Genomic DNA, 70,356 nt, shown 5'->3' with positions numbered 1-70,356 from the left:
TGGGCCAGGGTTCGAATCCGAGCCCCAGCCAGCTTGGACCTATGCTGAATCCTTAACCCACGGTGCCAGATGGGAATCAGACCCACACCAGGCGCTGCGGCCGTTGCCCAGGCACAGTCCTCCGTTCCACTGGTACCGCGGTGCTGTGTGGGCTTCATTCTCGGTCCCTCCGTTCTGTGTTCTGACAGACCTCTCACCTACGTCCTCTTTCCTGGGTGAGACGTGCAGAAGGTATAAATGCAGGTGGACAGATCGGACTTCTAAAAAATGTATCTAGGAGTTCCCGTCGTGGCGCAGTGGTTAACGAATCCGACTAGGAACCATGAGGTTGCGGGTTCGGTCCCTGCCCTTGCTCAGAGGGTTAACGATCCGGCGTTGCCGTGAGCTGTGCTGTAGGTTGCAGACGCGGCTCGAATCCCGCGTTGCTGTGGCTCTGGCGTAGGCTGGCGGCTGCAGCTCCGATTCGACCCCTATCCTGGGAACCTCCATCTGCTGCGGGAGCGGCCCAAAGAAATAGCAAAAAGACAAAAATAAATAAAATAAAATAAAAAATGTATCTAATTGTACAAAGAAAATATAAACAAGATATAAAGCAAACAAAATGGATTATATAAATAAATAATCAACAATTTTGAACGGTTAATTCAAAGATTAAATATGAGAGAGAAAAAATGAATGTATATAATACAGAGAAAACCCTGAAAAAGAAATACCCAAAAGATAGACAATCCAGTGGCAATGGGCAGGCAATAGTATTGGCCAATAAACAAATAAAATAATTATTCAATGTTTAATTTTTCTCTCTCTCTCTCTCTCTCTTTTTTTTCAAGGGCCACTCCTGAGGCATATGGAGGTTCTCAGATTAGGGGTCGAATCTGAGCTGTACCTGCCAGCCCATGTCACAGCCACAGCAATGCCAGATCCGAGCCATGTCTGTGACCTACACCACAGCTCGTGGCAATGCTGGATCCTTAACCCACTGAGCAAGGCCAGGGATCGAACCCACATTCTTAAGGATACTAGTCAGGCTCATTACCCCGAGCCACAATAGGAACTCCGTATTTATTTTTATTTTATTATTATTTTTTCTTTCTAAGGCCACACCTGTGGCATATGGAAGTTCCTGGGCTGGGGGTCAAATTGGAACTGCAGCTGAGGTCTTCATCACCGCCACAGCAACACTAGACCTGAGCCACATTTGTGACCTACGCCACAGCTTGCAACAATGCCGTGACCTTAACCCACTGAGTGAGGCCACGGATCGAACCCACATCCTCATGGACTCCAGGTTGGATTCTTAACCCTCTGAGCTACAACAGGAACTCCTGCAGGATGCATTCATTGAAAAAAAAAAAATGCACACAAATGGACACATGCTGTTCCAACCTGTGTTGTTCAAGGGTCCACTGTATTTACAAATTTGTCTGCACAAGTACAAGTTCCTTGAGGCAGAGAATATGCATCCCCTATAAGCTCCCAATAGCTTCTCGCAAGGTGAAGACTTTCCATAAGCTTTGCTGAACTTGGGTGCTGAGTGATTGCAAACCTTACTCCCTGCTCAGGCCTCGACCTCTCCACCCATATTTTCTGTCTCTTTCACAGAGAAATTTTCCACATAAGAAAATTTCCACATAAGAAATTTTCCACATAAGAAAATAAAAAAAAAAAAGTCATGTCTTTTATGACTGGGAGAGAGCATCAATCTAGTAAGGAAACTCTCTTAATTTAGGCTTTGAGGTCAGAATAGATACTGTAACAATAGAGCAGAAGACATTGCTTGGGACAGAATCCAGAACATGGACCTGGAAGGAGACTTTAAGAAGGTCTGAAACGACGGTCATGATCTTGATAATGAAAACAAAAATAAGATTGACTAGGTTTCCCCTTTGAGTCTTGGGGACAAATTTATTATTTTCCAGAATTAAAATAAACGGCAAGAAAAGATACATCTCTTCTACCAATAATCTTAAGACATAAATAATGCCAAGGAAGAAGAGATAAATCCTTAATTCCTTCTTTAGGTTACTGTCAGGGCCTGGTCATCTGATTAAAATACTGAGATGAACATGGCGAAGAAATGCACGCTAGCGTGCGATTCACAGGCACACTCACAAAACGCTAGGGTTACCAGGGTTACCTGGTCTAGCAAGGCAGGAAATACCTACCACACAATGGGAAGACCTCAGTTCAATTGAATAAACTAGGTGATGAGATCTAGTGGACATACTAAAAACAACCAAATTGAAGTTAGGAAGCCAGGGGTTTAATTTTTAGGTTCCATCTTTAACCAGATGTGGGATTTGGGACTGTAATTAAGCAATTCTAGGCCATGATTGTCTCTTCTCTAAAACGAGGGAATTAACATTGATAAGCAGGTTTCAATATTTTCGTTGCTGTTTTGAATAGTTCAGAACACTTTCTTCAAGTGCAAGTTTGGAGAAGCTCCATGTGTACAAACATAGAGATGAAACTACTCTGAGTGACGCTGGTGTGGGTGCTTGGAACCATCTGTTCCCACCCGGCTGCCTTTGGTGGGAATCCAAGGAATTTTAGACTCCACAAAGCTCAATGCAAATGTTGCTGGACAGGCTAATCCTTGGAATCACTGCCATGTTTGGCTGACTATGACTCAAGGATCCTAATAAAATTAATTGTTAAAAGTTGCAAATTCAGACATTCGAATTCAAGTCAATTAGGAAGAGATGGATTTTTAATAAATGCTACTGAAACATGTCACTATTTGGGAAAAAAGCTAGATCCACATCAATTTTTTAAATAAATGAACTCCGTATAGGTCAAAGATCAAAGTGTAAAAAATAAAAAACAGAACGTTAGAAGAAAACATAAGCAAGTTTTAAAATATAACCTTGAGTTAAAAAGGCCTGTTTGCTTAAGCAAGATACCAAAGCTAGAATTCGTTAAGAAAAAAAAAAAAAAAAGACTTTCAACTACTGCATATAAATTAAAACCACCATGGGCCAAAGTACCACAGACCAAATCAAAAATAGAACAACTGGGAAAATCTATTTGCATCACACTTGGCGAAGCTCTAAGATACTTCATATACAAAGTCAGGGCTAATTTACTTATTTTATAGAGCTCTTTCAAATAAAAAAAGAAATCCAGTGGAAAATGGACAAAAAATATATGCAGGCGCTGCTCTGGCAATAACCTGCGTTTGATTAATAAATGTAAACAATAACACTCATTTAAAAGAATGCAAATTAAAACAATGAGGTAACATTTGTCACCTATGAGACGGACAGAGATAACAAAGTTGAATGACGTACAAACCCTCCGGAAGGGAGTTTTACAAGAGTGCTCCAAATTTTAAAATTCCAAAACCCTTTGACCGATCAATTCTGTTGGTGATTTCTCCTATAGATAGACTCCTCCACATATAAAGAATAGACCTTTTCAAGGATGTTCATTTTAGCTATATTTTAAGTAACAAAAATGTCTAGAGATAAGCTAAATGCTTATCAATAGGAGATGATTAAGTAGAAGAAGGTGTAGCTGTATGATGAAATACAAAGAGGCCAGTAAAAAAAAAAAAAAAAAAAAGGAGGTGGACAAGGAAGGTTCTGGAATGATATCTAAGTATATTACATGGAAAAAAGGTAAGAAATGAATACCTTATGCTCCCACTTAGACATAACTCTAGATTTCTTAAAGAGTGGACAAGTGTGGCTGGTACACTGACCTGGCAGGACTTAGGGGGTAAGGTCATCAAAGCAGCTTTCCTTTTGGCCCCAGTCCCTTTAAGTTTGCTGCTCAGTGAGAGTGGTTCTGCCTTCTTCCTCCATTTTTCTGGTGACTTGTAGGTGATTACATTTCTCCAGCCACTGTACGTTGTAAACCCCATTCAATTTCCTAGCCAGTCCCAAGTGATAACCAAGACTCCAACTTGATCCAACCTTAAATCTGATCCCTTCCCCTGCCCAGCCCTGGGGTACAATTCGATGCTAACAAGTTAGTGGAGGAACCTCAATAAACATTTGTTGAGGTTTTTGTTTTTCTCGTTTCCCTTAGATCTTGTACTTAAAGACGACACAGTCAAGGTGGGGAGATGGGCATGTACACCAGTGTGTTACAGTGCGGTGTGGAGCTATGAGAGGAAATAAATTGCACTGTGAGCAGAGGAACCAGCTCCCCCAGGCCCAGGGAGAAGCAAGAGAGTCTCCACGGGGAAGGGGTTGGTGTCCTTTGAAGGTATCAGGTGAAGAAGAGCTGTAGGGTGGGACCAACTGGGATGGTAGGAGCTCTGTTTGATTAGATGAATGAGAATAAGCAGGCTGCAGATGACGTGAGTGTGAGGAGGTGAATTAAAAAGAAGACAGATCCTGAGTGATGGGGAAGGGGCATCTGGCAGCCAGAAAGTGCTAAGAGGAGGCAAACGAAAGAAGTACCATCTCCTTCCCTTCTCAGGGACCAAATTCCTTCTGGGTGACACTGGTAGAGCAGGATCGCTCAGTGGTTGTCTCCCTTGCAGCTTTTTTTTTTTTTTTGGTTGTTGGCATTGCTCAAACCTGGGTTCTATTGCCAGGAAGTTTCACAAGGCAGATTTGCCAGGGGAAGTCCCTGGCATTTCCTGTAGTTCTTGCTTCCTTCCCAAAACACAGGCTATCGAAATCTCCAGGGCATAAAAGGCCCAGAGGATGTGTGTCCTAGAAAAGCTGGCCAGGGATATGGGAGCCATCACCATGGACCAGAAGTCTCTCTGGGCAGGTGAGTGCCCGGGTGATAATGTAGCAGGAACTTAATGAGGAGAGAAGGGTCAAGGGACTTGTGGAAGAAGGGGCCATCTTTTACCTCTGGGACTCCAGTCTCTGTTCAGCTCCATATCAAGACCTGTCAAGCTAAGGCAACTGCCCTAAGGGACCATCTGATCTTTCCTAAATGGGCAAGGGGGCAGCAGTGGTCAGAGCCCTTTGGACCATCAGGGGTGTTTCCAGACTGCTTCTGCACAAAGGCCCCTCTTGTCCAGATTGGTGATAGAGTCACAGGTTTCACGGTTTATGCTTTCTTTACTTTTATTTTATTTTATTTTATTTTATTTTATTTTATTTTATTTTATTTTATTTTATTTTATTTGTCTTTTTAGGACCGCACCCGCCGGCATATGGAGATTCCCAGGCCAGGGGTCCAATCGGAGTGGTGGCTGCCAGCCTACACCAGAGCCACAGCAACGTGGGATCCGAGCCGCGTCTGCAACCTGCACCACAGCTCATGGCAACGTCGGATCGTTAACCCACTGAGTGAGGCCAGGGATCGAACCCGCAACCTCATGGTTCCTGGTCAGATTCATTAACCACTAAGCCACAACGGGAACTCCTTTCTTTACATTTTAAAACTTGGGGAAGACCCACGTTTCTCATCTGTGGCGTGGTTTGTTGGGCATAAACGTTTTCTAAAATTCTCCTTTCAGCTCTAAAGTTCTTATCCCAAACTCTGGCTTTCTTGGTAGCTGGGAATTTGGGTGAAGATGGACATGAGACTAAATAAACAGGGCTACAGATGAAGAAGGGAAGTGTCTTTGGAGGAAAAGGATCCTTTTCATTGTGTCCTTACCTCTTTCATCTTGTCTATGCTCTTGAGCCATGATGGCCCACTTGGTAATGGCAAGAGCATTCTGAGGTCCTTGTTGAAGGGCTCAGGCCTGGGTCTCCAGGGAGTCAGCACTTTGAAGAAGGGCCGGAGGCTGACCTGACAGTAGATGTGGCAACCAGAATCCTCCTACCTGAGTAGTGGGTGTGTGGCGGTCCTGCTCCCTCCCTGCTCTGCTTATAAGTGGTGTGAATCAGCAGGAGACAAACCCAGAGCCCAGCTTCTCAAGACAGCTCCGTGGAGAAGGCACCAGCTTCAGCAGCTGTCATCCAAAGTTTCACTTCATTTTTAACTGCTCTCTTCTCTGTTTTCAGACCCCCGAAATATCCTAATATAGCGAAGTCTGGGCAATGCCCTCAGGATGTGGCTCGCAGTTGAGGAGTCTTGCCTTTTGAGTGAGGTTTTCAGGACCAGGCTGGTCCTGCCCTTTCCTTCCCTTTAGGGGGGTAAATTAATTTTTATTTTATTTTATTTTATTAAAAAAAATTTTTTTTCATTTTAGGGCCACACCTATGGCATATGGAAATTCCCAGACTAGGGGTCAAATTGGAACTGCAGCTGCCAGCCTCAGCCTCAGCCACAGCCATGCCAGATCCAAGCCACATCAGCGACCTACACTGCAGCTTGAAGCAATGATAGATCCTTAACCCTCTGAGCCAGGCCAGGATTGAACCTGCATCCTCATGGATAGTAGTCGGGTTCTTAACCCACTGAGCCACAATGGGAACTCCCGGGGGAGTTAGATTAGAATGGCCTCACCAGTCCTCCCAGGGAAGGTGTCCTATGGAGAGGAGACTGCGCATGACCTCAAACTTGAACACTTAGAGCACTTCTAGAGCCAGCTCACACTCCCTGATACACTTGCCGTGTTTGAAGTGTTAGTTGTCTGTACACAGGGTGACTATGCATCTCAATTCACCCGGGATAGTTCCAGTCCAAGCTGGTGCCCCAGGGAAATGATTACCAATGTGCCTCTTCACTCTCCACAGTGTCCCACTGGACAATAAACTCAATGGTCACCTTAATTATATTCGACTCCAGATTGGACTGAGATCCCCCTGAGGGCAGGGGTGACATGGACTCTATTTTAGTTTTCCCCAGTATCCAGGACAAGGCTGAGCACAGAGCAGATGGTTCAATAAATTTTTATTGGATAAATGAATGAGCGAAGAATTTGCAGTTTAGAAAATGTTTCTGTGGAGACTCCTCAAGGTATCCAAGGGCTGGGGACCTCAAGGCCCTGCAGAGAGACCTCAGTGGCTGTGGCTGGAGTGCCTGGAGGAAATGCAGCAGCTGTGTCTTACATGTAGGCACCTCTGCCCACTCATTGCCAACAGTCTGAGACCCAAGAACCAGGTTTGGCTCAACTGATTTCCTTCCCACCCACCTCTTACAGGTTTAGTGGTCTTGCTGCTTCTTCAGGAAGGTACGTCAATGAGTCACTACATCCTGTGTCCCCTGGGCTGTGTCCTTTCTGATGATTCTGTCTCTGCTTCATTCTTTTTCTCTTGGTTACTCTCTTAGGTTCTGACGCTAACATACTGATGACTCCAAGTTTTAGTTCCATGTGTCTCTTTGTGCATCTATGACTCTGATTCTATCTTTTGAGCCTCTCCCTCTGTCTCTCTCACCCACTCATTGTTGTGCCCATCATCTCTCTGTGTACCCACTTACACCTCTGTGTCGTGCATCCATCCGTACACATCAAACCTCAGTGCCCCGTGGATGTTTTCCATATTGACAATATTTCTCCATGTATCTCTTAACTGGGGTCTGGATGCTCCAGAGCCAGCACTGAGGGTCCAGGCTGAATGATCCTCAGAGGCTCAGGCTGAAGGAGCAAAGGAGGCAATGGCATTTTGGGGAGAAACTTGTGGCAATCCGGGCTCGGAGGCCACCGCACTAGGTTCCCATTGGTTCTCTTCCCTCTACTCCAGGATCTGCCTACAAACTGGTTTGCTATTTTACCAGCTGGTCACAGGACAGGCAGGAACCGGGGAAGTTTACTCTTGAGAGCGCTGACCCGTTCCTATGTTCTCACCTCATCTACTCATTCGCCAGCATCAGTGACAACAAGGTCGTCATCAAGGACAAGAATGATGCGATGCTTTACCAGACCATCAAGAGTCTGAAAACCAAGTCAGTAGCATGGGAGTGGGGAGCACACAGGCCCTAAGACAAGAGAAGACAGCCCTAAACTGGGCCTAAGACCCTCTAACCCCATTCATTCATTCATTCATTTGCTTGTTCAATGCGCTTGGGTATAAACCTGACCCTCCCCTCCCCGCCCCCAAAGCCCCCAGCACCTCATCCTTCGCTGAACTTAGCTGCTAAGCAGCTGGGGCCCATTTATCCATATTCTAACCCTAACTTCTTAGGCAAAAATTTCCCTAGCAGCCAGTAAAGAAATAATCAGCTGCTTCTTCTACTCCAGGAACCCCAAACTGAAAATTCTCTTGTCCATTGGAGGATATCTCTTTGGTTCCAAAGGGTAAGACCATAATCTAATTTTTTCTTCATTTCCCCATGTAATTTCTCCTCCTCTTGAAACACGGAATTAAGTTTTAGAAAAGTCCTCCTGTGGCTCAGATGGTACAAGTGATCTGAATTTTTTCACAAATTGAGGCACCGCTCTGTTTTCTGGTGTCTTGGAAGGAACTCTGTAGGAGCTTAAGGCCTGGGAGAAACTGAGTTGAGAGCTGTGTTCAATAACCTCTCAGTTATTTACATGGAGGTTTTTCACCTTATGGATTATGAGAAGGTGGTTTTAGCTGGAAAATGCAGAGGGGGGTTTTTGTTTGTTTTTTGTTTTATAAAAGAGTTTAAGGGTTTTGAGGGTTTGACTTTTTACCATGAGGGTGGATTGGGTAGGTGATTTCCACTTAAACTTCAGGGTTTTTTTGTTTTGTTTTTTTGTTTGTTTGTTTGTTTGTTTGTTTTTGCTTTTCAGGGCTGCATTGAGGCATGTGGAAGCTCCCCAGCTAGGGATCAAATCGGACCTGGAGCTGCCAGCCTACACCACAGCCATAGAAACAAGGGATCCAAGCCACATCTTCGACATACACCACAGCTCATGGCAACACTAGTTCCTTAACCCACTGAGCAAGGCTGGGGATGGAACCTGCATCTTCATGGATACTATCTGGGCTCTTAACTCGCTGAGCCACCATGAGAACTCCTAAAATTCAGTTCTTGACCAGCAGCTGTCAGTGGACCATTTCCTGGGTCAAGGTTGTACAGCCAGATGGCCTGACGTGCAGGGCAGCATAGGAGGCAATTGGGTCTATTTTGCTTAAAAACTAAGTAGCTATGGAGTTCCCGTCGTGGCGCAGTGGTTAACGAATCCGACTAGGAACCATGAGGTTGCGGGTTCGGTCCCTGCCCTTGCTCAGAGGGTTAACGATCCGGCGTTGCCGTAAGCTGTGCTGTAGGTCGCAGACGCGGCTCGGATCCTGCGTTGCTGTGGCTCTGGCATAGGCCGGGGGCTACAGCTCCGATTAGACCCCTAGCCTGGGAACCTCCATATGCTGCGGGAGCGGCCCAAAGAAATAGCAAAAAGACCAAAAAAAAAAAAAAAAAGCTAAGTAGCTATTAGCATGAGACATACATTATAAATTATAATTCACAGGAAAATGATATGCTATTTATATCGAGCTGAATAAATACAAATGTGTTAGGAAGAAAGGCACCTTTTTGAAATCTTCAAATACGGTTAATCTAATTTTGAACTTCCTCTGCTTTGATTTTTTTTAAAGTGCTATCATTTTTAAAAGTCCAAAGATCTTAATCTCAGCAGCAGAGGCTTTCAGCTTTCACAGGAAGTTTGATAAGACATCTTCCTCATGCAGCTGGTCAGTACTCTTCACAGCCTGAGCAAGTAGAGGCAAGACAGAGCATTAGAAGACCTCTGTAGGTGAGAGACCTAGGGAAAGTTAACACATCACCATGAGCTCAGTTTACCCACCTGTAAAATGTATATCACATCTATTTCATAAGTTGGTTGCAAGGATTTTGAATGAGGTTATTTATGTCACATGACCAACTTAGTAATCAATAGTAAATGTCCATTATCTCCTACTTTTTTCTTCTTCTTCTTTCTTTGGTCTTTTTTTTTTTTTTTTTAAGAGCCACATTTGAGGCTTATGGAGGTTCCCAGGCTAAGGGTTGAATCGGAGCTGTAGCCACCAGCCTACATCAGAGCTACAGCAACATGGAATCCGAGCCTCGTCTGTGACCTATACCACAGCTCACAGCAACGATGGATCCTTAACCCACTGAGGGAGGCCAGGGATTGAACTCGCAACCTCATGGATGCTAGTTGGGTTCACTAACCACTGAGCCACGACAGGAACTGATTTCTTCTTCTTTTATCTCAAATAGTTTCATCTACAAAATAAGAGGGTTGACCTAATTAACTTCTCTGGTCTCTACCAGCTTGAAAATTATAGAGTACTTCACAACGCAATTTCTACACACAGAAAGAAAAAAAATCAATCTAATTTTTTTTTTTTTTTTTTTTTTACGGCCGCACCTGCAGCATATGGAAGTTCCCAGGCTAGGGGTCGAATCAGAGCTGCAGCTGGTGGTCTATACTACAGCCATAGCAATGCAGGATGTCTGTGAGCTACGGCAATGCCCGATCCTTAACCCACTGAGCGAGGCCAAGGATTGAACCCACATCTTCATGGATACCAGTCGGGTTCATAACCTGTTGAGCCACAATAGGAACTCCCTAACTTATTTGGTTCTGTGTTAACCTCATAATGAACTCCTTTTAGTTATTAATGGGGTCTATGGCAACTATCCTGGGAGGCAGCTATGCCCACCACTACACCACCAATGCTACTATAACAACTATCCTGATTCCCAAATTCTCTTTCATTCCTAATACTTGCTTATTTTTGATTGAATTAAAAATATCTTCATTCATTCATTCTTACATGCACTCATTCATTCATTCAATAAATAATTTACTGAGAGCTTACTGTGTTTCAGTTTAGTGGTTAAAAGTAGGGCTTGGCCGGAGTTCCCGTCGTGGCACAGTAGTTAACAAATCCGACTAGGAACCAAGAGGTTGCGGGTTCGGTCCCTGGCCTTGCTCAGTGGGTTAAGGATCTGGCATTGCCATGGGCTATGGTGTAGGTCGCAGACGGGGCTCGGATCCCGCGTTGCTGTGGCTCTGGCGTAGGCCGGTGGCTACAGCTCCAACTGGACCCCTAGCCTGGAAACCTCCATGTGCCGCGAGAGCAGCCCAAGAAATGGCAAAAAGTCAAAAAAAAAAAAAAAAAAAGAAAAGAAAAAGAAAAATGTAGGTCTTGGGAGACAGACAGACACATTTGGTTTGGGTTTCTTTTTAGCTATATGCAAATTATATGCAAGTTGCATGACTTTGGGCAAATTTCGTCAACAATTCTATGCCTCATTTTTTTTTTTAAAAGCTATACAATGAGGAAAATAGCAGCATCAACCCTCAGGCTGATGTTGTGAAGGCAGGCAATGTAAGCAAACTTTTTACGTGGTGCTGATGTGCAATAAGGGTTCTAATAATTACTGTTAAATATTAATGTTGTGCTTATTATTAGGTAAATGTTGAGCCTTGTGCAAGGTGTTATGCAGAATACTTAAAAATGTGTAACACACAGACTTGCTTTAAGGAACAAATTAGTAAATTTCTATGAAATGGTTGCCTTTCCTAAAATTGGGGGCTTCTTCCCTGAGCACTAGATGCAACTGCTCTCTAAAGTGGGTGTTCCTTGCTGTTTTTTCCAGTCATTGTAAGCACTTTTGAAACACAGGAGAAAAGTTACAAGCCTATTTCTACCATAGTGTTTGGACAAGGGACAGTTTTGTTTTGTTTTTCCTCCACTGTGCTGCTGAGAGGTATGCAGGAACCAAAACCTCAGTTTAACATGGAAACAAAATGAGTTCGAGACTCTAAATTTGCCTGGGGTGGGAGGTGTTGTGAGAGGTGGGAAGTGATACAAGTCAAATGATATGTTATCTGGAATATACCAATATCTTATCTGCAGCTTTGGATTTTAAACGCTATTCGTGCTTCCGTGTGGGCAGCTAAGCATCGGCTTCCCTGCTCAAGAATTCTGGTTCAGGAGTTCCCATCGTGGCTCAGCGGAAACGAATCCGACTAGGAACTATGAGGTTGTGGGTTCAATCCCTGGCCTTGCTCAGAGGGTTAAGGATCCCGCATTGCTGTGAGCTGTGGTGTAGGCCAGCAGCAACAGCTCTGATTAGACCACTAGCCTGGGAACCACCATATGCCCCGAGTGTGGCCCTAAAAAGACAAAAGACAAAAAGAAAAAGAAAAAAAAAAAAGAATTCTTGTTCAGATGAAAGCCCTTGAGGGACAGCTGCTTTCAGGGTCCTCCTGTCTTTTCATCAGAAGCCCTGGGGCTGGGGAGATCTGGGTTGCTTATTTGTAATTGGATTGCGGAGTTCCCGTCATGGCACAGTGGTTAACGAATCTGACTAGGAACCATGAGGTTTCAGGTTCAACCCCTAGCTTCGCTCAGTGGGTTAAGGATCTGGTGTTGCTGTGAGCTGTGGTATAGGTTGCAGACGCGGCTCGGATCCTGCTTTGCTGTGGCTCTGGTGTAGGCCGGCGGCTGCAGCTCCAATTAGACCCCTAGCCTGGGAACCTCCATATGCTGCAGGAAGCAGCCCTAGAAAAGACCAAAAAAAAAAAAAAAATGTAATTGGATTGCTTGTTTGGGGAGCTTGAAGTCCTTATGAAGTCCAGCTCTGCTTTTATGAAGCTTTCCCAAAGGTGATCACGTTGAGATACCTGAGGCAAGATCACTTCCTTCAATCCCATTTTAGAGATGTCCAGACAGGAAGCCAGAGAGCTGCTTAGTAACAAAGAGGTCAATAGAAAAGACTCTGACCTGGGACTCGAACTCAGATCTCCTGACCCTAAGCTCACCACGCTGCAAACTGCTTTTTCAAGGGTATAAGATGTTAAAGAAAATCAGAGCTGAACTGTAGTGAAAGAGGTAAACACAGATGTTATTCAGGAAGTATTATAATGGGGAAAAGAGATCTCGGTACTGTACTGAGCTCAATTTCTGGATGCAGCTCAGGCAAGTGGGGATTTATAGCCAAGGAGCAGGTGGGGGGTGGGAGTCAGTGGATGAGAAATTACTAAGAGGACACATTAGGGCTAGAGGGATTCTTGCTAAACTGACCCAGCGGAACTCTTGCTGAAGACAGGGCCAGGGTGATCAGATCTCACTGGGGGAATGGTAGGGGGTGAGAAATTTGATCAGATATCAAGGATGATCGATATCAAGGATGGAGGAGTCTCATTAAACTGCTTTAGAATTCTTGCTAAAACTGGACTCTGCAACGACAGTCGAGAACCGCAAGGTCAAGACCTAGTTGAGAAGAGGATTCAGAAGAGCCTGACTAAAGTTTAGTCAAGGAGAGGAGTTCCCATTGTGGCTCAGTAGATTAAGAGCCCGACATAGTCTTCATGAGGATATGGGTTCAATCCCTGGTCTTGCTCATTGGTTTAAGGATCTGGCTTTGCCACAGGCTGCGGTGTAGGTTACAGATGCAGCTTGGATCCTGCATTGCTGTGGCTGTGGTGTAGGCCGGCAGCTGCAGCTCCAGTTCAGTTCCTATCCTGGGAACTTCCATATGCCACAGGTGCGGCCCTAAAAAGACAAAAAAAAAAAAAAAAAGGTTTGATCAAGGAGAGTCTTTGTTGGAAGGCTGCAGGCAGGTCTGCAGAGAGCTCAGTCTTCCTCTGCCTGACCTGACCTGACAATGTTCTGGTCCAACGATTTTTTCTCTCCCCGTCCCTTTCTCTCCTCATCTGCTCCAAAGGGGGCAGGGGTTGGGAGAGACAAAAGTGCGAAAATATTGGGGGAGGGAAGACAGTTTCAAGAATTTGGTGAAAAATACCTTGTGCTACGGAAATTACTTCTTTTTAAGAAACACCTGTATTGCTTGTACCCAGGTTCCATCCCATGGTGGATTCTTCTAAATCACGCTTGGAATTTATCAATTCGGTAATCCCGTTTCTGAGGAACCATAACTTTGATGGGCTGGATATAAGCTGGATCTACCCAGATGTGAAAGACAACTCTCTTTTCATTGTGCTGATTCATGTAAGACAAACTCTGCAGTGCCCTCGGTACCTTAACCAGCAGAACCCATGGCCTCACTGGGAGAGAAAAAGGAAGAGACTGGCTCTACTTGAAAGACGGCTTCTTCCTTCCAGAAGCCCCCACTGATGGAGGAAAAGCCTTGGTCCCAGTTTAGGGCAAGGACAGCATCAAAGAACAGAGCATCCTTCTACAATAAACAAGACTAAAACAATGCAACACCCATGTAAAAGGGTAGAGGGTCACTGAATCTCCAGAGGTAGTCTCATAGAGGTTCTGTCAGTTAGATCAGAAAACCTATAAGAAGGAAACCCAGATATGGTTTTTCCTGGGTACTATGAGATTGGTGGTCCTCTTGCCTCATGCAATTTCCTGAACACGAGGCAGGAATCATCCCCATGTGAGAATGGGGAGAAAGGGGTTGATCATACCATCTACTGCGGTTCTAGAAACTTCATGTCAGGCAAGAACCTTAACACTACTCTGGGAGGAACTGACCTCTTGTGGGATTTTTTGTTCTGGTTTTCGTAGGAGTTGGCAGAAGCCTTTCAGCAGGACTCTGTAAAATCCAGCAAAGAAAGGCTTCTCTTGACTGCAGGAGTTTCCGCAGGAAGACAGATAATTGATAACAGCTATCAGATCAAGAAATTGGCCAAGTGAGTGCATTGGACCGGCCCCTTCATCTCTCTGCCTCCTGCCTGGTCCAGGCAAGAGATGTGTGTCGGGATGTCTGAGCAATGAAGGGAGGAGAGAGCACGGAGGTCACTGTCCTAACCACATCATCCAGCCAGGAACTTCTTCACGGCTAATTTCAATCCTTCTAACAGCATCCAGTGCCCTGAACAAAGACGTCTACAGTTGATCCTTGAACAAAGTGGGAGTTAATCCAAGTGTAATTTATTATTTCTTCAATTTAATTTTATTTTGGGGGGGGCCGCATCTGCACCATATGGAAGTTCCCAGGCTAGGGGTTGAATCAGAGCTACAGCTGCTAGTCTATACCACAGCCACAGCCAGGCCAGATCTGAGCCTTGCCTGCAACCTACACTGCAGCTCACAACAATGCTAGATGCTTAACCCACTGAGTAGGGCCAGAGATCCACCTGAGTTCTCATGGATACTAGTTGGGTTCGTTACCACTGAGCCACAGTGGGAACTCCTGGGTATAATTTATAGTCAGCCTTGGTTCCTTTGAGTTTGTGGATTCGACGAACCTTCAGCCATGTAGTACTACAGTATTTACGGTTGAAATATACATTTAGCAAGTGGCTGTGCAGTTGAAACCCTCCTGTTCAAGGGTCAACTGTAATTGTTTCTACTTCTGCTCATCACAGAATCTTTTCCTTTGCTTTGGCCATCTAGAGAACTGGATTTCATCAACCTCCTGTCTTTTGACTTCCATGGGTCTTGGGAAAAGCCCCTCGTCACTGGCCACAACAGCCCCCTGAGAAAGGGGCAGCTAGACAGAGGAACAACCTCCTACTACAATGTGGTGAGTCATACAGAGGAGGTGTGGTGGGACACGGGCTGTGGGGTGACGCTGAGGAGACTGCAGCTCCTCCACAGTCACTTCTGTCTTGAACTGAGAAAGGACTCAAGTAACCCTGGAAGCTGGTGAGAACAGAGAAAAGCTTTGACCAGGCACTGGTAAAGCATCACCTGGAAAATGTTAGAGGACCTCGTAGTTGAAGTGCTCTAGGCTTTGACTATGGCCCAGGGTGTCGGCCACTGTGGGCCTCTCTGGATTCTGCATCCCTGATAGATTTCCTGGTGCCCACAGAGCACTTGGTCCTCTCCTGTGTCCATCCATATTCCCTATTTATTTATTTTGCTTTTTAGGGCCACACCTGCAGCATATGGAAGTTTCCAGGCTAGGGGTTGAATCGGAGCTACAGCTGCTGGCCTACACCACAGCCACATCAACACGGGATCCCCAACCCACCGAGCAAGGCCAGGGATCAAACTCTCATCCTCATGGATCCTTGTTGGGTTCGTTAACGGCTGAGCCACGAGGGGAACTCCCCATATTCCTTATTTAAATTGATCTTCAAAACAATCCTGTGCGCTTGGCTGGTCAGGAATCATTACTTTCACTTCCCAGATGATAAAATGGAAGCCTGGCAAGTTCAATGGCTATTCAAGGTCATGCTGAGGTGAGGGTCCTGAAGAGTAGTAGAAAATGGAAAATCCAAGGGGAAAATGTCATTAAAAAATTTTTGCTGTGGTGGTGGTACATATATATGAACTTGTATAAATGTATAAAAACATATAAATAGGAAGACAGTTACAATTACAAAATTGATCAGTCCAAAGATGGGTATTCTGATTTCTAGTCTGGGTTTTTTCCCCAACGACTCTGTGTAATCAAGTCTCATCAGCCTCCTTCCTCTCTCTTGACTTTCTTTGAGGACGAGGTGACATATCCTCATCTTCCCTAACCCCCTGTTTTAGGGCAGGGGGTTTAGGGCAGTAAGGCCCAAACTAGCCTCTTACCTCCCAACCTGGCCTCTCGAATCCAATGTCTTTGATCACCGAGGCCATCAATGGCTCTGATGTCATTGATGTCGAGGCCTCGCAGACTAGGGTGTGATGGTCACGTTCCCTCCGCCTTCATTGGTAACACAATTGTGTAGACAAACTCCATAGGCGATTGACTCAAAGGGGAAAGAAAGATGGAGACGAACTCGATTTCATATTTTCTAGGTCATTTACCTGACTTCTTTTATGATCCACTGTTCATTTTTCTTTCCTAATCAGAAAAGGCTGAATTGGTCTCCTAGCACTGAAGAGCATTAAGTACATTAGGATAAGGACTCTGGTTCTGGTGGTACCCTCCAGTCACTCGTGCAGACAAGAAATCAAGGCGTCACCTCTGTGAAGTCTGGGATGGAGGCTCAGAAAGACCTGACACCTTTCCTTCCCCTACACACTGGCCCTCAGTCTACCTTCTCTTTCTAGGAATATGCTGTGGGATACTGGCTAAATAAGGGGATGCCTGCAGAGAAGGTGGTCATGGGCATCCCAACATATGGACGTTCCTTTACCCTGGCCTCTGCAGAAACCGCCGTGGGGGCCCCTGCCTCTGGTCCGGGAGCTGCTGGCCCCATCACTGAGTCTTCAGGCTTCCTGGCTTATTATGAGGTACTTGGAACTTCCCTATGCCTTTGGCCTCCCTGATGTCTGGACAGGGTTTCCAGCTTCAGTCTGGCTGTAATAGAGTAACACATCCTGAGTGCTGGGAAGGGAAGTACAACAGTCCTCCTGGGACTTAGAAGAGGAGCTCCTCATTCAGTCTTGGGAGGGGATCAGGGAATGCTTCCTGGAGGAAGCAACATTAGCTAAAGTCAGAGAGGAGCTGGAGTTAGTGAGGAATGGGGGTGGGGAGAGCAAGTATGGGGGATTGAAAAAGGGAGACTGTAACTAAGTTGATGGCAACACCATTTTTACTAAGTTGGGAAACATAGGAGAAGGGGTGAAGTGGCCATTAGTTCCAATCATGAGACTAATTTTGGACATTCTGAGTTTGAGGAGCAAGTGGGACATCCGAATGTCCGTGAGCCTAATGGAGTGGTTAGGAGTTCCCGTTATGGCGCAGTGGTTAACAAATCTGACTAGGAACCATGAGGTTGCAGGTTCGATCCCTGGCCTCGCTCAGTGGGTTAAGGATCCAGCATTGCTGTGAGCTGTGGTGTAGGTCGCAGATGCGGCTCTGATCTGGCATTGCTGTGGCTGTGGTGTAGGCCAGCATCTACAGCTCCGATTAGACCACTAGCCTGGGAACCTCCCTCCATATGCAGCGGGAGCAGCCCTAAAAAAGGCAAAAAGACAAAAAAAAAAAAAAGGAGTGAGTGGTTAGATATATGCGTTTATCACAGGAGGCCAGTAGATTCTAAAATTATCAGCATAAAGATGGTATTTGAAACCAAAGCATGTGTGAGAAGTGACAAGATCCAGGGAGCTCCTGCACCCAAGAGATGGGCAGAGGAAGAGGAGCCCATTAAAGAAACTGGCAAGACTAGTGAGGAGGTAGGAGGAACCTATATTGAAGACCTTAGAGAACTGGCTGTTTGAAGAAGAAAGGAGTGGTAGTTTTCTTTCAGTGCAGTGGGTTAAGGATCTGGCATTTTCACTGCATCAGCTTGGGTCATTTCTATGGTGAGGATTCAATTCTTGACCCAAGAACTTCCATGTGACGTAAGTGTGGCAAAAAAATAGAAGAAGGAGGAGGAGGAGGAGAAGACAAAGAAGAGGAGGAGAAGGGGGAGGAAGAAGGGGAAGAAGAGGGAGGGGAAGGGGAAGAGGGGGAGGAGGAGGAGAAGGAAAAAAGTCATGGGTAAGTGCGTCAGATTCTGTCTAGAAGTCAGATAGACCTAATACCTCAGTGGTATCAAACGAAGCTTCATCTGATCAGACCATCATTTCTTTCTGCCCCTAAATCTGGAAAAAAATTTTTTTAAATACAGGAAACATTAAGAATTAAACAATAATTCAACCAAGAAAAAATACTGGGACCCTCCCATGTTGCAAACACTGGGTACTGTGGGAGTTAGAAATAAGTAATTCTTTATCCTTGACTCGGAGGGTTTACTGTCCAGGTGGGAAGAATGTAGAATACAAATATAACTAGTTAAACAAGAGTTTAAAAACAAGATGACCATAATAGTACAATCACTTAAGTAAGTATTGCAAAACAAGAAGTGATTAAGCGGCCAATGAGTGGTCAATGTGGAGGGCCATGAATTCAGAGATGGGTGACTGGGGAAGGCTCCATAGAAGAGGAGAGATAGGTATTGGGCTTTAAAGGATGGGTAGGAGTTTGACCAGGTAAATAAAGAATAGTATTCTCCATCTTGGTTTCCCCTTGGTATCCTGGTCTGGCCTCTCATCACTGGTATGGGCAGGCCATGAACCCATATGGAGGGACGTGGCATCCAATGAGATACTCAAGGATGTTCAATTTTTCCTCTCACTCTCACAGGGGAATGATTGAGGCACCCTCAGTTCAGTTGGCAAGGGGAAAGGGGCACGTGTCACCATGAGAATCCTCATTGAAACTCAGAGTGCCTGACATTGAAGGGAGGGAGAGGAGATGACCTAGGTTCCTCTAGGATGAGAGCAACACACTTAATAGAAGGGATAAGAGAAGTCATTGCTCGAGTCTGCTGGTAGGATTTTAGTGAAACCACAGGATACGCACTCCCCTATTTCATGGAAAATTTAATTTGACTGTTGAGTTTATCACCCTAGATCATTATAACTTTGACAAATTGATTTTATTTGCTTAAACATTCAACTTTCCATTTTTCACCCTCATTGAGGCCATCATGCGTGTAAATAATCCCCAAAGAGTGAGCAATCCAAAATGAGTTTTCTATGTGACCCTAAAATGCATTTTTTCCACTGAAGATTTATCTTTTAAAGTAGCTTTTTGTTATGCTAACACAAAGGGAAAATAGCTAGAGATACAAGTGGGGATCCCAGGATAGGCACGTTGGCAACGGGAAGGGAGAGTAGTGGGATTGAGGCGAGTGCAAAATGGGAGTGATGGAGATGGTCATTAGAACACTACTTATTTGTAAAACACTTTACTGTTTCAAAGGGTTTTTTTTTCTTCCCTAATATTTGATTCTAACAACACTACTGTAAAGTAGGCATACCAGAGACATAATTGTTTCCATTTTGCAAATGAAGAAGTGGGAAGATTTACCCGTCAGAGCTGAGGTCTGATGTGGAGCTCAAGTACTCTCTGACCTCTCACTCTTTATGGCTCCTCCCAGGGAGACCTTAGCACCAACAGTTTCCAAGGCTTCACCCTGGACCATCCATTCTGCACATTGTATCTGGTCATTTCTCTCACTGATCCCTGCAGTAAAGATTCTGATATTGTCCCCAAGACCCGTGGCTTACCTGCCCTTTCTATCTCTAAACTTCAAGAAGAGCCCATTACTGACCTTCCTGTTCCTTCTCCCCCTGCCAGATCTGCCAGTTTCTGCAAGGCGCCAAGATCGTGAGGCTCCAGGATCAGCAGGTTCCCTACGCAGTCAAGGGGAACCAGTGGGTGGGCTACGATGATGTGGAGAGTGTGGAGTCCAAGGTAGGTAGGCAAGACGTCCTGAGACAGCAGCCCACTCATTTGGGTGGGCAGTGGGGTGTATGGTCAAATGTCTCAGACTCTGTGTGGAAGATGAGAAGCCTCTGGAGCTCCATTCTAGGATGGGATCCAGTGGTCCATTGTGGCCCAAGTCTAGCAGTGACTGTAAGCCACACCTATGATCAGCTATCTAAGGTCCATATAGGAGAAATGGAAAGGATGCAAGAAAGAATTAAGAATAAGAGGAGGAGTTCTCTTGGGGATCAGTAGGTTCAGGATCCCCTGTTGTCACTGCAGTATCTCAGGTTGCCGTGGTATAAGTTCGATGCCGGGTCCAGGAATTTTAACATGCCACGGGTGCAGCCAAAAAAAATAAAAAATAAAAATAAAGGGAGAATCAAGGAATGGAGAGAAGGTAGGAGTGAGGATAAGGGAGAGGGAAAAAAGGAGACATTGGTGTCGATATAGAGTAGTTAGCCAACTTGCCCATCATCTCAGGACAAACCCTTCAGTCTTCTCATGGGTTACCTCTCAAAAGCCTCCAGATTTCTGAGCCTACTGGTTCTTTGGCCTTGCTAAGACATTTGTTTGCCTTCCAGGCTGACAGCAGGACAAAGGCATCAGTGTCATTCACACCCCAATGATAACTGGAACCTTGCTGGTGGTTTCCTAGTTTCTATTTTATTATTATTGTTATTATTATTTTGCTTTTTAGGGCTGCACCTGAGGCATATGGAAGTTCCCAGGCTAGGGGTCGAATCAGAGCTGCAGCTGCCAGCCTACGCCACAGCCACAGCAATGGTGGGATCTGAGCTTCATCTGCAACCTGTACCACAGCTCAAAGCAACACTGATCCCCAACCCACTGAGCAAGGCCAGGGATAGAACCTGCATCTTCATGGATTCTAGTAGGATTTGTTTCTGCTGCACCACAAAGAGGTTTCCCAGTTTCTACTCCTCATCCTGGAGCCTCTAATGTTTCAGAGCCTCAGAGAACACTGAACCTGGGATGTGGTTAATAGTGGGTGGCCCTCTCTTCATCTTATAATCCACCCTGAGCTCCCTTCCCTTCAGGGAGTTCCCGACTCCATAAGCACTAAGTCTACCACTGCCTTCTAAGCTCAAACCCTCATCTGAAGCTGACTTGGGTCATGGGCCTTTAAGGGCCTCTTCTAAATTTTGCATTCCTTTTTTGTGCCTCCCGCAGGTTCAGTTCCTAAAGAGTCTAAACCTGGCAGGGGCCGTGATTTGGTCTATTGATATGGATGACTTCACTGGCAAATCCTGCAGCCAGGGCCCCTACCCCCTTGTTCAAGCCGTCAAGAGAAGCCTTGGCTCCCTTGGAAGGTAACAGAGCCTGAGACAGCCTGGGAGTGGGCGGAGAGCTGGGCAGAGCAGGACATAGGAGTCTGGAGGAGACCATCTTCACATATTTGGATTGATCCAGTCTCATGTTCCTTTGGGCCTTTTGCCTTGTTTTCTTATTGATTAGGTTGGTTCTGTCCTTTTGGTGGGCTTCCCATGCAATAACTGTAATAACTTGGCTACCACTTAAAGAGCACCACCTGAGCTAAGGGTTTTTCTTTTCACATAGAGCAGAGATAAACATTTTCTCCACCACAATTCTTCATTACAAAATCATCAGCCTGTTTTAATTTTCTCAATCAAAAAAAAAAATCTGGCTTTATACCTCCAACTCACGGATGAGAAATGCAGACTCATCAATTACCATTTTTGCTCCTGTTCTTTCCCATCCACGGTTGATCTTACTTTAATATAGACATTCAGGAGGTCTCAGGGGTCATTAGGGATGACCAAGCTCATCTATTGCCTTAATGGCAGGTGGTTTGGCTGCTGCTTCATCCCTGGACCCCAGGTTCCCTAGGTGAATCATATGTATATCCTCTCGTACAGGTGAGAACCATTGCTGCCCAACCAGCCATGCTGACATCCGTTGCAGTGGAGGAGCAGGAGACTGGGAGTCACTGCCAATAGACAACTGGAGAAGACTGGCCGTGTTGTCCTGGAGAAGGGCTCGGACAGTGTGCAACCTCCTAGACTAAGCTGTATTTTTATTATTACAGTTGATTTACAATGGTCTGTCCGTTTCTGCTGTACAGCAAAGGGACTCAGCCGCACATACATATACACTCTTTTTCTCGTATTATCTTCAATCCTGCTCCATCACAAGTGACTGGATGTAGTTTTCTGTGCTGTACAGTAGGACCCTATTGCTTATCCATTCTAAATGTCATAGTTTGCATCTACTATCCCCAAACTCCCAGGCCATCCCACTCCCTCCCCTCTTTGAGCCCATATTGACTATCAGGCTAAAGGAGGAAGGGGTCAACACACTTGAAAAACAGGGCAACCGCAAATCAAAACCAAATAATACATTCACAAAAACTAAAAAGAAGGGAACACAAGCTGAAAATAAAAGGAAATCATCCAACCAAAAAAAGAAAGGAACAAAGGAGAAACATAGAAGCAACTGGAGAACAACGTTTAAAATGGCAATAAAAACGTATTTATTGGAGTTCCCGTCGTGGCTCAGTGGTTAACGAATCTGACTAGGAACCATGAGGTTACGGGCTCGATCCCTGGCCTTGCTCAGTGGGTTAAGGATCTGGCATCGCTGTGAGCTGTGGTATAGGTTGCAGATGCGGCTGGGATCCCGCATTGCTGTGTCTGTGGTGTAGGCCGGTGGCTGCAGCTCTAATTAGACCCCTAGCCTGGGAACCTCCATATGCTGCAGGAGTGGCCCTAGAAATGGCAAAAAGACACACACACACACAACGTGTTTATCAGTAATTACCTTAAATGTCAATGGACTGAGTGATCCAATCAAAAGACACAGAGTAGCAGACTGGATTGAAAAAAAACCAAGAGCCTACAATCTGCTGCCTACGAGACTCACCTTAGGGCGAAGAATACACACACATTGAAAGTGAGAGGATGGAAAAAGATACTTCAAGCAAATAGAAAAGACAGGAAAGTGGAGTTGCAATACTCATATCAGATGAAATAGTCTTTTGTTTCCAGGCTTAACTTATAGCTGAGCAGGCAAGGTGACCTTGCTGTCTGCTCCTCTGCTGGAGTTGTTGGGTGGGATTCTTGGAGGTTAGGAGAGCCCCTCCAGATGCCTCTCCTCCAGGCTTCCCCTTGACTTTCAGACCTCAAACTGGGCCTGGCTTTGTTCTCCGGCATCTGCTGACTTGTTCTGAGGCACAACTTAAGAAGTGTTTTGTTCCAGCCATTGTGGCCTCGTTTGTGCAATATCTGACCTTGTGGTATGAGGCTGTCCTGTCCCACCATTTGTGGGGCCCAAGGCTAGGGTACACATGGAGGCCTGCATATCATAAGTCTAAATATTTAAAAAGAGCCAAGTGCTAAAATGTGATTTATACTCGTATCTTAACAAATATGACTTCGCAACGGCCTAAAAGACCAGGTTTGAAGTTAGAATTCCCAGACTTCTCGGAACTCAGCACAAGAATGCGGCAGCATGTGGCATGGTTCCCAGCCTGCAGGCCACCCCCTCCGCTTCCCATCTTGGGCTCTGTCTCACCAAGCAGGGTCCCCGCGTACAGAGTTGTAGACACTTCAGTTTTCCCATCCAAGCTTCGTCTACACCCCACCCCAACACACGCACACACATACTCTGGCAAGTGTGTTCACGCCAGATTTGGGGGCCACACTCAGGATGATGGAACCAGGGGAAAAGCCTGTACAGGCCCTGAAAATGGGCACAGGCTGTTTGGGCTCTTTGGGCAGAAATCCTAGGTGTCTGGATTAGGGTTTAGAAGAGCAGGGATGTGGGATTTAGGTGGACGCCCTTAGCCCTGTAGTCTGGTGCAGTTGGTGGAGGTGCCGCTGGTGAGGGGTGCAGCTGGAGGAGGACCAGAGCGGAGCCATCAAAAGCAGGGGATGGCAGGGAGTTTCCGTTGTGACTCAGCAGTTGACAAATTTGACTAGTATCCATGAGGATGTAGGCTCGATCCCTGGCCTCACTCAGTGGGTTAAGGATTTAGCATTGCCATGAGCTGTGGTGCAGGTTGCAGACGAGGCTCGGATCTGGTGTTGTTATGGCTGTGGCTGTGGCTGGCAGCTGCAGCTCCAATTCAACCCCTAGCCAGGGAACCTCCATATGCTGTGGGTGCAGCCCTAAAATGCAAAAAAAAAAAAAAAAAAAAAAAAGCAGGGGATGGCAAACTGTGGCCAATGGATCAAACCTGGCCCACTGCTTGTTTTTGTAAAAAAAATATTATGGGAACCCAGAGGTGCCCAATTTGTTTATATACTGACTAGGGCTGCTCTCTCTCTGCTATGTCAGGGTTGAAAATTTGCAACAGATTCGGTGTGGCCTACAAAACGTAAAATATTACTATCAGTCCCTTATGAGAAAGTCCGCAATTTTTTCCTCTAAGGCATGGTTGCCCAAAGCAGAGACAAAGGCTGCCTTGCGTCTAAGGCTGTTTCTGGATTCAGACACCCTAATTTTAGGATACATTGGGTTTTCTCCCATTCTGTCACTTCTCTTCTGATCTTTTCACATTGGGTTTTCTCCCATTCTGTCACTTCTCTTCTGATCTTTTCCTTCTAGAAAAAATGAACAACACTATTTTTTTTTTTTTTTGCCTTTAGGGCTGCACCTGCAGTACATGGAGGTTCCCAGGCTAGGGGTGGAATCAGAGCTACAGCTACCAGCCTACACCACAGCCACAGCAATGCAGAATCCAAGCCGAATCTGCGACCTACACTACCGCTCACAGCAACGCCGGATCCTTAACCCACTGAGTGAGGCCAGGGATCGAACCTGCTATGGTTCCTAGTTGGATTCGTTCCTGCTGCACCACGACAGAAACGCCTGAACAACTCTTTCATGTGCATATTTAATCCTCGTGGCTTATGATGGAGGTGTAGAAGATGAGGTTTATAAACTCTTACAGATGAGCTGACTGGAGCTCAGAGAATGTCAGGTGATATGTCTAAGCGGTGGCAGCACCAGCATTTCTGCAGAGGGGGAGCTTAGAGATGGCTACCTGGTCCACAGGAGAGTGACAGTGGGACTACTAGGGGATTTATTTCAAAATTGCTTTGACTATTCTTTCATGACTAAGAAAGTAGCAGACACACATGTGAAAGAACTGGGGGGGCCAGCACCACTGGACCCTAGGGGAACTTAATCCCCAAGGCCCTTAAGCGCTGCCCCAGACCTCGGATTTTCTTACTATAAGGCAGACACTGCTTGAGGCACCTTTGCAGTTTTCTCCGTCTGGGTCAGTCCTTTCTTCCTCTGGCTGTTGTGTTCTCGAGAAGCAGAAAAGAGGAACAATTAAGAGCACAGTCAGGAGCTCCCGTCGTGGCTCAGTGGTTAACGAATCCGACTAGGAACCATGAGGTTGCGGGTTCGATCCCTGGCCTTGCTCAGCGGGTTAAGGATCCGGCATTGCCATGAGCTGTGGTGTAGGTTGCAGACGCGGCTCAGATCCCCTGTTGCTGTGGCTGTGGCATAGGCTGGTGGCTACAGCTCCGATTAGACCCCTAGCCTGGGAACCTCCATATGCCGCGGGAGCGGCCCAAGAAATGGCAAAAAGATAAAAAAAAAAAAAAAAGTCAGGAGTCAGAGCGCCTGCATTCACATCCTGGCTTTCTCACTAACATCCTGGCTGTGTGACTTTGGCCAAGTTATAGACCTTCTCTGTGCCCCCGTTTTCTCTGTAAGATGGGGATATGAGATACCTCTGCCAGAGATGAGGGGAAAGTAAGGTAATATTTGCAAAGCATTTAGGCCAGCACATGACACATCAAAAACATTATTTGGGTTTGTTGATACTTTGTCATGGACAGCTGCCCGACACTTTAACCTTGGCCTTGCATGGAGCCTGAGAGGCCATCAAAGGTCTGTCTCTTGGGTTCCAAGCCCTGAACTCTATGGAGTCCTCGCTTGTATCTGCTGTGAGGAGAGAATTATTCGCTTTGCAAACATCCAGGAGAAGATTAAGGAGGTTAGGACTGAGATTGGAGGTTTCGCTGTGACTGGAGGGGAGCACCTGTCAGCCTCCCCCCACCTCAGCCCCTCTGCATGGGGTGGTGTGGGGGAGAGGCAGGAGAGCAGGAGAAGCCAGGGCCCTGCTGGGATCTCAGCTCTGCTTCTTCTCCGTGTGACTGGGGGCAGGTCACTTACGATTCCTTAAGCTTCAGTTTCTTCTATCTGTAAAATAAGTGACAAGAAAAGCACCCGCCTCAGAGGGTTGTTTTGAGGATGAAATAAATCAATCACCTGGCGTGTTGTGTGTGCAGAACCAGCATTAGCTGTTATTATTTTCAAGACCAGTTGAGTTAGTTGATGCTTCAAGGTCCAGTTCAGTTAGTTGAGGCCTCAAGCTCTCGGCAGTCAAAGACTAGAGGCCGACTGAGTCAAATAGCCGCGGGAAGGGCCATCGGCCCGGCATGCTTGTGCTGGAGCCTGTGGGACCTGTTCCTGTGTTCTCCGTGAACCCAGACTGCCCTCAGATGGGTCTGGATTAGAAGGGCCCAAGGGTCCAATCAGGCTCTTTCAGGAGACCTTGAACCTGAGACCTGGTAGATCTCTGAGCAGGAGGTGTTGTCACACTGCCTCTGGCCATGTGCCAAGAGGGCACCAGCAGAGTCACCTGCCCCAGCTGGGAATTTAATCAGCCTGGGTGGGTGCTCTGGAGCTGGTGTCTGTGCCACAGGTGTAACCCCACCTTTGCGCCTCTCATTGTCTTCTGCGGCTGAGGGACCCCGAGACGTGGTCTGGACCCCAGTGATGGGACTCCACAGGGCCTCCCCTTCTGTACAGGCAGTTAGACTGGAAGTGGAGGGGAGTCAGGTCCTAAAATATTGTGTTCAATATCTGAATGCGTTCAGTCAATAGAATTTACTCTGGGTTTCAAATGAGCGTGTTAGTGGTTGGAGATAATAAAAATTTGGACGGAGAAAACAAAACAAACAAACAGAAAACCCAAACAAAATATAACAAAACCAAAAAACCATGGTGATTGTCAGAGCCTCGATCCATGGGCCTTTTTTGCAGCTGTCTTTTCTCTGATTCTTAGCTCCCTGGGGCCTTGTCCCAGCCTGTACTGCTTCTCCCTCCTGAGTCAAAGCCTAAGAAGAAAGGTCTGCCACCACCCCCATGAATTTCCTCCATCCTCTGTAAACAAGGCAACCTTCAGCTAACCAGAAGCAACCTAGAAAAGTGATGCTTTCTCACTCCAAACTTGGTGAAACCTTACAAACTAGCCACTACCTGACATCTATTGCTACAACAGAGAAAAGGAGTTGGAGGCTGAGCAGGGCGAACCTACCATGGTCTGGCCAGAGATAAATCCTGGTCAAATGACAGCCTGACTTCCCCTGTCCATCCTCCACCCCTAGAGTCTAGATGGTCTCTTGACATGTGGCGCCTCCTCTGATCTGTAATGACTTTGACCCCAAGGCCAGCCTCATGCTTGTGCCAGATATGCCATTTTTCTAAATGTACCTTTAGTCAATAACCTTTGAAAGCTGTTCCTACTGAGTCTCCATTGTGTCTTGGGGTTGATTCCCGAAGAAGGAAAACACAGATAAGATTCAGAGGGTAAAGGGGAACCATGTGCCCCCTGCCCCCCTTTAATCCTGAGCTCCCATCTTGCCTGCTGAAGAGAGCCAGGTGCGCAGTGGGAGGGCCTGTGCTACTCCCTATAAAAAGCTGTGAAGTGCCTGTTCAGGCCTGGAACCTGCCTTTCGGACTCCCCATCAGAATGGGCAGATTGCTGACTCTTGCTGGTAAGTCTGTCCCAGGCAGTCCGGATGTATCTGCTTTTTCTCCTCCATTGACTCTGCTTCCACGCTTACTCTCTGTGTTTGAAGTCTTCCTGCCTTGTTCCCTTTCTCTCTTGCAGCTTCCTTGGGTTCATAACATAGCGGGGAAGGAAGGGAGGGAGGGAGGGATGGAGGCAGGAGAGAGATAGGGAGGGAGATTGGAAGGAAGAGCCCACCGAGCAGCCAAGGGCATCAGATGAGAAAGCGAATGGATAGCACTGGGGAAGGAAGACATGGCCGTTTCCCCATGTAGGATGACAGCCATCCTTGTTCGAACATTCTGTGATGCTTCCTCGCTGCCAGACGCAGAGCAGGAGCTCAGTGCCTAAACCTGACCGAGGATTAATCAGCTAACAGGAACAATTAGCAGAAAAAATAGATGAGGCAGAGGTTTTTCCAGAATGTATACTCTGGGGACCACTGTGACGGGTCTAGGGAGGGAGGCATTAAAGATTGTAAAGAGCTAATGCAATTCCTCCAGGGCCAACTCATTCCCAGAGATGATGCCCAGATGGTGGGTGGGAGCCCCGTGGGAGCGGTGGCTGGACCAGGCACCACAGCTCATCCTGGGGGTGATTGGGTAGCTTGGATGGAAATACAGTACTGAAGCATCATTTGAGTCAAAAAGTAGAGAGAAGCTAGTTCTGGGAAAGGTGAGTTTATGGAGTGCCCATGGTGGCTTAGAGGGTTCAGAACACAACTTAGTATCTGTGAGGTTGCAGGTTCCATCCCTGGCCTCGCTCAGTGGGTTAAGGATCCGGCATTGCCGTGAGCCGTGGTGTAGGTGGCAGATGTGGCTCAGACCTGGCCTTGCTATGGCTGTGGTATAGACTGGCAGCTGCAGCTTTGATTTGACCCCTAGCCGGGGAACCTCAAGGGTGAGTTCTAGTTCTCACTGAAGAGACGGCTACAGGAAAGGGCCCTCTGCCTGGCCTCCCCTTCTTCACCTTCAAAGCCACCTCTGCCTTTCTCTACCAGTTTGGCTTATCTTTAGGGTCCATTCACTCAATTCAGATAGAGAGTTGTCCGTGTGCCAGGTGTTATGCTGGGGAGGGGGGATTCAGCAGTGACAGCACCGTCCCCGCCCTCGGGAAGTTCACAGGGGGCAGGCCAATAAACCACTAGCATTTTCAATGTGATACATGCTGTGATGCGAATAAGAAGGCAAACACCAGGGGCACCTAGAGGGAGAGCAGAGAGCCCGGGGCAAAGGTCACCTCTCTCGGGAAAGCTTCCCTGACTTATTTTCTATGATGCCTTGTGCATATCTTGATTGTATCACTTGCCTCATTGCATTGCACTTTATGAAGTTTCATTTTTTCATTTTATAAATGTCATTGAAGTATAGTGATTTACAATGTGTGTTCATTTTTTTCGGCTTCATCGCATTGTGCTTACAGGTGGGACTTTCCCACCAGGCTCTGAGTTCTTGGAAGGTGGGGAGCTTGTCTAGTTTTGTTTTTTTTGTTTTCGGTACCCAGTACTTAATATGAGTTTGCTGAACCAATAGCAACAAATGTTCCTGGTTCCTGAGCTGCTCATTCTCCCTGAAAGCCTCCATTAGCCCCCTTCTCTGAAAGCATCACACAGGGGTCCAGGCTGGGAAAGGAGTTATAGAGCAGAGGAGGGTACCAGCTCCAGCTCCCCTGCTCCATTTACTGCCCAGCGCTGTCTAAGGCCAGGCAAGGAATGAATGACCCCGCTACCCTCTGACCAAGATCTATTTTCTTCATTAGGGGTGGCCCTCCTGCTGCAGCTGGGTAAGTGCCCTCTGTGAAGATGGGAAGTGCCAGGGGACCCTGGGGGCAAGGGACAAGAGTTGGGGCAGGCACTACCTCTTATTTCCCTGCCATGCCAGGCACAGCAACAAAAATTGTCTGTTACTTCACCAACTGGAGCCAGTACTGGCCAAGCATTGCCCGCTAGATGCCCGAGAATGTGGGCCCTTGTCTCTGCACACACATCATCTACACCTTCGCTGGCATGACCAACAACCAGATCACAACCACTGAGTGGAATGATGAAACCCTCTATGTTGGCATCAGTGGCCTCAAGGACTAGTGAGTTCTGGACTTGGGCTCTGGGCTGTGTTGGAGGTTCTCACATCGGCCTTTCAGAAGTCCCCTGAGGAGTTCCCGTCGTGGCGCAGTGGTTAACGAATCCGACTAAGAACCATGAGGTTGCGGGTTCGATCCCTGGCCTTGCTCAGTGGGTTAAGGATCCAGCGTTGCCGTGAGCTGTGGTGGAGGTTGCAGACGCAGCTCGGATCCTGCATTGCTGTGGCTCTGGCATAGGCTGGCGGCTACAGCTCTGATTAGACCCCTAGCCTGGGAACCTCTATATGCCACGGGAGAGGCCCAAGAAATGGCAAAAAGACAAAAAAAAAAAAAAAAAGAAGTGCCCTGAGAGACACCAACATCAGATGGCCAAGTCTCTGAGTCCTGTTTGCAGTCACGTGTGCCTCATTGGCAGCACTGCCAGCATCATTTTCCCCAGGAGAGGCAGGTTGCTGTCTTTGTCTGGACTTTTTTCTTTTTCTTTCTTCTTTTGGTCTTTTTGCCTTTTCTAGGGACGCTTCCCACAGCATATGGAGGTTCCCAGGCTAGAGGTCTAATCAGAGCTGTAGCCGCCGGCCTACGCCAGAGCCACAGCAACTTGGGATCTGAGCTGAGTCTGTGACCTTATTCTTTCCCTACAAACGTGCCTCCAAATGGTCTTACAGAAGGACCTAGAAAAGTGGCTGGACTCAGGACACTTAATTTACCACATCACCTCCTCCAGGAACTCTTCCTTCCGCTGTTTTATTCATCTCCCAACTTCAGGGCTAAACAACCCAAGCAGACTTTCCTTGTTTGAGGACAGAGCATGATGGTTCCCTGCAGGATGCCCTGCACGCTCCACTTCCGCACCTGTGAGGCCAGGAGCAAAGGCTAACAGTGCTGAGTTCCAAAGTAGTTCACTTAAAAAAAAATTAGTTCAGGCGTTCCCGTTATGGCTCAGTGGGTTAAGAACCCCACTGGTATCCATGAGGATGCAGGTTCGATCCCTGGCTCACTGTGTGGGCTAAGGATCCGGCATTGCCACGAGCTGCCGTGTAGGTCGAAGATGAAGCTCGGATCCCACATTGCTGTGGCTGTGGTGTAGGCTGGCAGTTGCAGCTCTGATTCCACCCCTAGCCTGGGAACCTCCGTATGCTGCAGATGCAGCCCTAAAAAGCAAAAATAAATAAATAAATAAAATTAAAATTATTGTTCATCTTCATCTGCATAGCCACACCACATCCCAATGTACCCTACTATTCTCTTAGGGAAGGCACCGAGAAAATGAAAAAGAAAGGTACATGGCAGCAGGGGTCGGGAGCGGGGGGGTCTCACTTCTAGCATCTCCAGGACAGTGTGGCCCCTGCTCTTTCTCAAATCAGTTGCCCAGCTGAAGAAGCTGAGGAAGCGTTCACCGCACCACGCAGGGAAGTGCTGCCTCGCTAACCAGCTCATCTGGGGACTGAGGAGAGGGATGCGTCTGTCCATTATTTCCCTTGACAAAGCCAGCCCAAACCACAAGCTGAATGAACCTCCGTAAGTTTATCTCCCTCCTCGCATCTCATCAGCTGGAACCTGAGCAGGGTGTCTGTCCATCTCCGTTTGCTCGGGATGGTCCTGAGGGTTAGTGGTTGTTCCCGCCTCCTATTCACTTAGCAATTTTGCTGGCTTGAAAATTTTATGAAAACGTTTTCTTGACTAGCTGCATCAAAGTTATCTGGAAAGGAATTGACATACCTCCACGTTGTACTGCTTCCAGTTTCTTCCATGGTCTATACACAGCCTTCTTACTTTAGCACATGGTTAAATCTAGACGTTTGCTAGCAATAACCCATGTCCCCTTTCCTAACTCTTAAGGTCGCTTGCCGTGGCCACTGGCAGGTGCTCACTGCTAAAAGGAAGGATGTGTGTTTGGGTGGGAGAGGCTAGGCATGGCTAGGATGGTCTCTCCTCTGGTCTGCAGGGCTGGTGGGGGAGGTAGTGATACCGCTGCTCCTTGCGGGGCCAGACCCTTGTGCTGTAGCCTGAACCGTGGCCTGAGACCTGCACAAGGTCCTCAGGTCGCCAGGGGTAGTAAATGTGGGAAAAGACACAAATCACTCATTAATGTGTGTTATGGGTTAGAAGTATGTGCAACATGAACGGGGAAAGAGAGTCAGGCGGTCTGATCATTGAACTTGTAGAGACTGGTCTGAATGCTCTTGCTACAGGATTTGCCATTTATTACATGGCATAATTCGACCACCACTCATTTATTGTATTGTCTGACAACACGATATCTTTTTTAACTGCTCATCATATTTTATATGTATGTATGTATTTTTATGGCTGCACCCACGGCATGTGGCGATTCCTGGGCCAGGGATTGAATTTTGAGCCCCAGCTGTGGCCTATGCAGCAGCTTTGGCAACATAGGATCCTAACCCTACTGAGCTGGGCTGGGGAATTGAACCTGAGACTCCGCAGCGACCTGAGCCTGAAGTTGGGTTCTTCATCTGCTGCGCCAGAGCAGGAACTCCCAACACTTGCTATTTTCCAAGTAAAATGCTTTTGTCAGCAATAAGCTATACAATATTAAAGTGCCTACCTAATGCAATATTAAGTACTGAATTTCCATTTTCCAAGAAAGTTGGGATGAATATATAATTTGCATAAGATGTTAGTTACATTCGGTATCTACTATGGGGCGATTTAGTATTGCACGAAAACCAGAAGACACAGATCTGCTGAGCAAGCATCAGCAGCTTGCCTAAAGTTCTCATTATTTTAAGAGGGTTTTACCAATGATGATAACTTGCTCGTGCACGCATACACACACGTATAAAAGTGAAGCTCTGTTTGCAAAATAAATTCACAAGCTTTTAAATAATACCAAATTTATATCAATGCCATCAGATGCTTCAAATAGAAGAGCAGATAAATGAATTCTAATAATGGTTGAATACTTTTCACCCAGTTCATGAAATCCAAGTAGAGCTTTTGGGTTCATTTTGTCATAGGTGAAAGAAACATCTGATATTACCAAATATTAGTAAATGCTAATATTACTGATATTAGCAAATACTTACTATAAATTCGGTTAAGAAGTTCAACATTGAAAATTAATTATTTTTGTGGTGATAATAATATTTGTGATGAATTTAAATATCGATGGAGCACAACATTATGTAAAAACAATATTCTTCCTAAGCTAAAAAAACCTACAGAGCAGAAATGTCCTGAGAATTAGTTGTAAGCCACAAATCACTCATTAAAGTGTTAAAAAAAACTGTGACATTCCATCATTCAAAATAAAAGTTGTAAAATTTTCCAATAATTTTATATACACAGAGTAACTGATTTTGGACATTGCTGAAGGTGACTAGAAGAAAATATAACATCACTCTAACAGTACAAGCTTGCTTTCTTTACTACCTAATGTCTGTTGGATTTTTGAAGTGTTTGGATCATTGAAGAATTAATTAAATTCAAAGTGTTCCACAGTGCGATTGAAATTTTTTAAAAAAATTTACACATCTTTTAACTTTTGGTTGCATTTTATTCCAAATCAATTATAAATGTTTTTGTTTGTTTAGAGCCACACCTGTGGCATATGGATGTTCCCTGGCAAGGGGTCAGATTGGAACTGCAGCTATGTAACAGCTTAATGGCAATGCTGGATCCTCAACCCACTGAGCCCCAGGCCAGGGATCAAACCTGCATCCCCACAGAGAAAACATCAGGTCCTTAACCAGCTGAGCTACAGCATCTAAATTTGGGGAAATATTCAAAGGAGTCATGTCGATATTTGTTGAAGAAAGCTTCTCTGGACAGAAGCAAAAAGGCAACATCTGTGGAAATATTTGAGTTAAATATTTAAACATTTTAATAGAAAAAAGTAGAATTGAGAATATTCTCCCACTTAGCAGAATTTCCTCTGAGCATCCATAAAATTTTTATGGCCTCAGGCGTTCCCTCATGGCTCAATGGGCTAGGGATTCAGCTTTGTCATGCGGTAGCTCTGGTTACCAGCCGTGGTGTGAGTTCGAGCCCTGGCCCAGGAACTTCTGCATGCTGAAGCCTGGAAAAAAAAAAAAAAAATTACTGGCCTACAAAGAAAAATCAATAGAAGGTGTTATGAGCTGAATCGTGTTCCTCCAAAATTCATATGTTGGAGGGCCAACCCCAAGTCCTTCAGAATGTGGCTGTATCTGGAGATGGGACCTCAAAAGAGTCAACGGAGGTTAAATGAGGTCATTAGGGTGGATACTAATCCAATATGACTGGTGTCCTTATAAGGAGATTGGACCTAGACACACAGGCAGACAGATACACACACCACACACACACACACACACACACACACAGAGGGAAGACACAGGGAGAAGAGGGACTTCTACAAGCTAAGGAGAGAGGCCTCAGAACAAATCAACCCAGCAGACACCTTGATCTCAGACTTCCAGCTTTCAGAACTATTAGGAAATAAATTTCTGTTGCTTAAGCCACCTACTCCCCCACCCCCACTCCCCACCCCCACCCTGCGGCTTGCACTTTAGTCCTTTGTACTGTGTCTGGATTCCTGTCTTCATCTTGAAAGTCCACACACCCTGAGGCTCCTTATCTCATGGCCCCAGCGGGCTCTGCCAGGAAGGAAGTCACTCTTGGTATTCCCCCAATCTGCACTCCAAGTCCCTTCCTGCTGCTTTATTTATTTAACCAACATTTATCCAGCACTCGATGAGTGAGCCCTGTCCTCCGCACTCTGTATAAACATCAACTCACTGGATGATCATAAGGACCCCTGAGGTCGTTTATTCCTACTCCGCAGGAAATTGGCACAGAGAGGCCGAGAGACTTGCCAAAGTTCACAGGGTTGGAAAATGCATTTCCAGGCTGGCAGTGGATTCGGGCATCCGAGATCTTCACCCACATTCTGTGCTGCCTTTTGGCCCAATCTCACCTGGAGGCCACCCTCATCCCCCGGCCCAGGTTCCAGTCTTTGGATGGTACCCAGAACTGAGGGGGAAGTGGAGCGGAGCAGGTCAGGGAGGATCACCCAGTGTTTTAGGACTCCCTCCCTCTAACTAGGGCACACCCCATCCGGGAGCCTGGAGTCATTGTGTTGTCGCCTGACTGCCCCTCCGGGTCAGGCACGGCCTCGAAGGCAGCGCCTGCTAGTTAAAGCATCTCCTGCAGGTGATCACCCTTGCCTCGGGGTCTTTAAACCATCCCTCCAGGAACCACCAGCGCCACAGCCCCTCGTTGAATGATCCGCCACGCGCATGCGCGGGGCCTAAACAGCGGCTGTTTGGTTCTCACGCCCCCAGGGGCACTGGATCCTAACCAGTGTGACCTCAAGCTGCTTCCCAGGTGAGCACAGTTGCTGCACCTTGGCGCTCTCTGCCCTGCCCTCCCCTCCTCTCTCTTCCATCCCTACCCAGGCTTGTAAGGGTCCCACCGCACCCATTTCCTGGTCAGGGCTGTTGCGGTGGAGGAGCGCAGAGCTGAGGTAAAAGGCAGAGAAATCAAAATCTCCTCTTAGGGTGATGAAGGGAGCTGATTTGCTGGCAGGTCTGGACTGCACGGGTTGCGACAAGGTAGGGCGATCCCAGTGGAAGGAGGCAATTGAAGGTCAAGTGGAGGCCATTGGAGGTGTCAGTGATCTACCCCGCACTTCATAATTCTCGCCGCTGTCTTCGCCCTTCATCCACACCCACTGGTTGGGTGAGTCATTGCCAAAGACTGGGGCTATGGTGTAGGCCAGCAGCTACAGCTCCGATTCAACCCCTAGCCTGGGAATCTCCATAGGCTGCAGATGCAGCCCTAAAAAGACAATCAATCAATCAATCAATCAATCAAATTTAAATCGAAAAACTCAGCCACACTGAATTTAGTCCACAGTTTGGTGTATCTGCAATTTAGGCTAGGATGAGCTGGGTACTTCTGCTGGCCTTGGCTGGGCTCATGCAGGCCTCTCTGATCAGCTGGCAGTCAATGGGAGGCTCTGCTGCTAGGGCTGCCTGGCTACCAGTTAGGGCTCTTAGGGTGACTGACTGGCCACGTGTTTCTCACCTTCCTTCAGGCTAGCCCTGCTCACCAGGCAGTCTCAGGATTCTAAGACTGCGAGAGAAAAAGCTACGTGGCCTCTCTAAAACGAGGCCCAGAATTCACGCAGTGTCATTCCTCCAGCTTCTTTCTATCAATCAAAGCCCATAACAAGGCCAGCTCAGATTCTAAGGGTGGAGTAAGCGCCTCCATTGCCCGATGCAAAGAGCTAAAAAGCACCCTGGCCATTTTTATAATGGTCCACACCTGTCCTGTGGTCCTGTTTTTCAGAATAATCCATCATTATCTGGTTTTTTATATTTTATTTGTACAGAAGCATCATCTTTTGACTTCACTTTTTTTTTAACTTTCTCAGACACATATTATCAGCATATCAGTGCCATTTTATTTTTTTATTGGTGAATTTTTGTGTTATCACTTGGCTGGGCCTTCCTTGCCCCACCTGTCTCTCCATTATCTTTTTTGTTTGTTTGTTTTGTCGTTTTAGGGCCACAACCCACGGGATATGGAGGTTCCCAGGCTAGGGGTCAAATCGAAGCTGTAGCCACCGGCCTACGCCAGAGCCACAGCAACGCCAGATCCAAGCAGCATCTGCAACCTACACCACAGCTCACAGCAAAGCTGGATCCTTAACCCACTGAGTGAGGCCAGGGATCAAACCGGCAAGCTCATGGTTCCTAGTTGGATTCGTTTCCACTGTGCCATGACGGGAACTCCTAAACCATTTTTAAAAATTTTTAAAAATCTTACTGGAGTATAGTTGATTTACAGTGTTTTATTAGTTTCTGGTGCACAGCAAAGTGAATCACTCATACATATAAATAGATTCATTCTTTTCTCTCATGGATCCTAGTCTGGTTCATTACCGCTGAGCCACACCAGGAACTCCCCCATTATCTTTACGGTATCGCCATACTAAATGCTGGATAGTCTCAAAACACTCTTTCTTTAAATCATTTTCTTGATTCCCTCCACCTACTCTGACCATATTCTTTGGAATCCTTAACTTCAGATTCATAGGGCCCCACTCCTCAAGCTGGACTTCCTTTTTGCTTGGCTGTAATAGTTTCTCTGGACCATTTGTTCTATAGCACTTAATTCACCAGATCATAATTTTCCGATCTCTACCAGTGATGGCAAGTCTATTTCTTGTTTAGTCGTAAAGCCCAGCATCCTCATGGTACCTGGCACAATGTCAGCATTCCTTAGGTATTTGTTAAATAAATAAACGAGCATTAATAAATAAGGGTTTTTTTTCTTTAGTTTTTGTTTGTTTGTTTTGTTTGTTTGCTGTGCCCACAGCATGTGGAAATTCCAGGGCTAGGTATCGAACCTGCCCCACAGCATTGACAACGCCAGATCCCTAACCTGCAAGGCCACCAGGAATCTCCATAAACAAATAGCTTGATGCAGGTACATTCCTATATTTTTACTGTGAGTACAGTCTGTCTACAGGTTATAGAGAATAGGAACTGCATCTCCTCCCTTTCTTTCTTTCAGCTTGTGACTCACCTTTTGCTGGAAGAACACCTTCTTTTAATATCTCTTACCTGGTCTCCCATATGTTCATTCCTATGGCAACTCTCTCAGATTTCTGCGTAAACACCTATGGGTACAACTTGTTAAGTTCTATCTCTTTAACAGAGTATTTCTTCTCTGTATGTGCTTTAAGTGATGGAAACAAGGGCCCCTGCCCCCTTCACTCCTTCATGGGCATTTGAAAAGCAGGATTGTGCCACTGTGGAGACAGTGTTTTGTATATGTCAGTTTAGGTCAAATTTATTAATCATCTGCTCAGATCTACACACTTACTGACTTTTTTTTCTGTTACTCTGGAGAGGTACTTGAAAATCTCCCACTATGGGAGTTCCCATCGTGGCGCAGTGGAAAAGAATCCAACTAGGAACTGTGAGGTTGTGGGTTCGATCCCTGGCCTCACGTTGCCGTGAGCTGTCGTGTAGGTTGCAGATGTGGCTCGGATCTTGTGTTGCTCTGGCTGTGGTGTAGGCCAGCAGCTGTGGCTCCGATTGGACCCCTAGCCTGGGAACCTCCATATGCCGCAGGTGGGGCCCTAAAAGGACAAAAGACAAAAAAAAAAATCTCCCACCGTGACTGTGAACTTTTCCATTTCTCCATTCAGTTTTGTCAATTTATATATTACAGAGCTTTTGAATTTTGATATCTTCTTATTGGATTAATCCCTTCTTATTACAGAACGCCCTTCTTTATCTCTAGGGATGCTTCTTCTCTTTAAGCCTGCTTTGTCTGATATCAATATAGCTACACCAACTTTCTTTTGACTAGTGTTTTACGTGGTATACTTTTGCCATCCTTTTATTTCAACCTCGCTGTATCTTTGTGGTATGTCTCTTATAAGGAACATAAGAGAAGAAAAGAGATTGGCCATCTCTGGCTTAGACCTGGAGATATTTAGCCCATTTACTGTAGATTTAACATTTAACTTTGCACTGGTATATTTAACTTTAAATTTGCAATCTGTCTTGTTTTTGTTTTACTGCTCCTGTCAACTAAAGGAAAACTTTACTGAGAGCCCAGGGCTACGGGGCTGGTGCAGGAGACCTCTCTGTAAGGCAAGAGGAGAAGTATTTGACCTTCTTGTTGGGGTGCAGGTTGTTGGCATGGTTAGTAATATTTGACAGCATGAGGGTGCTGCTTGAGACAGACTGTCTTGTCGAACTTGTATTTCCGGTGAGCTGGCAGAAGGAAGGTTCAATAATGCCACCTGGCAAGCGAAGCACCAAGTTCAGGGTGGGTTTTTTCCTGGATGTTGTTTTTTTCTGGGTGTCTGAGTGAGAGCGGCCATCCTCCAGCTGCTCACTCACAAAATCAGAAGTTGCTGGCTAGGCAGGATGCCCTCCTTGTCTTGAATTTTGGCTGTGACATTCTCAGTGGTGTTACTGGGCTCAACCGCAAGAGCAAAAATCCCAGCAGGACCTCACAAGGACCCGCATCTCTACATCTTCTGATTGGCTGCCTCACGGAAGAGAAAGAGCTAAACCTACAGTCTATTTTGACCTGCCTCTTTTACATTGTGTTCTCTTTCCACTGAAGAGAATACCAGTGGCGAAAGGGGAAGCAAGGAAGGAAAATCTTCAGACTGTGGACTAGTTTGCAGGCAGATCAATTCTAGCAAAGAGTCACCTTGCTGTAGAGCAGAAATTGGCACAACATTGTAAATCAACCACACGTTAGCTTTTAAAAAAAGAAAGAAAAGGAAACAAATTCCAACAAAGAATACATAGGAAATTTGAGAATCTGGACATCGATGCTGTTCAAAAGGGCGGTTAGATATTTTAGCATCAGGTGTGGAGTCGCAGGAGGAAGAGGGACAGAGTGAGACCATGTTAATCTGCTTCTGGAAGGGCCCACTGAAAACATTTACTCCAAATACATGAGATAGGAAGCCAGAGAGATGAAGTGACTTTCCCAAGGCCTTCGGCGTGTCAGTGGCAGAGTTCGCACTAGGCATCTCCGCATTCCAAGTCCGGGACAACTTCTCATCCATTACACCTTGGACTCTGCCCTTCACCCTCCTCCCTCACCCTGCCCCCATCGCTACTGTAATCCTGGCCCTTCCAGTCCTTTGCAGGGCGTGGGCAGCACTTCCTAGAATCATCGGGCTGGGGGCTGCCCTGACCGTTGAAAGAGAGGCCAGAATAAAGGAGCATCAATAGCCCTTTAAGGCTTTCCAAGAGTGCAACATAGGGTTGGGAGACTTTCAAAGAAGCCAGCTGAGCTAGCACAGATGATTGTGACCTTTCTCGAGCTCACCCCAGAGTAAGAACAGGGTCAGGACTTCAGCGTCATTCTACAGATTGGGAATCTCAAACACATCAGAAGTAGGACTGAGTCCAGACCCACAGGAACCAGCAAAGCACTCCATATGCTACCCTGCTGGTATTCCTCAGAGCACCTGTTTGACTCTTAAGGGAGTGGAATGCTTTGAGCATTCTGGAACGTAGCTAGGGAGACACAGGAGGAACAAATGTTGTTCTGGAAGGGCTGGAATACAAGAGAGAATACAAGAGAGAAACCAAGAGAGAATACAAGAGAGAAACCACAGTTAACCTTCATCCAGGTGTACTTGTATGCATGGTAGCTCACTCTGATGGCTACAGATTTTACAGCAACCCTTCTCAAACTCCAAAAAGGCTCAACTAAAATCCATCCTGCAATTCCTCGTGCTTGACAAAGGCAAGCAGTGTGTCTAGACAGCCTTTTGTAAGGCGTGACTTGAAAGAGATCAGACCATCCCTGCCTCAGAGTATGCCCTTGTACCAGCTAGTTCTTGTATATAAAATACTCACAAGGTTGCACTTATTAAAATGAACTCATTTGGTGTTCGGTGAATGTTTATCTGTGGGCCTATTTTGCGTACGAAGTAGATTGTAAGTGTGATATGGGAATCTGTATTGGTTTGGCTCGTGTTCTTAAGTAGCATTAAGTCAAGCAGGGGCCATAAGGCACATGTGCCATATTCTACAGTAGCCATTATCACTTGTGCAGTGCGGACTGTGCACTTGATTTTGACATATATTTTGTTTAAAGCTGAGAAGTGCCTTGAAAAGTAGGCATTTGTATCCCACTTTTGCAAATAGGAAACTGAGATTGGGGAACTTTCCTAATTTCCCACATCTAGGAAGTGGCAGAAAGGACTGAATCCTAAATCAGCGTGGCCCTTGACTAGTTCCACACGTCTTCCCCAGTGGCCCATAAAAAAAAGCATTATCTGAATGGTGCAAACAGAATGCCAGGGAGCAGAGATGAAGAAGGTACTCACTTCTGGTCATGATGCTTTTGGGGAACGTTCATGTGGAAAGCATTTGAGCCGGACCTTTAGCGATGGCCGTGGGTACAGGAGGAATACATTCTATATTCTAGGCAGAGGGAGTGACTTCAGAAAAAGCATGGAGATGAGACTGGGTGAGGTCATGAGAAGAATATGATTTACTATGCAAGATGTACAGTGAGGGGCTAGCAGGAGGCAAGGCTGGAAAGCTGAGTTGAGGCCAGACTGTGGCGGCTTGATGATCAGTAAAGGACTCTTTATAAGGTAATGGGAGCCATTAAAGTCCAGGGAATTGAGGCCTATATACATAGACTACATTTAAAAGGAAAATGAAGCTACAGTGCAAACACACCTCATTTTATTGCACTTTGCTGCATTTCATTTTGCAGATATTTCTCTTCTTTTCTTTTCTTTTTTTTTTTTTTTACAAATTGAAGGTTTGTGGCAACCCTGTATTAAGTCTATCAGCACCATTTTCCCAACAGATTCGAGACTGCGTCTCTGTCTTACATATGAAAATTCTCCCGATATTTCAAAAATTTTCATGATTATATTTGTTATGGTAACCTGTGATCCGTGATTTTTGAAGGCACTATTGTAATTGTTTTGGAGTGCCATGAACTGCACCCATATAAGACAGTGAACTTCATCGTTAAGTATATGTGTTCTGACGACTCCACCCACTGGCTATTCTCCCATCTCTCACCCTCTTCTCAGGCCTCCCTATGTCCTGAGACACAACGATATCGAAGTTAGGCCAATTACCAACCCTCCAATGGCTGGTCATGATGGCATGTGCCTGCAGTCCCAGACACTTGGAAGCCTGAGGCGGGAGGTCTATGTCCACTGGGTGTCTGCACTAAGTCTGACATCAGTGTGATGACCTCCCAGGAGGTGGAGACCAACGGGTTGTCGGAGGGGTGAACCAGCCCAGGTTGGAAATGAAGCAGGTCAATAGCCCTACAATGGCCTCTCCGTGTTCAGGGGAAAGGAAGAGTTTCTCACTTTACATCAAAAGCTAGAAACCTTTAAGCTCAGGGAGGAAGGCCTGTTGAAAGCTGAGATAGGGCTGAAATCTAGGCCTCTGGCAGCAAACTGTTAGCCAAGTTGTGGATGTAAGGGGAAAGTTCTTGAAGGAAATTAAAATCACTACTCCTACTCCAGTGAAGACACTAATGCTAAGAAAGCAAAATGTTTTAGTCATCTGGATGGAGACGAAGAATGTTTTAGTGCTCTGGATAGAAGACCAAATCAGCCACGTTTCTTTAAAGAAAAGCCTAGTCCAGAGCAAGACCCTAACTCTCTTCAATGCTATGAATGCTGAGCGAGGTGAGGAAGCTGCAAAAGAAAAATGTGAAGCTAGTAGAGGTTGGTTGGTGAGATTTAAGGAAAGAAGCAATCTCTGTGGCATAAAAATGCAAAGAATAAGCAGCAAGATCCAGAAGCTCTAAGATAATTAATGAAGATGACTATAGGAAGCAACAGATTTGTTAAAAAAAAAAAAAAGAAAAGAAACATTTAAAAGTTATAGTTGCCATAGACTTTGATTCTTCTGATGGATCTGAGTTAATAAACAGAAAACCTTCTGAAAATGTTTCAACATTCTAGATGCATTAAGAGCATTCGTGATTCATGGGAAGAAGTCAAAATAGGAACATTAACAGGAGTTTGGAAGATGTTGATTTCAACCTTCATGGATGACTTTGAGGGGTTCAAGACTTCAGTGAAGGAAGTAACTGTAGATGTGGTGGAACTAACAAGAGAACTGGAACTGGGGAACTGGAGAAGTGGCACCTGGAGTTCCCACTGTGGCTCAGTGGGTTAGGTATGCAACAGAGTGTCTGTGAGGCTGTGGGTTTGATCTCTGGCCTTCCTCAGTGGGTTAAGGATCTGCCGTTGATGCAAGCTGCATGGTAGATCACAGAGGCAGCTTGGATCCGATGTTGCTGTGGCTGTGGCACAGACCAGCAGCTGCAGCTCCAGTTTAACCTGGGAACCACCATATGCCACAGGTGCAGCCATTAAAAAAAAAACAAACAAAAAAATTGAAGCCTGAAGATGCGACTGCATTGCTGCAGTCTCATGATAGAACTTGAATGGATGGGCAGTTGCTTCTCACAGACGAGCGAAGAAAGTGGTTTCTTGAGATGGAATCTACCCTTGATGAGGATGCTGTGAGGATTGTTGAAGTGACAAGAAAGGACTTAGAGTTTTACATAAACTTCACTGATAAAGCAGTCACAAAGTTTGAGAGGAATGACTCCATTTTTGAAAGAGGTTCTGCTGTGGTTAAAATGCTATTAAACAGTGTTGCATCCTACAGAAAAATCATTCATGAAAGGTAAAGTCAGTCGGTGCAGCAAACTTCTTATTTTAAGAAAATTTCAGCAACCACCACTCTGATCAGTAAGCAGCCATCAATTTCGAGGCGAGACTCCCCATGAGCAAAATGATTACAATCCTCCGAAGGCTTAGATGATGGTTTGCTTTTTTTTTTTTTTTTTTTTGGTCCTTTTTAGGGCCACATCCGAGACACATGGAGGTTCCCAGGGATCTAATCGGAGCTGTAGCTGCTGGCCACGCCACAGCCACAGCAACGTGGGATCTGAGCCATGTCTGCTGGCCTACACCACAGCTCAGGGCAACACCAGATCCTTAACCCACTGTGAAAGGCCAGGGATCAAACCTGAGTCCTCACAGGTAATAGATTCATTAACTGCCGATCCATGACAGCAACTCCTGAAAAATGAAATATTTTCAAATTAAGGTATGTACATTTTTTTCCAGACATAATGTTATTACACACTTGACAGATTATAGCATAGTATAAACATAACTTTTATATGCACTGGGAAACCAAAAAAAAAAAAATGTTAACTTGCTGTATTGCAGCATTTGCTTCGTTGCCGTGGTCTGGAACTGAACCCACAATGTTTCTGAGGTGTGCCTGTAAGCTGTCGCAGATGAGGAGCTCTGAGAGCAGTGGTGGTGGGAGTGGAATGGAGGGTCCTGAGAAGAGGGGACACTCTGGGCCCAAGGAGGGGAGGACCATGGAGCTTAGTAACCAAAGTGTGGTGACGAGTAGAGAGATGATTGAAAAAATGATATTGTGCTGAGAGCCTTGGTGACCCGAACATGGGAAACAGTCACAGAAATATGGACCACAGGAAAAGGTGCTGTCCTGGGGGAATAACCACATGGGAAGGGTCACCCACGAGGCTCAGGGGCTGGTGGGGACACAAGTTATGCTGGGGGCTGCTGAGGCAGGCTGAACCTGGGGAAGCGTCACAATGGGAAGGAGCCTGAGCAGAGTGCAACCTCAGTAGGGCCATTTGAGGGGTAGACGTTTGGGACAAAGTAGGAGGAATAAGAACAAGAAAGGGAATAGGAGAAAAGACGTGAGAATTTGAGTGCAAAAAACCAGAGCAGGTTCCTCCTCTCTATGCCTTTGCTTAAGGAGGAACATTTGTTCTTACAAGGAACAAATGAATGCAAACAACAGATGAATGCAACGTTGGTTCATGCTTCTGCCTGTCAAAGAGAATAGGACATAGCCAATTCGTTGCTTCGCTATCCAGAGTAGAGCCCCATGGACATAAACCATCTTGAATGATGTAAGCTCCTCCATCAATGGAGCTTATTCATACGGTTCCTGGGCCAGGAGCCCAATCTTTGCTTCTTGTAAAGTGAAATAGGATAGTGGGGTTTCACTGTCAATAACAGGTTCTTAAACGAGTCTGGGCTTTGTTAGCACTGCCAAGGTCAACATTTGCTTTAGAGGCAGTCATGATAAAGGAGAATCTGGTAGGTCACCAGCGAAGAGGATGAAGCTAAGAAAGGAAGGTGGGTCAAGGGAGCCTCTACACTGAGGCAACTGACCCGGCTCATCCTTCTCACTGGTAAGGAACCACGGGAACGCTGTGCCTGTGAGCCATTTTCTTCCTCTTGGTTATTTTGCTTTTTGTTTTTGCTTTTGGTGGTTTGGTTTTGATTTGTTTTTGTTTTGTTTTTTTGTTTTGTTTTGTTTTTGCAGCTTGAAAACTTTTTTTTTTAACCTTCAAATTCAAACTAAATTGCCTGAGTTGATCGCTTTTGGCAAAAGCACAGGGACAAAGTTCCTTCCCTGGTGACAGGTGTCTCTCTGCCCTGCTGTCTCCCTCACTTCATCAAGCCTATGGCTCTTTAGTGATCTCATGAGTGGGAGCAGAGGGGAGTGGGCTTCCAGGAGAAGCTGGGAGTCTATACCGAGAGTATTAAAAGGACTCCAGGAGTAAAAGATAGGAAAAGTGTCCTACCGCAGGCGAAGCACTAGATCACAAAGGCCCCTCTGTTCGCAGATGTGTTCCTCCAGCTGCTCTCTGTTGCCTTAAGCTCTGCTCCTCGTGCTGACAGCTGCGATGAGTATGTCTTCCTTGGGGGTGACACCACCGCGGCGTTCCTTTTTTTGTTTCTTCATAATCCAGAAACTCGGCATGACTCTCTGTCCTTCTACTTCAAGCAAAGAATATTAATTAACTTTTTTTTATTATTTTTATTTTTTTTGTCTTTTGTTGTTGTTGTTGTTGTTGTTGTTGCTATTTCTTGGGCCGCTCCTGCGGCATATGGAGGTTCTCAGGCTAAGGGTCCAATCGGAGCTGTAGCCACTGGCCTACACCAGAGCCACAGCAACGCGGGATCCAAGCCGCGTCTGCAACCTACACCACAGCTCACGGCAACGCCAGATCGTTAACCCACTGAGCAAGGGCAGGGATCGAACCTGCCACCTCATGGTTCCTAGTCGGATTCGTTAACCACTGCGCCACGACGGGAACTCCTTAATTAACTTTTAAAGCGAGTTTGAAATTCCCTAGCCACATTTGAAGGATTGGGATCATTGGTCTCAAGATCCTAAAGCTGAAACTGACTAGATAGTGGTCTTAAAAATAAATGGTAACATATCCACATGACCATATATAAAAAGAGATAAACAAGGATCTACTGTATAGCACAAGGAACTGTATTCAATATCTCATGATAACCCATGGAAAAGAATGGAAAAGAACCCAAAAAAGAATTATATATATGTCTATATATACACATATACACATGTGTGTGTGTATATATATAAATATATATATAACTGAATCGCTTAGCTCTATACCGAAACTACCATAGCATTGTAAATTAACTATACTTCAATTTAAAAATGGTTAAAAATAATGATACAGAAGAACTTATTTATGAAACAGAAACAAACTCACAGATTTCAAAACTGATCTTACGGTTGCCATGGCTGAAACTGTTGTGGGGAGAAAGGAATTGGGCAGGTGGGAATAACACATACACACCACATAAAATAGTTGATTAATGAGAAATTAGTGCATGGCACAGGGAAATCTATTCAACAGTTTGTAATAGTCTACATGGGAGAAAAGAATGGATCTATTTATATGTATGACTGATTCACCTTGCTCTGCACCAGAAACTAATACAATACTGTAAATCAACTATTCGCCGGTAAGATTTTTTAAATTTTTAAAAAATGGTTTAGGAGTTCCCATTGTGGTGCAGCGGAAATGAATCCGACTAGAAACCATGAGGTTGCGGGTTCCATCCCTGGCCTCGCTCAGTGGGTTAAGGATCTGGCATTGCCATGAGCTGTGGTGTGGGTCACAGATGCAGCTCGGATCCTGTGTTGCTGTGGCTGTAGTGCAGGTCAGCAGCGGCAGCTACAATTTGACCCCTAACCTGGGAACTTCCATGGACTGTGGGTGCAGCCCTTAAGGGCAAAAAAAAAAAAAAAAAAAAAAGGTTTAAAAATACAAATACAAATAAAGAAATGTTAACAGTAAAAATAGCATGCAAGGCGTCTGCACGGGTGTTAAAGTGTCTTCAAATCTGTCGTCTTACTGAGGCTTTAAAATGGCTCTTCTCTGAGAGGTGGACGGGGACGGTGTGCACACACCATCTCACAGAGCAGTTACCTGAGGCAGAGAGGAGTCATAGAACCTGTCCCAGGAAATACACGGAGTTCACAGCAGAATCGAAACCTGAAGCCAGGGCTCTTGCCTCCTACTGGATAGTTCATTTCCCCCCGGGCGAAATTTTTGCACAGAGAGACAGATACAGATGTGAAATAGACATATATTATTATCCTTTCTGTTTCAGTTTCCAAAGGAGTAAAATGGGAATAATAATAATATCTGTCATAAGGTTTCATATTTTTTTTAATTTTTTGCCTTTTTTTTTTTTGGTCTTTTTAGGGCCACACCCACAGCCCATGGAGGTTCCCAGGCTGGGGGTCAAATGGAGCTGTAGCCACCGGCCTGCACCACAGCCACAGCAACGCCAGATCCGAGCCTCACCTGGGACCTACATCACAGCTCACAGTAACGCCAGATCCTTAACCCACTGAGCGAGGCCAGGGATCAAAGCTGCGTCCTCATAGATACTAGTCAGGTTCATTTCCGCTGCCCCACAATGGGAACTCATATCATAGCATTTTAGTGAGCATTAATGAGTGAATTTAACTAAATTACTCAGAGCAGTGCTTGGTACCTAACAAGTGCTGAGTAAGCATTAGTAATTAGCATGTAGAAGCGACGAGAACACATTTCAGAGTTTTCCAGCTTTATAGGCTTCATGTCAGCAAAGAGCTCTGATTTAGAAGGTTTTACATTCTCTCTTGGAGGGACAGAGCTACCCCTAAGAGATTCCTCGGGGCCCTGAAGTACCAGCTAATCACAGGTTTGCTGTAATACACAAGGGTGTCAGGCGGATCCTCCCCTTATCCTTTGAGACTGAAACAGGAAAGTTATTTGGAAATCTGTGGTTTCTTGAGCTATCTGTGACTCCCCAGGGAGCTTTCTCTGTCATAGTTTCTCATGCTTTTTTTCTGGGTGATAGGTTCTGCCCACCAGCTGACATGCTACTTCTCCTGGCACCAGCCAGGCCCGGGGCACTTCAAGCCTGGCATGACCCCTTCCTCTGTACTCACCCAACTTATGCCATTGCTGAGAGATGTGGGAAATGAGATGGCACCATTAAATGAAAGGATGTAACTCTCTGCCAAACTCTGCTTGAACTGAAAAACAAGTAAGTGATGAAAGCGCTGAGATACAAAATCTTTTCACCTTCAAGAACAGTTTGAAAAAAAGCTTCCGCAGCCACCTCCAGGCTGAAATTCCAAACAGGCAAACAAGTAGCACACAGATACTTTCTGAGCTTTCTTATTATTTCCAGCACAGTGATGACTCTCACATAAGGGAAATTGCTGGCTCACAGGAGGTGCTTGTCATTTGAAATATGGCTCTGTCGCCAAGGGAAATTTGGGAAAGTCTGGGTACTGATGGGCTCAGATGAAAACAATTCTTGCACTTGGAAGGGCCCCAAAGCTGGCAATGATGACACAGTGGTGTCCTGAGTTGGGGGCTTTACTCCAAAGGGAGTAATTAGATGCGGGGAGACATTGAAACAGAGCAACCTTAGGTCACCGACTCCAGCCACTCTCACTATTTAGGACAGAAGTGTGAGAATGGAGAAAACCAGCATGAGAGGCTGCATGAGCTCTTCCCTCGCCTCCCAATCACTCCAACAGCTGAGGCTGAAATAACTTAATCTTTCTTTCCATTTGTTCTGACACAACTCTTTGCTTCTCTTCCCTCAAAAGGAGTCATGTGAAAACTCTTCCGGCTGTTGGCAGCTGGGATTTCGGAGCCGCTCCAGGAACTTTTCAAGATGATTTTCTACACTGATTTCACGACAAGCTTGCTGGGATGACCAAGGCCTCACCCTGCCTTCTTTGGGCTGTTGGCTGCCACCGTTTCCACTACTGAGAACCCCCAGACTCCTATCGCCTTAGGCACCAAATTCCTGCACCAATAGGAGTTTGGAAGAACCCTAGCTCTCACAAGCGCTCCTCAGGATAAGCGTCTCTTCCCCGTCCTGGTGCAGGTGAACTGGTGCATATGTGATCTTGACTGGAAAGCAGACAACCAGTTTCTCATGCAAGAAAACTGAGGCCATATAGAAAGCCTAGCTCCTACAACCTCAGTTGGAGAGGAAGGATCTGGAGACTCCATTCCAGGGAGGATGCGAGGAACGAAGGATGGGAGAGACTAACTGAACTCAGAGTAGTGCTGGAAGTCAACGTTGAGTTGATGTCCACGGATTTTCTTCTACCCATGTGTGGAATATGCACGGACGGAAAGCCGAGGAGATCAACAAACCCAAGCTGATGGTCACCGCTGCGGTAGCTGCTGGCATCTCCAACATCCAGTCTGGCTATGAGATCCCCCAGCTGTCCCAGTGAGTGATAACATGTCCCATAACTCCTCTGTGTATCAGTTGTGCAAGAGACACTCATTCTTAGTCGGCCTGCTGTTCAGGAACCTTGTTTAGGCGGTTTGGGAAGTCTCATCTTTTGCCTGCATAGGAGTGGAAAGTAATCAGAAATGTCTTTGGGAGTTCCCCTTGTGGTGCAGCAGGTTAAGAACCTGACCAGTATCCATGAGGATGTGGGTTCGATCCCTGGGTTAAAGGATCTGGCCTTGCCACAAGCTGGGGGTGTAGGTCTCAGATGCGGCTTTGGTCCTGCATTGCTGTGGCTGTGGCATTGGCTGGCAGCTGCTGCTCTCTGATTTGACCCCTAGCCTGGCAACTTCTATATGCCGCAGGTGTAACTGTAAAAAGAAAAATTAAAAAAAAGGAAATAAATATCAGAGGCCAAAAAATAATAGAATATCTTTTAAACCCTAAAAAAAAAAAAAAGTCAACCCAATTCTGTGTTCAGTGAAAATATCCAAAAGTAAAGTTGAAAGACATGTTTAAGTAAATAAAAAAGCAAAAAAGAAATCCTTTACCATACTTCAGGCACCTAGACTAGATCCATATTGTGACTCATGACCTCCAGGTTCCTGGGGTTGCGGGGGTGGCTACACTGGACAGAAGAGCTCTCTCTACAAATACCCACCTGGCACTGGCAGCATCACCAACCATGTGGAGTCCCCGCACAGACCCAAAGGCAGACCAGGAATGCTGCTGTAAATCACAGGGAGGATCAGGGACAAAAGGCATCATAAATTTAGTAATTTTCTTAAATGAGAAATCAGCCTGTTATGTCATTAGCCAGTTTCCACTTACTAAAAATTCACCAATTAATTAATACTGTACTGATAATTTTATTAGATAGGAAACAAGATTAACAACCTGTGCTTTTTTTTAAATAAAGAAGATTAAGTACCCTTACTCATGTTTTCCCCATAAATTACAGAACATGTCTCCCACCTCCTCCTTCATCTCTTCCCCTTCTGTCTTGACTTTTTTCTACTATGATAATCTCTTGCGTATGTATGCCATACAGGATTTCAGCCATTCGGCAATGGATCATACCAAGAAAAATCATGAAAAAACCCCCTTTGTCCTTCTCGCATACATTTTTAGTGGGAAGGCTATATCTAAAGCCTACATACTGATATGTTATTGAAAGACATTTGTTGGGATACATACCACTTCAACAGAGATATATCAATGATGCTCTGAAACACATTGCAAATACTTTATACAGCAGGAACAACCACTCAAAAAAAAGCTTAGCTAATACATATTACTAGGTCATCAGTAGGGTGGGGTCTCTAGCTAAACTGCTACCTTTGCAAGGTTAAACCAAGAAGCACTGGAAGGGCAATGGGGCCCCAGCTGAGAAGCTCATCATTGGATTCCCAGCCTATGGAGACATCGTTATCCTGAAAAACCCATCCAACCATGAAACTCATGCTCCTACCACTGGCCCTGCCCTCCTGGCCCCTATACTAGGCAGTCTGGGTTCTGGACCTACTATCAGGGATGCTCCTGGAAATTTGAGAGAGAAGGGTTAACTTAACTGATATGCTACAGGCTGACTTCCTGGAGAGAAATTTGGCCTGCTGCTTCTAAAAACGAGCTATAGCATGGGGGTTAATGCAATCAATCTTGGCAGAGAGCGGACGTGGTAGAGCAGGACCTCAGCCAAGGTTCCACCAAGTAGAAGTGCTATAATCCAAGGGTTAGATTGTACTAGCGGAAGGCCAAATGTTCCAAATGATGAATGCTAAGATAGTGGGTAGAGCTGAAAGTCAATGTTCTGCAGCACCATGCTGATATTGGATCCTATACCCTAATCTCACTGGGAAGACTTTGCTCCTTAAATTCTTTTTTTTCTTTTCAGCAACACACTTGTGGCATACGGAAGTTCCCAGGCTAGGGGTTGAATCAGAGCTGTGGCTGCCAGCCTATGCCACAGCCACAGCCACACCAGATCTGAATCATGTCTGTGTCCCACACCACAGCTCACAGCAATGCCGGATCCTTAACCCACTGAGTGGGGCCAGGGGTCGAACCCACATCTTCACAGAAGCTAGAAGGATTTGTTTCCATTGAGCCGCAATGGGAACTCAGGTCCTTAAAAATTAAGAGGCTAAAAAACCCTGACATCCAAGGCCCAGGGTCTCTCTCTTAGACCTAGATGTGTGCTTTACTAGATTGCTGTGTGCTGCCTGAGAACAAGACGGTCACAGGAGGATCATTCACCTGCTATTGCTCTAATCTCTGGGTTTTCTGCCAATAAAAAAAAAAACAGTTCCAGGAGTTCCCTCTGTGGCACAGTGGGTTAAAAATCTGAGTGCACTGCCTCTGATCGCTGCAGAGGCTTGGGTTGGATCCTTGGCCTGGAGCAATGGGTTAAAGGGTCTGGCATTGCCACAACTGTGGTATGGGTTGCAGCTGTGGCTCAGATTCAATCCCTGGCCCAGGAACTTTCACATGCTGTGGGTGTAACCATAAAAGGAAAAAAAAAAAGTTCCAGAATGCCTAATTTGCAAACTGCTTGATCAATCACTCTTAATTGCTTGACAATTAGATCAGGAAGCTGGCTGTGAGGTTTGGAGTATCTACCATGACCTTCTATTTTATTATTAGTTAGTGTTGTTAATATCTTACTGTGTCTGACTTATAAATTAAACTTTATTGTAGGTATGCATGTATAAGAAAAAGATGTACCTGCTGTGTAGCACTGGGAACTATGTCTAGTCACTTATGATGGAGCATGATGGAGGATAATGTGAGAAAAAGAATGTGTGTATATATATGAATGACAGAGTCACTTCGCTGTACAGTAGAAAATTGACGGAACACTGTAAACCAGCTATAATGAAAAAAATAAAAAATCTTTTTAAAAAATCACCAAGAAAGAAAAAAATAAAGAAAAAGATGTAGCATATATAGGATTTGGTAATATCCGCAGCTTTCGGGGCCTTGGAAGGTATCCTCTGTGGATACCACTGAAGGAATTTAAAATCATACCCATTCCTATAATATTGGAACTAAGATGACTGATCAAATGGTGTAGCACTGGAGAACCATCAGAGTCAAAAACAACCCGGCCCTCCCGACTTGATGAATTGGAGGCTCTTGCTTTAATGCTTGAACTTGCTTCAATGCTGGATACTTGATACATGCGGAGATAACCTCCACATGTATCAAGCATTAAAGCGATAATTCTACTTATTATTGCAATGTCTTCTAAGAGCAGAACTGTGATCTCCAAAATCACATGTGCTGAAGCTCTAACCCCCACGTGACTGTATTGGAGATAGGGCCTTTAAGAAGATAAATAAGGTTAAATGAGGTCACAGGGTGGAAGCCTAATCCAATAGAACTTGGTGTCCTTATAAAAGAGGGAGAGACACCAAGGGGCTCTCTTTCTCTCCACTATTCATTGAAACAACCAGAAGGTGGCTATCTGCCAGCTAGAAAGACACCTCTCGTCTGAAACTCAACCCTGTCAGAACCTTGATCTTGGACTTTGCGGCCTCCAGAACTATGAGAAAATAAATTTCTGCTGTTTAAGTCATCTGGTCTATGGTATTTTGTTATGGCAGCCCAATTAGACGGACAATATCCACGCCTAATATAATGGCTTCTGCGTGTCTCTTATTACCCACAAAGGATGGGGAGCAAGGGAATGTGGAGAAGTCAAGGTGAAGACAAATTGCTTAAGCCTGCTACCTACTCCCAAATGGCAGGCTAGCTGGGTTTCTTGCCCAGTGCTATAAATGTCCTGAATACAGTCCATCTGTTCCCAGCCATCTGTTTGGAACCTAGGAATCTGAGGACAGGAAGCTTTCTGGTGCCGAACAACTGTGATTTGGGGACCCCGTCCAGGTCTCCCTTCCCACACCTTTCCCTTTTAATGTCCCCAACACGACTCTATGCCACAGTAAAATCAGGACCGCACTCTGTGCTAAGGGATACATGGGGACTAACCTGAGTCACTGCCAGCTCTACCTGGATATTGATGATTGACCCACCTGCAGCTGTGCCCATTACCTCTACCCTGATCTGGGCCCAAAACTTTGCTATGTGGCACTGAGCAGTCATTCTTACCCTGGTGCTGGAACAAAGGAAATGCTCCAACTATTGCATGTCCCATGGGAACAGGGAAGAGCTGATGCAGGATTCCCACCTAGGTGATGGCCCCAGGGATGGACAAAATGCCATGAATATTTATGGAAGAAGAAAAAAAAAATCCCTTGGTAGGTAGGAAGGAAACATCTGAAACCATGGCAGGTGGGTGGTGATGCATACTCACTGTCTTTCACTAGATTCTCCCAGGAGAATCATCACTTCATTTGACCCAAGTTCTTTTTTTTTTTTTTTTTTTTTGCCATTTCTTGGGCGGCTCCCGCAGCATATGGAGGTTCCCAGGCTAGGGGTCTAATCGGAGCTGTAACTGCCAGTCTAAGCCAGAGCCACAGCAATGCTGGATCTGAGCCGCGTCTGCAACCCACACCACAGCTCACAGCAACGCCGGATCATCAACCCACTGAGCAAAGGGCAGGGATTGAACCCGCAACCTCATGGTTCCTAGTTGGATTTGTTAACCACTGCGCCATGACGGGAACTCCTGCCCCAAGTTCTTAGATGCAACTCTCACAGGTAGTGGATTTTTCTGCTAATCTCCACGATGCCACATCTCCGATCTGGAATAGGATGCAGTCAGGGAGAGCCAGGGGCCAGTCTAGTGTCTCCTAATGTCACTATCCTTCTAGAATATCCTACTGAATTATACCATCCAGTATCTGCCAGTGTAACTCCCAAAGCCTAGTAGGCCACACAGGAGAAATTTTCTTCCCGCTGAGATAGTACTGGCTTTATGATCACTGGATCTGACGTGAGACAGTGTTGTAGTCATTAGGTAGTTATTTCTCGCCTGTTGTACCACATCTCCCAACGATAGTCTTATTCAACTCCATAGAATGCTTATGTTCATCAGTAAGGAAAATAGCCACTGACACATTAACTCTGGATATACATGACAGTTTCTGTTCTCTGTGAAGTGCCCATCAGGGGTTTTCCTTGTGAATGAACATTTTCCTTGGTTGGCCTCAGGCAAATGAGACCTGCATCCTACAGAAGTTTCTCCCAATCGGTATTAGCTTTCTGGATGGCCATTAATTGTCCTGGATTCAAAGAAGTCACCTTTCTGTGGAGCAGAAGTCATAGCACTCCTTATCTTCACTTGTGGTCTCATCTTTGGATGATACAAAGCAGAAGAATTAACTGAATGTGATATATGGCAATAGTAATTCCAGAAAATATTAATAAGATGGAAACTTGGTCCAAGAGATGAAACAAAATCAAACAGGTAATTATTAGCTATGGTAGTCATTTACATTAAACTGAAATCATTTCACATTATGCATTTGTTGACTAATTCCTTGAAAGGCCAGGAACTGTGCTAGTCACTAGAGATACAGAGATGGTTAAAATAGTACCTGCCTCCAAGGAGGTTACCTATTAGCAGGAGACATTGACTATAAACAAATGACATAAAACACAATGCTGTGTATAATGAAAATTCATAGTTATAAAAAAATCAATTGCCCAAGTACATATGAGTAAGATTTAACTTGAGTCCATTTTATGAAACAGGCTCCATATGAAGCAACAATGTGATAAAGTTGTTGCAAGAGATAATACAGTCTTCCGGAGTTCCCTTAGTGGCTCAGTGGTTAACACACCAGACTAGGATCCATGAGTATGGGGGTTCGATCCCTGGCTTTGATCAGTGGGTTAAGGATCTGGCTTTGTTGAGAGCTGTGGTGTAGGTCGAAGACATGGCTTGGATCCTGGATTCCAAATGGCTGCACCAGTGGTGTGGGCCAGTGGCTGCAGCTCCAATTCAACTCCTAGCTTGGGAACCTCCATATGCCATGGGTGCAGCCCTAAAAGGCAAAAAAAAACAAAAAAAACAAAAAAAAACAAAAAAAAACAGATAATGGCTGCATTAGTAGAAATATAGAGTTTGGCAAAGAGATAAACAAACAAATAAATAACACTGGGCTAGGGGCCAGTAGTTCTGAGATTAAGTTCTGGCTACACATTTTACTGTGTAATTTCAGTAAATTCTCATTCTCCATTTCCTCATCTGTTCATAGAAACAATAAAGTCTAATTTGCCTCCTTAATTGCTGCTGATACTACAAATTGATACAACTACTTTGAGAAAAAATTTCTAGCTAAATAGTAAATTTTTTTTTTTTTTTTAGTCTTTTCGTCTTTTCTAGGGCCGCACCCGTGGGCTAAATAGTATTTTAAGATGCATATGCCTGGTTCAACCTGGGTCACCAACTAGCCTATTTAATTTAATACAAGGCGGCAAGGCAGTGTAAATATCAGGAGATTTCCATTCTCAAGGACTCTAGTCTTGGCACTGAATCCTGGACCTAATGCTTAAGATTGTTTAATCAATTTTGGCACCTACAAAGTTGAAGTGACAGTAATAATCATTTTTATAGGCTAAAAAAATAATGAAGTAGAGCCCTCTGACAAACTTTCAGTCGCTCAATAGTCACTCTTTATTCTTTTAGAATTTCATTTTGTGGCCAGTCTGGATGGAAATTTAAATCCAAGTGCCCTGTCCTCTCCCTATGCCCAAGTCTGGTTCAAGTTCACAACTACACCAATCAAAGTATTTCTCCCAGAACTTGGATTCTTATGTGGAATGATGCATGGATAAAAAAATAAAATTGGAGCTTATTTATCCTAAGCTCCCTCCGACTTTTTTCTCCCAAGATATATTTAATTTCTTTCATTCAGAGGCCACTCCTATATTCTTTTCTTTGATTCTGTGAGCTTCTTCATACTTTCCCAATGTATTGATTTGTGCTCGTTAGAGATGGTTTTAGTCACTTGCAAACAAACAATTCTTAGTAATACAAACACCAGGAACAATCTCTGGCATACAGTAGGTGCTTATAGTGTTGGTTGATATTATTATGTTTGTAACTGAAATCCTCCCTGGCAGCAATTGTACCAGATTTTCTCTGGCCCCATGAGTGGGAACCAAACACCCAGGACCTAAGTATCATTGGGTGAATGGATACAATCTAGTTTCCAAATGTGATAAAAAGGAAAATCAGTTCATACTTAGAGTAAGTCTACGAAGGTGCCAACATCCCATGACATATAGGCACCCATATGTCCACTGATGGTTTTCCAGGTATTGTCACAAGGCAGTACCATATAAGCAAGGACAGACAACACGTGCTAGAGGATTTAAAATATTTCAGAGGAAGGAGAGATCATTGAACTTCAAAGACAGGATCTGAGCTGGGCTTTGAAGAATCGTAGGACTGGGAGAGGCAGTGAGGAGAAGGAGAAGATGTCCCAGGCAAAGGGCAGAGAGACACCATGAGCAAAGACAGGCAAGACATGTCGGGGGACAAAGAATAGATTATTTTGGCTGGAGCAGACATTTTTTATAGGATAATAGTAGTGGCTCATGTTTGGAAAGATGGATCAGAGTTCATTTTAAATTTAAAAAATTCTATAAATGGTCAAGTTGCAAATACTTCTATTAGAAGAGACACTCTAATAGGATCACTATCATCTCTATCCAACAGCAACACACAAAACATTTTTTTTTTAACATTTTCTGGATGTAATTTAGAGCTATGGAGTAGAGAGTTCTCATTGACTTGCAGAGTACCTTTGAGGAACCATATGCGCTTAGATAAAATTATCGTGTAATCATGACTACGGTCATTCGAAAAACCGGTGTGGGTAGAATGTTCAAAAAGTAGCCCCTAAAGATGAAAGTTCCTGAAGCACTGACTGCGGCGAACAATATGCAAACAATCCCGTGAAGAAAAAAGTTTTGAGAGCAGATAACACATTCCAGGCGTTTTTTTGTTTGTTTACTTTTCAATAAAGATGTGTTTGATGCCAGGAAACAAATGTCCAGAGCCTAACAACCCAGTCGCAATGTTTACACAGTCGCTTATCGGCCCTGAGAAGTGCCAGAAAAGCTATTAAACTGGTGCTTTTCATGATAATGGCCTCTACCACGCTGTCCTTACTGAGCAGAGTTGGGGGTGACAGGGGCGGGAGGGAGGCAGGCTGGAGGTCCAAGAGGAAGTGTTCGCCCAGGAGGCGATCTGTTGATTTACCGATTGGCTGCATTACCTCGAGGTTAAATGCTCTGCACACGGAAGATATCCTGCGTGATTACCTGGAATGCACAAGGTGTAAAAAGCAAATCCAGGCTCTGCTAGACCAGCACCAACAGCAACCATGGCAAAACTCGTTCTCCTCACAGGTGAGTCTGTAACGGCAGACAGAGCCTTATTCTCACCTGATTTTTTTTTTCTCTGATTTTGAAAGGCATGAAGTAACGTAGTTTCTGCATACACCCCATGCTTTTTCATTCTTCTATCTTTTCAAATTTGCTGGAGGATCCTGGCACACGCAGATAAATCTACCTCTTATTCTCTTAATCGCAGTGGACTCTGGCAGCATTTCTACCTTCATTGATGCATGATCCTAGAAGAAAGGTTAGTTTTCCTCCAATGTGTGTCTTACTCTCTCATTTCCTATTGGGCTGTTGCCTTTTCTCTCTTCATCTTGTTTCACTACCTCATTTTAATTGGTATTTTTGCATGTGTTTATCTTTTTTTTTTTTGCCTTTTCTAAGCTCGCTTCCCGCAGCACACGGAGGTTCCCGGGCTAGGGGTCCAATGGGAGCTGTAGCCGCTGGCCTACGCCAGAGCCACAGCAACGCGGGATCCGAGCCTCGTCTGGGACCTACATCACAGCCCATGGCAACGCCGGATCCTTAACCCACCAAGCAAGGCCAGGGATTGAACCCGCAACCTCATGGTTCATAGTCGGATTCGTTAACCACTGCGCAACGACGGGAACTCCGGTATTATTATTTATATGCTGGTATCTTTAGTCTATATTTTTCAGAGATAAAAATCAGTAGGAACTGACAGCAGTAGGCAAGTTACCTTGGTTCTACTGTTTTCAGAATTATTTCCCTTTGTATCCCCTACTATCCTACTGAGTTGCTGCTGTATTATACAGAGGTGGATTCAGTACACTATCGAGAGCCAATTTGTATTCACAGCTTATTGGTTGCTCTAGAGCTGTGATTTACAAACTTTTTATAGCTTGAGAAACTTTTCCTAAGGAAAACTCTAGCTCAGTTTATGAAACAACCAGATCAACAGTGCTCTGATGGAAGCTAGGGAGTGATATCTAGGGTCTTGCCTTACAGTTCCTAGTTCTTCTCTTCTACTGCAAGGGCTCCTAAAGGTGGTTTAAAAATCCCAAAGCTCCAGGAGACACTGAATTCACTGCTGTGGAGGATGCCCTTTGTGTGAAGGCTGTACTCATCCCTCTTCAGGGAGGTGAAGCATGAACAGGTATGTAGTCGTTGAGGAGAGCAAATCTGGGGTAATTTCTGTAAGTAGATCTTCCATAGATAGTAGACTTCCAACTCCATTCAGTAACATTTATTATTGACACGGAAGTTGGAAGGAGAGAGAGCCATGCTTTTTTTTTAACAAAGAGAAAGAAAGGGTAGAGCTATTGATGCCTTCACTGAAAAACCTACTCTTTGATAACCCCTAAGTGCCACCTGGGCTGTGAAATCCCATGACATACAGGATGCTACCCAAGGCCTCGGAATCATCTTCTACAGGACATACACCATTGGTTCAGAATACATGATTTTTTTTTTCTCTCGCTAGGTCTGGCCCTTCTGCTGAATGCTCAGCTAGGTAAGTCGTGGCCTCTGTATTTTATCCTAGACATAATCTTTTCCTACCATAAACCTCAAATCTCTATAAATTATTCGTAATGCCATTATTTGCTTAATGTATTAAATGTGAAATTTTTCATATTCCAATATTAACTTTTTAAAACGTTTATCAAGGAAGTACCCATCCTGGCACAGCAGAAACGAATCTGACTAGGAACCACAAGGTTGTGGGTTCAATCCCCGGCCTTGCTCAGTGGGTAAAGGATCCAGCATTGCCATGAGCTGTGGTGTAGGTGGCAGACACGGCTCGGATCTGATGTTGCTGTGGCTGTGGTGTAGGCCGGCAGCTGTAGCTCTGATGGGACCCCTAGCCTGGGAACCTCCATATACCTCAGGTGCAGCCCTAAAAAGCAAAATAAATAAATAAATAAATAAGTAAATAAATAAATAAAAAGTGTATCAAGAGATTAGCCATACTAGGGAAAGAAAACTGCTTTCTTCTTCAAAGACAGATGGGTTTGATGTTGGGAAAACCTATTATTTTGTATCGCCTACCACTGCTCTCCTCTGCAGCATGACCACCTGAGAGTTAGAAGGTGGTGTTCACTGAGCTTCATAGGACTACTGGGCATCTTTTCTTCCGTGGTTCCCAGGCTTGGCCAAGACCCCAAAGTGATCTGCCAAAGTTAAAATGACCAACCTCGACTCCGTGGCTCGAGTTAGAATCTTTGAACTCATTGGCCAGCGTGTTCATACTCACCTCCCCTTCAAGAGACCAGGCCTCTGAGGCAAAGGGAGGGAAACAGCTAAAACTTAAAAGCACATTTCGATGGCACTTAAGTCAGGCCGTTAGTCTTACTTCTTACTACCCTCAGGTTCTGCCTACCAGCTAATATGCTACTTCACCAACTGGGCCCAGTACCGGCCAGGCCTGGGGAGCTTCAAGCCTGACGACATCGACCCCTGCCTTTGTACTCACCTGGTCTACGCCTTCGCGGGGATGCGCGACAACGAGATCACCGCCACTGAGGGGGATGATGTGACTTTCTACCAGTCTTTCAATGGCCTGAAAAACAAGTAAGAGAAGGGCGACATGTCGAATTTGGTATCCCCTAGGCCAGTACCTCCGAAGCGTTAATGTGCAAATAAATCATCTGGGATCTTCTCAAAATCCAGTTCAAATTCAGTAAGTCTAAGTGGGAACCAAGATTCTGTATTTTTTTTTTTTTTTTTTTTGCCATTTCTTGGGCCGCTTCCCACGGCATATGGAGGTTCCCAGGCTAGGGGGCCTAATCGGAGCTGTTGCCGGCCTACACAAGAGCCACAGCAACTCGGGATCCAAGCCACATCTGCGACCTACACCACAGCTCACGGCAATGCCGGATCTTTAACCCACTGAGCAAGGCCAGGGATTGAACCCGCAACCTCATGGTTCCTAGTCGGATTCGTTAACCACTGAGCTACGATGGGAACTCCAAAGATTCTGTATTTCTAAAAAGCTTCCAGATGATGCTAATGCTCCTGGCCCAGGAGCTACCCTTTAAGTATCAAGGATTGAGATATGATAGCACATTGCCTGCTCTAGCTGGTATTCAAAAGTATTAGTTGTTTTTTTCCTTTCTTTATCAATAGTTTTGTTTATGACCCAGGTAATTTCAACCCATCTTAGCTACTCCTATCAGAGAACAGGAAGCAGAGGATACTGAAGATTAGACATAATGGAGCCCAAGAAATCAGAAGAGTTTCCTGTACTTTAGTAGAATTCCATTCTGTGTAAAAATGAAACAAAACAAAGACCCTGATACTTTAAAAAAAAAAATACCAATATAGAGACATTTATATGGCACAATATTTCACAAGCAAAGCTCTATGATGAGGAATGAACAAAGGCTACTTAGGCCAATATGAGCAAGTGGCATATGTTCCATCTTTCCTTTCAAATGTCTACCATGCTGATATCTGAGACTTTTTAATTTCTAATTTGTTCAGTTAGCTATATCTAGGAGATGTAAAGCTATAGGCCATTGCTACCATCAGTAATGGTACTATCTCAAATACAGCCACTAAAATTTCAATTATGACACCTAAGAGGAAATAAATCTCTTCAGAGTGTTTTTTGTTGTTGGTGGTTTTTTGGTTGTTTGTTTGGTTGGTTGGTTTTTCACTTTGTAGGGTTGCACCCACAGCCCCACAGCATGTGAAAATTCCCAGGCTAGGAGTCTAATCAGAGCTGCAGCTGCTGGCCTACATCACAGCCACAGCAATGTGGGGTCCAAGCTGCATCTGTGACCTTTCGGCAATGCCAGATCCCTAACCCACTGAGTGAGGCCAGGGATTGAACCTGCATCCTCATGGATACTAGCTGGGTTCGTAACCCACTGAGCCACAACAGGAACTCCCCAGTGTGGTACTTCTTAAAGTGTGATTCATTGACTATGCATCCAGAATCACATGGGGAACTTGATAAAAAAAAAAAAAATCTCAATCCCTAATCCAACTGAATCGCAATCTCTGAGAAAAGGGCTCTAAACCTGAAACTGTAATGTTGTCCTCCAGCTCTGGTCCTTGTACTTTATTCTCATATAAACTGATGTTTGAGAACCACCACAACAGAAAGTGTGTATTATTCTAAGCCAATTTATTTATATTCATTATTATAGATTCCGAGAAAGTCATTATGTGCAAGCAACACTTGTTTCATCTGAAGATATGGAATGTGGGAATTGCCAATGCATTTCTATTTTTAAAAAACACAGTCCCAAAATTTAGATTGCTCTAAAGAACTCTGAATGCATTCATAATAGTAACACAAATCATTTTTATAAAGTGTTCAGTCGTGATGGAAAATTGTCCTACAGAATATCTTATCAAGGCAACATCAAAGCATATGACCGAGTCCAACATCAAAGCAATGTTATTTAAATAGAAGAACTCAAGGATTTTGATGTTGCTCTTTTCTGTCTTTTATAGAAACAGCCAGTTGAAAACCCTTCTGGCCATTGGAGGCTGGAACTTTGGAACTGCCCCGTAAGTCCTCTGTGAAAGAGACTGGTGTTCATTTGCTATTGAAACACGTTAGCCCAATGTGACCTGTGTCCCTTCAGATTTTACAATCTAAGCAGGGTATTAAGGATGTCCATTAAACAAATATGCCACTTAAATACATGACTATGCCAGAATCTCAATATTAAGTAGAACACAGTTTAATTTATATGTTTCCATTTAGATGGATATTCTGGGACCCCATTCACAGAGGTTTAGTTACTGGGATTTCAAAACAACCTCTTAAAGTATTTCAAAAGCACAGTCCTCAAGGAGAGTGTTATAGCACCTCTCTCTACGTGCCTTCTGGGAGAGGGGAAGAAAAAGTCATGCAAATAAACAAGAGGACTTCTTTGAGGGTGTACTGACTTTGGGGACTATCTGGAGAGAGAAAACAATGAGCCAAAGTAGCCAGGTGTTCAAAGCAACAGGTGCAATTTGGGAGAAAGATCGGAGTTGGGTGGATAACAAAATAAAAAGAACATTGAGGAACCCTGGCTGGGCAGGATGGTCATTACAAAGTACGAAAGGAGAAAACGAGAACATACTTTTATCTGGGCTGTGGGTCCTGGTGAAGAGCTTTGAGGCAGAAATATAGGAGTTTGATTTTATTGGCACCACCAAGCCCTCACCTTGCTTTCTTTGGATCTCTCTCAGTTTCACTGCCATGGTTTCCACTGTGGAGAACCGCCAGACTTTCATCACCTCAGTCATCAAATTTCTGCGCCAGTATGGGTTTGATGGGCTGGACTTCGACTGGGAGTACCCTGGCTCTCGCGGAAGCCCTTCTCAGGACAAGCATCTCTTCACTGTCCTGGTCCAGGTGAGGAAGGAGTTTGGCAGTCTTTGTCCCAAGAAAATCCAAAACCTGTTCTTTCCAAAGAGAGTGATTTCAGAGTGAAAGTGAACTGGAATTGAGAATTATTGAATCTTTGCACAGCAAAGATTCTTAGATATCATGCTTATATTCAACAGCATTTAATAACAACAACCATACTGTGTACTATGTGCCCGGCACAATTCCACACGCTGTTTTTAAAATCATAACTCATTTCATCTTCAAAGCTACTCTGTGGTATAGGTACTATAAGTATCATAATCTTTATTTTGCAGATGAGGAAGCTAAGATACAGAGGGTTTAAGTACTTGCTTAATATCACACAGCTAATAGGTGTTATAATTACCCATGCAGTCTAGCTATAAAACCCACTCTTTCTAACCTTTATCCTAGACTGTCTATTATTACTGAGCTCTTACTCTGTCTCAGACACTGGGCTAAAGATAAGAATAATCCTTGGCTTTAAGGAACACAGAATCTAAAGTGGAAACCTGAAGAATAGCCAACAATTACAGTCACTTAAGTAATGCCATGATAGAGGTATTCAGTGTGCAAAAGTAGCAGAGAGAGAGGGTACCTAATTCGGCTCTGGAGAAAGATCAAGAAGAGCTCAGTCTTGAAAGAAACAAATTTTACCAGTTAAGGTGTGAACTGCACAAATGAAGACATGTAGATATGTGGGAGCAGGTGCAAGAGTGATGGATCGTGAAGGCTGCACAGGTGATAATGATCAAACCGCATGAGACTTATATTTTATGTTAAAGAATGTGGACTTTACTCTCAAGGCAACTGTGAAGGATTTTCAAAAATGTGACAAACCTTGTGTTTAAGAAGCATCCGTCGGGCTTTGACCACAGAGAAGGAATTAGAAGGAGGTAGGGAGGCAGGGATAGAGTTAGGAAGCTACTGCAGAAGAATGTCTCTACTTTACTAAACAAATCAGGCAAGAGAGGCTGAGGGCCTGGACAAAGACTCTAGCAGTGAGGACAGAAAGAGGAAAAATAAAAAAAAAAAGATAGTAGGGGTGCAGAATCAATAGGACTTGGAGACCAACTGGAAGTAGAAAAGAGAGAATTTTCAGTTTTCTTACTTTGAGAACTGACTTGATTGCAGTCCTGTTAACAAGATGGTAAATACAGGGAGAAGGGGAGATTTGGAGCAAGAAGGACACATTAAATTGTCTTTGAATATGATGAGTGAGAAGAACCTGTAGGACATCTTATAGGAATGCTCAATAGACCCTGAATAAGTAGGTAAAGAGCAATCTGGAGCTGAGCACAAAGAACTTGACTTAAGGAGTTTCCATCATAGCTCAGCGATTAACAAACCTGGCTAGCATCCATGAGGAGGCGGTTCAATCCCTGGCCTCACTCAGTGGGTTAAGGATTCGGCATTGCTGTGGCTGTGGCTGTGGCTGGCAGCTACCACTCCAATTGGACCCCAAGCCCAGGAACCTCCATATGTTGTGGGTGCAGCCCTAAAAGGGCAAAAAAAAAAAAGAACTTGATTTGATATACTATATTAACGTCATCAGCAAAGGTAAATAATTAAGAGATCACCAAGGAAACGTGAATGGAGTAAGAAAAGCCAAGGACAGCTTTTAGATTTTCCCTCTTCCCAGACAGAGTTTTTTCCCTATACTATCCTGTACGCCATATTGTCAGCCAGCCTCCAAATAGTTTCAGTATTAAGTAACACACTAGTTGAAAAGTCAGAAAGAACACCTATATTCTTAGTCAATACCTGCCTCTAGTCATAATTTATCACTTCTGGTCATTTGTTCTAGCTCTGCCCACTGAAGTCACAAAGAATAAAACTGCACCTTTTGCAATATATTGGTTCAATATTTGAAGGCAGCTATAATATCTTGCCTATATTTTTTCTTCTTCCAATTAACTTAGCTCCTTTAACAAGTACCCATATGATCATTTTCAGGACCGCACTTCACTGGAACACACTCTGGCACACTCTATAATAATGCAATTATAAAAACTGAATCCAGTACTCTGGGTGAGATAGAGCCAAACAAAATAAAGGTGGATTAGCATTGAATGGGAACCTATCACCTACCTGGTACCACCTTCCTCATCGGCCAATTCAGCATTTCATTGGATGGGATGTCAGTCTTTAAAGTAGTTTATTTATTGGACAAAGGGAAACAAATTTCTACACTGCTAAAACCTGGATATAGGTTATTGCAGCAACTATAACTTCAGAGTGTAGTGATATAAGTGGAGCTCTGACTGGTCATCTGGAACTTAGGTTTTGGTCATGACCTGACTACTAACTTGCTGTAATATTTGGATGAAATTGTCTAACTTCTACACATATTAAAACCCATCAATCCTATCTACTTTATAGGGTATTTAGAGATTGAAGAAAGATAAAATATGTTATAGCACTTTGAAAAAGAAAAGCATCATATGAACATATATTTGTTATTATTTAAGGAGCTGAAATCAGTTTCAAAGATGACCTACTATACGTGATTATTCTATAGGAAATGCGTGAAGCTTTTGAGCAGGAGGCCAAGCAAACCAAGCAGGCCAGGCTGCTGGTCACCGCTGCAGTAGCTGCTGGCGTCTCCAACATCCAGTCTGGCTATGAGATCCCCCAGCTGTCCCAGTGAGTAACTCACTTTATCTTCAAACTCCTAGAGGCATCACTTTTGCAAGCAGATGTTTCCTTCTCTGTCTTGCCCTTCAGGGTCTTTGTTTAGGAGACTTTGGATGTGGTATCTTTTGCCTGCATAGATGTGGGAAATAACCATTGGAAATGTTTTTAAACCCTTTATCCCCCCTCAGGTACCTGGACTATATCCATGTCATGACCTATGACCTCCATGGCTCCTGGGAGGGCTATGCTGGAGAGAACAGCCCCCTCTACAAATACCCAACTGACACTGGCAGCAACGCTTACCTCAATGTGGTCAGTTCCCACATACAGACCAGAGATGCTGTAAATCACATGCAGATTCAGGGGGAAAAACAAACATAAATTCTGCAAAGGTCTCACTAGGTTAACTCTCCTCTTAAGTGACTGATCACATGTGATTAACTATGATTTCACCAAAATGTTCTGAAAAACTACTAACTAGTCTGTCATTGGCATCATACAATATTACCTGTTAGGTCAATGGACTAGCATAACTAAGCCTGCGGTTATCAGCTGAGTGGGGCCTCTAGATAACCTGCTACCTTTGCAGGATTATGCCATGAACTACTGGAAGGACAACGGGGCGCCAGCTGAGAAGCTCATCGTTGGATTCCCTGCCTATGGACACACCTTCCTCCTGAGCAACCCTTCCAACACGGACATTGGTGCCCCCACTTCTGGTGCTGGTCCTGCTGGGCCCTACACCAAGGAGGCTGGATTCTGGGCCTACTATGAGGTAGGTAGGCTGGGGTGTACAATTGAAATTCTGTGTATTTCATGCCCTGTGTGGAGCAGTAGCCTCAAGGCTAGAATCTGCAGACAGCTTGGAGGTTTATTCTGTTCGCTACTTACCTCCTTTAACATAGACATTACTCCAAATACTTCAGGTGTTTAAGTAACATAGTCATATACATTATAACGTGCACTAGCCCTTCAAACATACTTAAAGCTATTTGTATTAGCACATAATACAAAAGCAGCCTACATACTTAAAGCTATTTGTATTAGCACATAAGGGAATTAAATAACTACATCTCCCATATTTATGTGGGTTCCCAAAGTCAGGCACCAAGAATAGGGATAACATCTGAGTATTTCAAAAGCAACTTGATCTTATTTACTAGAAATCAGAGGAAAATTCCAATTGGAGGCATGACAGAAAAAAAAAAAAAGTCAGAGAGAAAATTGTTATGTTTTCTCTTTCACGGGAATCATATTTAAAGGATTTGAATCTCTTGACTTTTTAAAGATCTGCACCTTCCTGAAAAATGGAGCCACTCAGGCATGGGATGCCCCTCAGGATGTGCCCTATGCCTATAAGGGCAATGACTGGGTTGGGTATGACAATGTCAAGAGCTTCAATATCAAGGTAAGATCAGCCCCTCTAATACACTGTGAGCTCAGCCATGAGTCGCAAGAAATAAAATGACTCCTGGTGTCTTTTATCCTTCAACAGGCTCAGTGGCTGAAGCAGAACAATTTTGGAGGTGCCATGGTCTGGGCCATTGACCTGGATGACTTCACAGGCACTTTCTGCAACCAGGGCAAGTTCCCCCTGATCAACACGCTGAAGGATGCTCTTGGCCTGAATAGCACAAGTAAGCAACAGCAGGAGGATGTCCAGGGGATATAAATGCTACTTCTCCAACTCAAAAGATAGTCTAACATCTTCCCACCTCCACTGCCCTGGAAATCTCTTCCCATTTCACCTCATTGCTCTTCCCTGGCTGAGAGAGAGATGCTACATTTTTTTCCCTACCCTTGATTGTCCACATCAGAAATGTCATGCTCTTATGAGAAACCAGGCCTCCTGGGTGGGTTTTCCATGTAGTCTTAAAAGTGTGGAAAAGCCTCAAGAAATTGGGTTGACCTTCAATATAAGCATTTACTTTTCTATAAACCTCTTAATAAAAATCTCTTCCAGCCCTCCTGGGGAGATTGAATAAGAAACCCTCAGCAGCGCTGACATTTTTCTAATCTGTAATTCAAGGGAAGTACCAACTCCCTAAATTTTTTCCAGATTTTTTTCTTAGAGCTTATTTGTTCACCTCTTATACCCAGATCCTAGAAAATCATTTTGGGTATACTGAGTGCTCAGTACATTAAAAAAAATTTTTTTTTTAATATCATAAGGGAAGAGAGAACTTTCAAAATCTGAAACTAGGTTGGCTTGAAGTTACAGCTTTTCCTAATATCCGAGTATGGATTTATTTCGTGAGCTCTTCAGTCGTAGAGACCTAGAGTTAACTGCACTCCATCTCCAGACCTCAACCCAGGTCTGACAGTTCTTCATCTCCAGGTGAATCTGGGAGCCTCTGCCAGGTCCACTAGTTTTCTCTCTGTGCTGTTTCAGGTTGCACCGCCTCTGCTCAGCCCAGTGAGCCCAGCAGCGGGACCGGAAGTGGGAGTACGACCGGAAGTGGGAGCGGGAGCAGCAGCTCTGGAAGCAGCTCTGGGGGCAGTGGATACTGTGCTGGCAAAGCAGATGGCCTCTACCCTGTGGCAAATAACAGAAATGCCTTCTGGCACTGCGTAAATGGAATTACCTACGAGCAGTATTGCCAGACCGGGCTTGTCTTTGACACTAGCTGTCAGTGCTGCAACTGGGCATAAACCTGACCTGTGTCTCCATTCCCTAGGGTGCTGAACAGTCCCCCTGGCTTAGCACACCTTGCTCCTTGAACAGCTTGATGCAATAAAATCCATCAGTCAAACATGAGGGTCCTGGTTTTAAGTGATTTGGATGGAAACCTTTTTCAGATGTGAAAATACAGGCAGCACTTGGAGGTAGTGTGGCAAAATAGAGTATGTGAGGAAGTGGTGGTGCCAATAACCACAGAAATATTCTATTTGCTTAGGTTGAACTGCAGGAAGGTTGGGGCTGTTGGGAGGAAATGTTTTAATGTTCGGTCTTGGCATGGGGTGAAGACATGAAGAAGTTAGGTCTGTAGCCCAGTGACTATCTTCAGTAAGGAGACAAGGTGATTCCAAGAGACCCAGGGACAAAGGCTTGCTTGTCTTGCTCAAGGAGCAGAAGATAAGGGCATTCTCTCTCTGTCTGTGGAGGTCCCAGAGCTGGTCCAGTCCCCCTAGAGTGGCAGCTTGGGGAAGGTCTGTGTAGTGTACTCCTCTTAGGATGCCTGCCTTCCTTGCAACTATACCTGCACTCACCAGCTGCTGTGGTTGTACTGCATCATCTCCTCCCCTGGCTTGGCTGGTTGACTGGGTTGGACATCAGACTCAAGGGAGCTAATCAGATTATCACCCCTTGGAATCTGCAACAGAGAACAAGGAATGACTGTCAACCCCTGAAATTGGCTTGACCTATAATCTAGACTAGGTGGCTCAGGACCTGTAGTGAGAAACTGAGAAGGGAAAGTTTCCCTGCATTCAGACACAAAGGGGAGCTATGGAGAAAAGCTGGGGTGAGAGAGGAAGAGAGAACACTAATCAATAGCTTTCCAACTGTTGATTCTAGCTCCTCCCTGAGGCCCAAATGCATTTCTGCCTTTGGGTTCTGTGAAACATCCCTATAAACATATAATAAATTCCTTTTTGCTTCATAAGCTGGCCTAAGTTTGTTTCTTTTATTTGCAACTAAAAGAATTTTAACTAATAGAGTAAGAATATAATGGCTCCTATTTTTCCTGGTGTGCCTACTATATGTCAAACTCTGTTCTAAGTGTTTTACAAGTATTTGATTATTTAATTTTACCAGCGACTTTGTGAGAAAGATAATATTAATTCCAAGAAACCAAATAACCTGCTCAACATCACACAGCTAATTAGCTGCAGAGCCAGATCCAAAAGCATTCACAGCTCTAACCAGTATGTTTTACTGCCTCCTTTGACACAGACCTGAGTCTTGCCCTGGTAGGTGGGTGGCAGCACTAGTGCTAATGATGAGGCACATGCAGGTTTTTGTAATGACTATTCATTCATGAGAGAGCCCACACCGCTTACTATTTATTAGGTGCCAGATAATGTTCTAGGTACCAGAGACATAGTGGTAAAGAAGATAAAGACATCACGCATATGGGGATTGTATTTTGCTATTGGGAGTGTTAGGCAATAAATGAGAGAGAGAGAGAGAGAAGAAAAGAGAAAGAAAGAAAGAAGGAAGGAAAGAAAGAAAGAAGGAAGGAAAGAAAGAGAGAGGAAGGAAGGAAGGAAGGAAGGAAGGAAGGAAGGAAGGAAGGAAGGAAGGAAGGAAGGAAGGAAGGAAGGAAGGAAGGAAGGAAGGAAGGAAGGAAAGGAAGGAAGGAAGGAAGGAGGAAGACGGGGGGAGGGAGGGAGGAAGGAAGGAAGGAGGGATGTGAAGCAGCAATGACAGAATGTAAGGGAGGAGGCTACTTTAGCTTGAGCAGTCCAAGAAGTCCTATCTGGAGAGATCCCATATGGTATTAGAGAAGAATCAATCACTTTGAGACCTGGGAAAAGTGCATTTCAGACAGAGTTGCAGCAAGTACAAAGTCCCTGGGGTAAGAATGAACACGGCATGTTAAGCAAAGGATCAGGGATGACGGACATGGATATCATGGTAGTATGAGATACTACTTTTGTCTCCTTCCTTCAGTCTGCAACTAGTAAAACATAACTCAACAAAGCTTCCTCTGCCCAACACACCAGGATGCTGGAGACATCCACACATCTGTACATCTGAAGATAAGGAGATTGGAACAAATAGAGGAGGTGGAATCAAGGGCACAGCACAGGCGGTACCTACAATCCTGACTCCCTAGCCACCAAGGCTGAGCCAGCATTCCCAAAGGACCCCGTCGTAACAGAAGAGGTAGCACCCATAAATTCAGCCTCCCAATCCAGTAGCACCCACAGACATAGGGAACCAGATATCAACCTCGGCAATGTCCATGACCTCGGTCCCTCCTGCCATGGTGGTGCCTGGACTCTGGCACTCCTGTGCTTGACAGCCCCAGATGCCCTGAAGGCACCCACAACCCTGGGTCCCATCCTACCCTCCCTCTGCTCCTTCTGTGGCAGTGGTGCTTACCACCCAGGCAACCCTGGACACTTTGGAGGTGCCCATCCTCCTGATGCCCTTGGTAGTGACACCAGCAAGAACAACAACACTGGCAGCAGCAAAGCACCAGAGGTCCTGGATGTACAAGTAGCAATGATGAGGGCATCTGTGACACCTCTGGCAGAGGGAGTAGAGGATGGAAAGCCAATTTTCAAATATAGCCAGAGGCAGCTCAG

General features: G+C 45.0%; 2 protein-coding genes and 3 long non-coding RNA genes across 11 annotated transcripts in view; 3 read left to right on the top strand and 2 right to left on the bottom strand.

Annotated features, from left to right (window-relative positions):
- CHI3L2 (chitinase 3 like 2) overlaps positions 1–22,248 on the top strand; it is a 24,112-nt gene extending 1,864 nt beyond the window's left edge. The window contains exons 2-12 of one of the 3 annotated variants that reach the window (XM_047785042.1): positions 4,623–4,728; positions 7,004–7,033; positions 7,545–7,746; positions 8,042–8,098; positions 13,583–13,733; positions 14,262–14,386; positions 15,093–15,222; positions 16,689–16,871; positions 19,708–19,824; positions 21,028–21,167; positions 21,735–21,929. In XM_047785042.1, the coding sequence (XP_047640998.1) occupies positions 4,659–4,728; positions 7,004–7,033; positions 7,545–7,746; positions 8,042–8,098; positions 13,583–13,733; positions 14,262–14,386; positions 15,093–15,222; positions 16,689–16,871; positions 19,708–19,824; positions 21,028–21,167; positions 21,735–21,738 (1,209 nt within the window). In that variant the 5' untranslated portion in view covers positions 4,623–4,658 and the 3' untranslated portion in view covers positions 21,739–21,929. Of the gene's footprint in view, positions 1–4,622; positions 4,729–7,003; positions 7,034–7,544; positions 7,747–8,041; positions 8,099–13,582; positions 13,734–14,261; positions 14,387–15,092; positions 15,223–16,688; positions 16,872–19,707; positions 19,825–21,027; positions 21,168–21,734 lie in introns of those variants that run through there. The other 2 variants (XM_047785044.1, XM_047785045.1) reach the window with 2 other exon arrangements.
- A 20,948-nt stretch (positions 22,249–43,196) lies between these two features.
- LOC125129859 (uncharacterized) lies at positions 43,197–50,752 on the bottom strand. Of its 2 annotated transcripts, none has more exons than XR_007135584.1 (4): positions 49,495–50,752; positions 47,521–48,949; positions 44,840–45,035; positions 43,197–43,283 (listed from the first exon to the last, which is right to left on the bottom strand). It is a non-coding gene; the product is annotated as an uncharacterized LOC125129859 (long non-coding RNA). The 2 variants fall into 2 exon arrangements; XR_007135585.1 differs by having other exon boundaries at positions 44,840–45,032.
- LOC125129858 (uncharacterized) lies at positions 44,336–48,256 on the top strand. The gene is made up of 3 exons (XR_007135583.1): positions 44,336–44,443; positions 47,430–47,618; positions 48,193–48,256. It is a non-coding gene; the product is annotated as an uncharacterized LOC125129858 (long non-coding RNA).
- Positions 50,753–56,481: 5,729 nt separating the features above from the next.
- Positions 56,482–65,333, bottom strand: LOC125129857 (uncharacterized). 2 transcript variants are annotated; one of them, XR_007135581.1, is made up of 4 exons: positions 65,123–65,332; positions 62,279–62,514; positions 59,584–59,670; positions 56,482–57,164 (listed from the first exon to the last, which is right to left on the bottom strand). It is a non-coding gene; the product is annotated as an uncharacterized LOC125129857 (long non-coding RNA). The 2 variants fall into 2 exon arrangements; XR_007135582.1 differs by lacking the exon at positions 56,482–57,164 and adding an exon at positions 57,179–57,382 and having other exon boundaries at positions 65,123–65,333.
- CHIA (chitinase acidic) lies at positions 57,001–67,853 on the top strand. Of its 3 annotated transcripts, none has more exons than XM_047785039.1 (11): positions 57,001–57,158; positions 58,594–58,623; positions 59,480–59,681; positions 61,575–61,631; positions 62,304–62,469; positions 64,985–65,109; positions 65,289–65,412; positions 65,690–65,875; positions 66,389–66,508; positions 66,596–66,737; positions 67,493–67,853. In XM_047785039.1, exons 1-11 carry the CDS (start codon positions 57,134–57,136, stop codon positions 67,750–67,752), a joined length of 1,437 nt encoding a protein of 478 aa, XP_047640995.1. In that variant the 5' UTR covers positions 57,001–57,133; the 3' UTR covers positions 67,753–67,853. The 3 variants fall into 3 exon arrangements, with proteins under 3 accessions (XP_047640995.1, XP_047640996.1, XP_047640997.1); XM_047785040.1 differs by lacking the exon at positions 57,001–57,158 and adding an exon at positions 57,337–57,393; XM_047785041.1 differs by lacking the exon at positions 57,001–57,158 and adding an exon at positions 57,864–58,266.
- Positions 67,854–70,356: the final 2,503 nt, after the last annotated feature.

The sequence above is a fragment of the Phacochoerus africanus genome, chromosome 6 (genome assembly GCF_016906955.1).
Source record: "Phacochoerus africanus isolate WHEZ1 chromosome 6, ROS_Pafr_v1, whole genome shotgun sequence".
NCBI classification, from domain to species: domain Eukaryota; kingdom Metazoa; phylum Chordata; class Mammalia; order Artiodactyla; family Suidae; genus Phacochoerus; species Phacochoerus africanus.
The sequence above is the reverse complement of the archived record's forward strand: the minus strand, read 5'-3'. Positions and strand labels throughout refer to the sequence as shown.

Bases quoted from the DNA above. Each gene is read 5' to 3' on its own strand.
- CHIA (XM_047785039.1), top strand. From the start codon at position 57,134: ATGGCAAAACTCGTTCTCCTCACAG. The intron at 59,682-61,574 runs GTAAGAGAAGGG...TGTCTTTTATAG, and splicing joins TTCAATGGCCTGAAAAACAA to AAACAGCCAGTTGAAAACCC. The intron at 61,632-62,303 runs GTAAGTCCTCTG...GATCTCTCTCAG, and splicing joins TGGAACTTTGGAACTGCCCC to TTTCACTGCCATGGTTTCCA.